The sequence below is a fragment of the Salvelinus namaycush genome, chromosome 38 (assembly GCF_016432855.1).
Source record: "Salvelinus namaycush isolate Seneca chromosome 38, SaNama_1.0, whole genome shotgun sequence".
Classification (NCBI taxonomy): domain Eukaryota; kingdom Metazoa; phylum Chordata; class Actinopteri; order Salmoniformes; family Salmonidae; genus Salvelinus; species Salvelinus namaycush.
The window spans coordinates 16,176,039-16,235,310 of NC_052344.1; the positions used below are offsets into that span (position 1 = coordinate 16,176,039).

General features: G+C 44.0%; 2 protein-coding genes across 2 annotated transcripts; one reads left to right on the forward strand and one right to left on the reverse strand.

Moving 5' to 3' along the window:
- Positions 1 to 14,969: 14,969 nt before the first annotated feature.
- LOC120031866 (semaphorin-3C-like) lies at positions 14,970 to 48,069 on the forward strand. The gene is made up of 17 exons (XM_038977678.1): positions 14,970 to 15,012; positions 18,886 to 19,046; positions 23,505 to 23,567; positions 28,826 to 28,945; positions 29,815 to 29,905; positions 31,147 to 31,266; positions 31,503 to 31,645; positions 31,749 to 31,863; positions 32,526 to 32,595; positions 38,191 to 38,335; positions 38,653 to 38,875; positions 40,459 to 40,547; positions 41,204 to 41,245; positions 41,476 to 41,633; positions 43,306 to 43,373; positions 44,249 to 44,379; positions 45,506 to 48,069. Exons 1-17 carry the CDS (start codon positions 14,970 to 14,972, stop codon positions 45,938 to 45,940), a joined length of 2,217 nt encoding a protein of 738 aa, XP_038833606.1. The 3' UTR covers positions 45,941 to 48,069.
- A 1,773-nt stretch (positions 48,070 to 49,842) lies between these two features.
- Positions 49,843 to 57,219, reverse strand: LOC120032325 (platelet glycoprotein 4-like). The gene is made up of 12 exons (XM_038978368.1): positions 57,097 to 57,219; positions 56,607 to 56,767; positions 56,118 to 56,265; positions 53,781 to 53,927; positions 53,478 to 53,569; positions 52,635 to 52,684; positions 52,343 to 52,412; positions 51,611 to 51,795; positions 51,150 to 51,268; positions 50,794 to 50,867; positions 50,641 to 50,695; positions 49,843 to 50,013 (listed from the first exon to the last, which is right to left on the reverse strand). The coding sequence occupies exons 1-12, from the start codon at positions 57,217 to 57,219 to the stop codon at positions 49,843 to 49,845; spliced, it is 1,395 nt and encodes a 464-aa protein (XP_038834296.1).
- Positions 57,220 to 59,272: the final 2,053 nt, after the last annotated feature.

Sequence of the window (59,272 nt, forward strand, 5' to 3'; positions counted from 1 at the left end):
CTCTAGGAAGAGTCTTAGTGGTTCCAAATTTCTTCCATTTAAGAATGATGAAGTGATTTTGGAGACCTTCAATGATGCAGACATTTTTTGGTACCCTTCCCAGATCTGTGCCTCAACACAATCCTGTGTCAGAGCAAAAACCAAGACATGAGCTCTACGGACAATTCCTTCGACCTCATGGCTTGGTTTTTGATCTGACAGCTGTGTGCCTTTCCAAAACATGTCCAATCAATTGAATTTACCACAGGTGGACTCCAACCAATTTGTAGAAACATCTCAAAGATGATCGATGGAAACAGGATGCACCTGAGCTCAATTTCGAGTCTCATAGCAAAGGGTCTGATTACTTATGTAAATAATGTAAAAACGGCTTTGCCATTGTTACTGTGTGTAGATTGAGAAAAAACATTAATTTAATACATTTTAGAATAAGTCTGTCACAAAACAAAATGTGAAAAAAGTTTAGAGGTCTGAATTCTTTCCTAATGCACTGTAAACACGCTCACTTGTGTGAAATATTAATAGTCCATTACAAAAGACAGACAGAGGAATTGCTCTCATTCAATAAAGACATTATGGCAGAGCCAGACGATCAGATCTCCTGTTCGGCATCTAGGAAAAACAAATCGCTCTTAAAATGTCATCATACATTCATCGAATAGTCGTTTTTGAAAAGAGAGACTCCCTCTGAAGTGGTCAGATGGAACATTCCTTAGGCAAAGGGCCAAACAACACACAATAAACCCAATTATTCTTATACCCCTTCGGTAATGTATTGCTGTATTTATTCAAGTTCACCTCCTTTGAGGAGACTGATTTAATTGTCATCGCCAGGATTCCTGGCAAGGCTTCGACAAGCAGCAGTATTTCTGGACTGACTACAGTCTCGCCAGACAAATGAATGTTTATGGCTATCCATATGGCTTTGTACACCAGAATGTGGAGCATTGCTCCTTATAAGGCTGTTATGTACATCAATGTGGAGTTTGATTGTGTACATGGAACACTACCAGGCTGCCAGACATGCCTTAGGAGGTTAGGCAGGTCAGTTGTACTAGCTAGGTGCCAGTCATATTTGTAGAGATCTCCATGATATCACCTGACAGGTTATACAGTATGACCGTGGTAGATGTAAAGCAGGAGAGAAGTTCCAGTTGTATGTGTCTCTAATCCTGCTGAGGTGGTGTGTCATGGCAGGCCTGTGTCTTCTCTCACTGTAATGACTCCTGGCACTCAGCAGCAGTAGAGGCTCCGTTCTCCAGCGATGGCTTAAGCAGCTGTGAGGCTGACATCTCCAGTCCAGCGCAAGGGCTTCTCTCTCCGTGAACTCACCCCAGCTAGGGTGGGCTGGGATAGGGAGGGCTGGGGCTAGGGCCAGGATTAGGAAGCCATGCTGCCAAAGAGATCTTAACCCTTCTGCACTTTTCCATATGCGTTCTAATTCTTCACACGCGGCCGCTCAAACGACGACCCAAGCCCGTCATGCAGGTTACATTTCAGCTGGGTGATATATGGTCCATGGTTCATCTGATCCCAGTGCCTCAACCTTTCCGTCAGCTGCATCCCAAATTAAAAGTTTCATAGATATCCCACCCTCCTCTATTAGCCATGAGAATATAGATCTGCCTTTGTATGGGTGCATTTTATTGTCTCCCCCATTTTTGTTTTTTATTAAACCGTACAATACATTGAGTGGCATGGCCACTTGGTTAGCAGTAAGAGAATCTCTCTACAGGAGAAGATCCCCTGGTAATACCTGTCTTCATCAATAATGGAGCTCCTCTTGTCCAATAATGGAAGCAGAGTGAAGGCAGACAGGAGATTCTCCCCCAGCTTTTTTGTGTAGATGAATCTCATCCATATTTAACAGTGAGCCATGTTAAAGGATGTGGTAACTGATGGATTTAACTGTCATGTGACGCTCTCATCTCTCTCCTTTAAAACGGATCCTCCTTATTTATTGTTATTATTAGAACAGGAAGTAGTCACCATAGGACAGGAAGTAGTCACCATAGGACAGGAATAGATAATGGAGGGCTGCAGCACTGCTAGTTTTCATCCTACCTTTCTAATCAGGAATTGTTTCAGACCTGGAAAACCAGATGAGTGAATCAATCAATTACTGGGATCTATTACCTACTGGGAAGAGAATAAAATCGGCAGTGCTGTAGCCCTCGTGGACTGGATTTGAACATCCCTGCCGTATCTGTGGTACTGTAGTCTGACCAGTGATGTACCTCTCTCCTCCTCCCTCAGGTTATTTGGACTAGGTGTGGTTCCTGAGGCCCTGCTGTCATGAGGTGGCCAGAGGGGGTCGTGAAGACCCCGCCCTGGATAGGAGTCGGATCCACCCTCCTGGCTCTCTCTCTCCTCCTCACTTGTGTCTCCAGCTTCCTCCAGCCACTGCCAAGAGTCTTCCTCTCCTTCGAAGGTAAAGAATTGTCCTGTTTATTCCAACAGTGAATCCCTAAGCATCGGACAGACATGCCCTCCATCTAACCTTCTCCAGAACATCCGTAAAGCATTACCTCAGGCTTAGTCTCATCCTGGTCTGCTGTGTTTTACCACAGCTGTGATGAGCTTACAGAACACAATGAAGCTATTAGTTTATGGTGTCAATGGGTCACATATGGTCAATAACAGATTGATGCCCAACCAGAGGATGTACAATCATCTTTGTCATTTTGAACTAATGAGAAAATACTCTATAATTACCTTCTCTGCAATGTCTAAGATGAGATCGTTGAATGTTCCCTTAGATGTTTGCGTTTGATTGACATTTAATCAGCGTTCTCCACCAGATAGTGGGAGGCTGGCTCTAACCTTTATAGTACCCATGCTGCTTAGTTCCTGTGGGCCTTAACATCGTCATGTTCTTGGTTTCGGCCTGTGAGACCCTGAAATCGTGGTTCCATTTTTTTTGTTCTGTTCCATGTCATTGAGGCGAGCCAGCCGTACCTCTGTGAGATTGTACTGTACTGTGTCAAGACTGACTGCCCTGGCTCAGCCTGGTCCTGGTTAAACTTTAAACACACACAGTGGGTGGAGGCACTGTTTCCTTTCCCTGTGAGTGTTGTTACAGCCTCTTGGTCTGATTCCTCTTTTATTTAATTTCCATGACACAGATAATTGGATGAATTATTAACCCTCTGAACTAGGAAGGAGTTTGCGGGGGAGGAGGGGTTGTTTCTTGTTTCTCATGCTTTCAGGAACCACCTACCCCTCCTCATAAGTGGTGTAACTGTACACTGGTGTTGATGTTGTACAGGAACTGATGGGTGTGTTTGATCATCTTTCAGTACCCCCAGGCCCAATGCAGGAGAGACTGTGTGGCTGTGCTAAACTCAGCAAAAAAAGAAACGTCCTCTCACTGTCAACAGCTTTTATTTTCAGCAAACTTAACATATGTTCAAACAAATATTTACACAACAAGATTCAACAACTGAGACATAAACTGATCAAGTTCCACAGACATGTGACTAACATAAATTGAATAATGTGTCTCTGAACAAAGGGGGGGGGGGGGGGTCAAAATCAAAAGTAATAGTCAGTATCTTGTGTGGCCACCAGCTGCATTAAGTACTGCAGTGCATCTCCTCCTCATGGACTGCACCATACTTGCCAGTTCTTGCTGTGAGATGTTACCCCACTCTTCCACCAAGGCACCTGCAAGTTCCCGGTCATTTCTGGTGGGAATGGCCCTAGCCCTCACCCTCTGATCCAACAGGTCCCAGACGTGCTCAATGGGATTGGGACCCAGGCTCTTCCCTGGCCATGGCAGAACACTGACATTCCAGGAAACCACGCACAGAACGAGCAGTATGGCTGGTGGCATTGTCATGCTAGAGGGTCATGTCAGGATGAGCCTGCAGGAAGGGTACCACATGAGGGAGAAGGATGCCTTCCCTGTAACGGACAGCATTGAGATTGCCTGCAATGACAAGCTCAGTCCAATGATGCTGTGACACACCACCCCAGACCATGACGGACCCTCCACATCGATCCCGCTCAAGAGTACAGGCCTCGGTGTAACGCTCATTCCTTAGACGATAAACGTGAATCTGACCACCACCCCTGTTGAGACAAAACCGCGACTCATCAGTGAAGGGCACTTTTGGCCAGTCCTGTCTGGTCCAGCAACGGTGGGTTTGTGCCCATAGGCGTTGTTGCCTGTGATGTCTGGTGAGGACCTGCCTTACAACAGGCCTACAAGCCCTCAGTCCAGCCTCTCTCAGCCTATTGCGGACAGTCTGAGGACTGATAGAGGGATTGTGCGTTCCTGGTGTAACTCGGGCAGTTGTTGTTGCCATCCTGTACCTGTCCCGCAGGTGTGATGTTCGGATGTACCGATCCTGTGCAGGTGTTGTTACACGTGGTCTGCCACTGTGAGGACGATCATCTGTACGTCCTGTCTCCCTGTAGCACTGTCTTAGGCGTCTCACAGTACGGGCATTGCAATTTATTGCCCTGGCCACATCTGCAGTCCTCATGCCTCCTTGCAGCATGCCTAAGGCACGTTCACACAGATGAGCAGGGACCCTGGGCATCTTTCTTTTGGTGTTTTTCAGAGTCAGTAGAAAGGTCTCTTTAGTGTCCTAAGTTTTCATAACTGTGACCTTAATTGTCTGTAAGCTGTTAGTGTCTTAACGACTGTTCCACAGGTGCATGTTCATTAATTGTTTATGGTTCATTGAACAAGCATGGGAAACAGTGTTTAAACCCTTTACAATGAAGATCTGTGAAGTTATTTGGATTTTTACGAATTACCTTTGAAAGACAGGGTCCTGAAAAAGTGGCGTTTCCTTTTTTGCTGAGTTTATGTCTGTGTTGCACATGTGTCTGTGCGGCGTCTGAGTGCTCAGACAGTGTTAAGAGGTGTTGTGACTGTGACTCATTGTCTTTGGAAAGGCTGTGATGTACTGTGGTCATCTTTTTCCTTGACTCCAGGCACCTTTCTCTTCCTCTCACTGGCTCTCATCCTCTCTCCGCCCCTTCTCTCCTACTGTCTCTCCTTTCTCCTTTCATTTACTGACTTTCTCTCTCCTCTCCCTCTCTTCTTCTCTCTGTGTTTCTCTGTGATTGTCTCGAGTGCTGTAGCCCAGCTGTCAGACAGAGACAGGCAGTGAAACGCCCCACTCAGCAGAGCTGCTCACAGACAGGACCCAGGCTGTATACACTTGTCTAGGGGATGTGTGGAGCATTAGGGGTGGCTTGGAAAAAGCCTGCTCACTCACTGCAAAAAGACCAAACCACTCAAATACCTCTGTGGCTTTTACATACAACCACGGTAGGCCTATTCACTCCTGTCCTGTTAAAATGTCTAACCTCCAGGATTCACCGTCAACATGCTGGGAATGAGTCTATCCCTGCTGCTGATCATGGGATTGGTCAATCCCTTTTCCATGTGTGGATTTGATTTGTCCCCATTTCTTGCTTTAGTTCGGTTCTACTGTATCTGAGTGAAACGTCAAAGGGAGCTATTATCAGTCAAATAGGTTCTAAAGTGGTTCTTGGTTGGTTAGCTCTGGTTTTGTGGTGGACCGGTAGAAGCTTTTCTTCTTTTTTTTAAAGTCAGATGTGTGTCTGTCACTTAGGATGATCTATGTAGGTGCTTCGCTGTGCTTCGTTCCCATGGGACTCATTGGATTGAATTAGTGGGAAAACAGAAGCGGAGGGGATTTGGCAGTGACTAGAAGGACGTTTCAAAGTAAAGAAAGGAATGGAGATGTGATTGGAAGCCAAGATTTCAGGTGTTGGTTAGCTTCCATGCTGTGATTTTAGAGCTATTCTGTCCGAGATGTTAAGCACAGGGGAGTTGAGCTGAACTGATCTATGTTGGTGGAGATGGAAATCATTTTCCGTTGGAGCGGACTGGCTCCGTATTTCACCCTGCATTCAGTGGAGCTTCTGCCTGGGAGAGATCCAGATGTAGGGAGTTGGAGACTCCTCTGACCCAATGAGAGGGCTCTTCTCTCCAATAAACTCCAGTGTGGATTTCCCCACTGAGGGAAGTATTTGGGACGCATGGGCTCTCTCCAGTACCAGGGTGGGGAGAAGAGAGGAGAGGTGCAGGGCCCAGAGAGGGTAACAGGTGGGGGGTCCAGTCAGCAGCAAGTGTTAGGATGTGTGTCAAAGGTTCTGCACTGGAGGCGAGATATATTGTAGTTCCCTAGAGTAAAGACTCTTAACTTTTACAGCCTAAACTGACTAAATCAAAAAAGAGAAAATAAACTCTGGGAGGAGGCTTGTGTCAGTATACAGTATCTCACTCTCTTTCTCTCTCTCCCTCCCTCTATCTACCCATCTTTTCTTCCCTCTCTCCTGAAACTTTAGCCGAGGGTAAGGCAGGTTCACGTGGCTGAGTGAGTCAGCTTGCGTCTCCAGGCGAAGTTGCCGTCACTGACATTCCTGCTCCCTCACACTGCTTAATCTTGTCTTGGAGAGGCAAACACAACGCAACGGGACGGCAACCAAAACACAATAATACAGAGTGAGAAACGCAGGCCCCAGAACGCAGTCCTATACAATAAACAGTCAAATACGGCCATACGTTTCAGTAAAGCTGGAAAATAAACGAGGGGCTTCTTTGCAAAAATCATCATGGATTTACTAGCATGATAAGGGATTTGTTTATAAACTTTTATTTTCAATCACTTTTATTTTCTCCAATATTTAGTCTCGCGTCCCCTTTCATTTCATATATTCCAAAACACAGACTCCATCTGTTGTCTCAGTGAAAGTTAAAATAATGAATAGCAGAGTGTTCCGAAGTCTGTGTTTTGTCAACCACGGATAAAAGAAGATAAGGGCCATATTTTCCCATGAATCATTCAAATGTGAGAATGGTACAAAGCCCAGGACTAAGGACTGAATAATAAACCACTAACAGTGAGGCGTCCTATAGCTTTCTCTGAGCAGGTGAGGTGGAGATTAGACTGGACTAGGTCTAATCCAAGGCCAGGATTCAAACAAAAGCAGAGAAAATGTAATAAAATATTTGACTGAATCCTGGGCTAGGATTACCTAGTCCATTCAGATTTACACTTCACCTGCTCAGAGAAAGCTTTGTGATTTGGAGCCCTTGGCATCGTGATTTGATGGCTACTACTACCACCACCTCTGTCATGGTCTACAAGTCAAGTGCACTGTGATAATCTGTGTTTATTTAAATCCCTGCTATAGATTATATGGAGATTTGTTTCAATTTCAACTAAGGTAGAAAATGAATCTGGATCTGGTCCAGCGGTCATATAGCATTGTCCTTTCTCAAATGGATTCAGTGACATAGGTGATACGCTTTTAATCAGAAACAGAATGAACTTCTCTCTCTTGGCTTTTTACCCCGCAAAAAAAGACTTTCAAACATACAGTATCTGGATTTCATCTCAGTTTATTTGGCCAAAGTGCTGAGCGTAGAAGAAACCGTTAGATCAGTTTCTTGGTCAGAAAGGCCCTGGCTCATGCCATGTTGATACTTTCTGTTGTTTGACCCAGGTGAAACATTTCACAACCTTTGTTAGGCTGCGTTCTGCACCTGCCAGTGAGTTTACAAGCCAATAAGACAATGTTTTAGCCCTCATCTAATTGTAAGGAGGCCATATTAACGAGTTAGCAGCCCAGGGCTATGGCTGTATGGTACTTCTTCTTAAGCCTAGGCGTCCCGCTAGTGGGAGAACTTCCGGTGAACCTGGAGGGCGCGCTATTCAAATAAATAATCATAAAAAGTGTGAATATTAAACATTTAGGTACATATAAAAGTGTCTTATATCGGTTGAAAGCTTAAATTCTTGTTAATCTAACTGCACTGTCCGATTTACAGTAGCTATTACAGTGAAAGCATGCCTTGCGATTGTTTGAGGACGGCGTCCCATATAAAAATATTTTTCCACCAGCACAGGTTTCATGAATTCACAAATAGCAATTAAATATTCACTTACTTTTTGAAAATCTTCCTCTGATTTGTCAATAAAAGGGTCCCAGCTATAACATATAGTGTCGTTTTGTTAGATAAAATCCTTCTTTACATCCCAAAAAGTCAATTTAGTTGGCACCATCGATTTGAGTAATACACTCGTTAAACATGCAGAGAAAGGAATCCGAAAATCTACCCCTAAACTTTGTTTCAACAAGTCAAAATACGTTTCTACTTACTCCTCAGATACCCTAAAATATAATAAAACGATATTATTTCTTACAGAAAGAAGTATGCTCAATAGGAAACCGATTGTAGCAGGTGCGTTCTGTCACGGCACGAGCAAACACAAATTTCCAAGACTGGGTCCCTGTACTAAAACTGATATTTCTTCTTCGTTTTTGAAGTTACAAGCCTGAAACCTTGAACATAGACTGCTGACACCCAGTGAAAGCCATAGGAATTGCATCCAGGGAGCTAATTTCCAGTATGCCCTTATACTTTCCATTGTAAGAGCATGGTCTCTCTTAAAAAAATAATTCCGGTTGGTTTTTCTTTGGATTTTCTCCTACCATACCTATTGTGTTATATTCTCCTACATTATTTTAACATTTCTACAAACTTCAAAGTGTTTTCTTTCCAGTGGTACCAATTATATGCATATCCTGGCTTCAGGGCCTGAGCAACAGGCAGTTTACTTTGGGCACGTCATTCAGGCAGAAATGGAGAAAAAAGGGGCCTAGCCCTAAGAAGATTTATTACACATCTAAGGCTTTTTGTATATGGTCTGGTTGGATGATTTTGGTTTTGTTTCTCTCTGGGTGATTGTGAAGAGGATTATACACTAACACAGTGGGTGTTGAGAGTCATGGTCATTGTCACCGCTTACAGGGTGCGTGTGGCTCAGGGTGGGTGGTGGTCTTTGTTTAAGATGTCATTAATGTCCTTCTATCCTGGTAAAACACTGCTGGCGGTCAGGGTGTCACTATGGAAATTACGTTGAAGAAAATATTAAAGTATTTGGATATAAAAAAAAAAAATGGCAAGTGTGTGTGTTTAGCGGGTGTCTATTTGAATCCTCCTGTCTAGTCCTTGGTAGAGAGCCTTGGTCGCTTAGCTGCAGTTAGAGACGTGTGGGAGATTGATTAAGATAGTGTTCTTGTAATGAGTGTTCCCTCTCTCTGGGAGCTACCCCTGTTCTCAGCCAAACCCTGAGTGGAACCAGACATCACACACACACAACCGTCTGTCTCACAGCCTTTCACCATAGAACGGATGCTTTGGTTCCCCAGCTTCCTCAGATTAGTTCCTTCTTTTATCATGCGTCATTAGAATCTCTTCCATTACTCATAAAGGATGACTATCGGGTGCTCGTCCAACTGTGAAGTATGTTTATTTAATTGTGGGATGGTGTGTGGCTGTGTGCATATGCAAATTCTTCACATTTGTTTAATTTCTGATGGTATACCTTTCCGCTGAATCACCATGGAAACTGACCAGGAGGTTTTTTGTCCCTCTTTATATAACAAATTGAGGCTGTGAGCTGTTAAGTGAATATTTGGAATACTTCAGGTATCCTGAAAAACGTTTGACCCCTTTCAAATTTAACCCTAATAACACTGCTCAGCGTTTTACTGAGGAAAATCAAGAGGTGCATTCAGTGGAACTGAAACACAGCCAAGGTAAAACATTTTCTGAATTCCTACGTGAAGGAATCATTTGGAAGATAAACAGCAGAGCCTTGCCAATGTAACATTCACCTCCTGTAAGATAATGTCTCAAACTTTAAATCTAATGGGAAGGTCTGAGCCAGTGGTTTGATGTTCAAAGTTTTATCCTTGCCGAACCTAAACCTTTAAACCTGACCATAAATCACCTAACTTGCCCCAGATCTCATGATAATGTGTTCTCTATGAGTTTGCCCTTTTGTCTTCTATCCCTGACCCCTCCGCAATTACGGGGCCTGGATAGGTCAAACAGACTGCTGCCTGCATGGTCGTCAGCAGGGTCAATAGGAAGTCAAAGGTCGTCAAAGGTTATAGGCAGGGCTGACGCGGGTCAAAAGTGGACCAGTGTGTTTGCATTAGTGCTCAGGGGCATGGAAGTAAAGTAAAATGCTTATAATTTCACAGAGCATCCCATATCTGCTTTACACTATTTTTCCCAGAGTGCATCTAAACTTGTAATTTGCAACATAATTTGCCTTTTGAAGTGAAATCACAAATCCGTGATGGTATGCTCCAGGGAGTTCAAGGCTATACAAACCGGTGACCTGTCAATACTGTCGACAGAGAGATGTTTAGACATACAAATAACCAGGCTGACAAGGGTCTTTTTTTTGTGTGGTTGTTGTTTGTGTCTCCAGGCATGTGTCCTGTTGCTAGCCGAGCTAATTGATTGAGTTAGAAACAGAACATTCTCTAGTGAAGGTTAGCGGGTACAGGCTGCAGCAAAGCCTACGGTTGCTGTGTTTGCAGACAGGGTTTGACAAGCCTTCTGTCAGTCATACTTTTTCTCTCCTTTCTCCTCCTTTCTTTTCCTGTCTCTGTGTTTTGACATTCCTGTCTTTGACCTTGCCGCCCCAGATGAATGTTTTTTAAAGGTAATCAATGGCCATCAATAGGGAAGAGACAGTATCTTTCTGGAAGATACACAAGGTCAAATGAAAATGGTGACGGTTGGTCTTTGGGAATTTAAGCTATTGATTCTGTGAAATGTATTCTCAATGTTGTTTTTCTGTCTTTTTTACAGATGTATCATTCAATATTTTATTTTGCACACAGAACTATTCTCATACTGGCTTTGAGCTCAAGTGAGTTTCCATAGAAAAAGGCCAAGGTTATCTACATAATAAAAGGGAGAAGGTTGAACTAACACAGCTATTACATACTATTACGTACAGTGCATTGGGAAAGTATTCAGACCCCTTCCCTTTAACCACATTTAGTTATGTTACAGCCTTATTGTAACAAGGATTAAAAAAATTATAATCTCATAGATCTACACACAATACCCTATAATGACAAAGCGAAAACTGTTTTTTAGACATTATTGCAAATGCATTAAAAAAACAGATACCTTATTTACATAAGTATTCAGACCCTTTACTATGAGACTCGAAATTGAGCTCAGGTGAGTGCTGTTTCCATTGATCATCCTTGAGATGTTTCTACAACTTTATTGGAGTCCACCTGTGGTAAATTCAATTGATTGGGCATGATTTGGAAAGGCACACATCTGTCTATGTAAGGTTGACAGTGCATGTCAGAGCATAAACCAAGACATGAGGTTGAAGGAATTGTCCGTAGAGCTCATGTCTTGGTTTTGCTCTGACACAGGTTTGTGTTGAGGCACAGATCTGGGAAGGGTACCAAAAAATGTCTGCAGCATTGAAGGTCTCCAAGATCACAGTGGCCTCAATTATTCTTAAATGGAAGAAGTTTGAAAACACCAAGACTCTTCCTAGAGCTGGCTGCCCAGCCAAACTGAGCAATCGGGGGAGAAGGGCCTTGGTCAAGGAGGTGACCAAGAACCAGATGGTCACTTTGACAGAGCTCCAGAGTTCCTATGTGGAGATGGGAGAACCTTCCAGAAGGACAACCATCTCTGCAGCAATCCACCAATCAGGCCTTTTTGGCAGAGTGGCCAAACGGAAGCTACTCCTCAGTAAAAGGCACACGACAGCCCGCTTGGAGTTTGCCAAAAGACACCTAAAGGATGTGAGAAACAAGATTCTCTGGTCTGATGAAACCAAGATTGAACTCTTTGGCCTGAATGCCAAGCGTCTCGTCTGGAGGAAACCTGGCACCATCCCTACGGTGAAGCATGGTGGTGGCAGCATCATGCTGTGGGGATGTTTTTCCAGGCCAGGGACTGGGAGGCTAGTCAGGATCGCGGGAAAGATGAACAGAGCAAAGTACAGAGATCCTTGATGAAAACCGTCAGACAGACGTCAGACAGCGGCAACGGTCCACCTTCCAACAGGGCAACAACCCTAAGCACACAGCCAAGACAACGCAGAAGTGGCTTCGGGACAAGTCTCTGAATGTCCTTGAGTGGCCCAGCCAGAGCCCTGACTTGAACCCGATCTAACATCTCTGGAGAGACTTGACAATAGCTGTGCAGCGACGCTCCCCATCCAACCTGACAGAGCTTGAAAGGATCTGCAGAGAAGAATGGGAGAAACTCCCCAAATACAGGTGTGCCAAGCTTGTAGCATCCTAACCAAGAATACTCTGTAAACTCTACCAAAGGTGCTTCAACAAAGTACTGAGTAAAGGGTCTGAATACTTATATAAATGTGATATTTAAAACATTAAATTTTTTTACATTTGAAAACATTTTTAAAAACCTGTTTTTGCTTTGACATTATGGGGTATTGTTTGTAGATTGATGAGGGGGGGAAAACAATTTAGTTAATTTTAGAAAAAGGCTGTAATGTAACAACATGTGGAAAAAGTCAAGGGGTCTGAATATATTCCGAATGCACTGCATTCACTAACAATGGAACAAGGCTTAGAGTGACTCTTTGGATTAACCTTCTATTATACCAGTGGAAATCATTGTAGTGAAGTAAAAGTAAAAGTCGTCAAAAATAGTAAAGTACTTTACACCACTGACCCTCACCCTCATTCAACAGCACTGAGATGACCATTTGACCTGCATGATGTCAGACAGGAAATATTGACGTTGTAATCCAACAAAACGACGATCTCAACATGTCATCTCCGCCCCATTCGCCTAAACTTTACTCAGCCTTTGCTTCACTTCCACCTCCATCACTAATAAATCAGAGAATCTCATGGCCCAATACTGTCTATTAAACCTCCCCCGAACCTGACAGTTTCAAGTTTTATTAGTCGTATGTACGGGATTCAAATGGTATACACCGTCCAACCAAATGCTTACTTGCAGGTTCCTTCTCAACAATGCAACAAGAATAAGATATAGAAGTTAAGAATACAAACGTAAAGTAAATGGCAGTAGAATAGAAGAAACATTTTAGCATAAGTATAATACAGGAAGGAACATTTTATAGTCCAATATTGACTCTCCCTCTGGTCTCATGGGGCCTGTAGTCTGTAGCTTAACTGACAGTAGAAATAAATTTGATTTGGTATCTGCGGGCGGGGTGAAGGTGTAACCGGAGGACTGGTTAGGTGAAAGGTTGTGAGAGGCCCTATAGGGGGTTGGTGGGATTTTGTGGCAGGTGAAGAGGCCAGGTGCTAATTAAGGCTAACGCTAGCTAGTGTGATGGACAGGTTGATTTGCGTCTCCGGTTTCAGACTCCTGGAGGGAATATTACCCAAAGCCGCTGCAGCGCAGGTCATCCATGTAATGAAGACTGCTCTGGCGCTGGTGCTGAGAAACCTCACCCTGCAGAGTCTCAGAGAGCCACACTCTGAGACTCTCGTTCCCTCTTGTCCTACACTTGTGTCCTACGTAGTGAAGATGGAGTGAGAAATCAATGATCGGGAGGTTATACCAAAGGCTAATAGGAGAATAGTCATCCTACATATGACCATGAGGTTCCCCTGACATTATGTCTGGAGACTGCTAGATAATGCAGTAACTTACAGAAAATGGTGGGAAGAGGATGATGACATTGGATGGGATGAGAGTTAGTCAGCCGAGCGGTTGTCCCTCTTCCTCACAAGCAGTCCCTGTATATCTATGGAGAGGAGTGTGTTGATGCTTGAGCGGTGAGTTTGTGTGCTCCTGGTCCTCTTGCCTGGCCGAGAATGTGGTGAATGTCGGACAGACAGACAGCCAGACGACTCTGTCGCCCTGCACTGGCCACTCTGGGTGGTCCCTCTCTACGGGGGGGACAAAGAGGAGACCATACTCTGGCACGATACCCAACCCGCCCCCTCTGCTTTACCTGCCTATATACCACCTGCCAAAACACTGTATACTGTAGAGGTACTGTAGGCTAGGCCTATATCCCCATGGTGATGGAAGAAATGTCCTCGTGCGGGTCAGCGTCTCCAGAGCCAGACCGAAGCTTTGAGTTGCCAGGATAAAGGTTGTGAGTGGCGCAGTATGTGTGAATGTACCAACATTGTATTAGAGAAGTGTTGCCATGCAGAACTGAACCCAAGGAGATGTGGCATTGTCCTCACAAAGAGCACCGACACTTGGCAAGAGGTCTAAAGTCAGACGTTTATAAAGAAACCCACTCCATCTTCAGTGGGTACATGAATCAGGGGGCGGGGGTGTACTAAGCCCATGCTTCAATATTTATCAAGGCGAGTGATTGGGATCCGCCTACTCCTGCCCCTGAAAACAGTGGAACACAGGTCCTATTCGTTGAAAATAGACGATGCCTCATTTGCATGTGGTTAATGAATTCATGATGGCCTTCGAGGGTGCGGCCCATTTGAAAAGGACTGCATTGAATCTGAGGCACAAAGGGAGGTTTGTGATTGGCCGCCTGCCCAGCTCTGTGGTGTTAATGGGGTCTGAAGACCTCTGGCCCTTTGGCTCTCAGACACTAAGGTAGCCAACATCAAGCAAGAACTCACACTCCACAGGCCTAGTTAACCATTTAACCTAGTCTAGCTTTCCAGTACTCCTATGAGTAGAGTGGATTAAATCTTGGTTGTGTAGACTTGGTTCTCTTAAACTTCATACCCACTGTGTACGGCATCCATATTAGGAAGTTGTCAGTTCACACAATGCCGTAATCCTGAATTTTTGATACCTCTCCTGCCTCCTTGTGCACCTGATCCTGCCTGGACACAGCTGGACTACAGGTGGCATAGCTCAGTACAGCCTGAGAGTGTCAGTCCCCAGCTGGTGCCCCCCACATAGAGAAAGGGAGAGTAGAATGAGTCTGTCAGGGTGGCTCAGTGGGCCGACCAGCACAGACTGCTGGCTCCATGTCCTTAAACCCGATCTTGGGGGGACCCACAAAGTCATCGCTCTTGTAAAAGCCAGACGGCGTACTTTCCAGCGGCGCTGAATCTCTATTTTTACGATTCTGCAATGTGATAAACTGTTCCTTGTATGGCGAGCCAAACCTAAAACACCACTGGCCTGTTTACTGGTGGGGATCATGGTGGAGGCCCGCTTCTTTGATCAGTCTAAGAAATGGGAGAGTTAGTCTGTCATTCCATGTTATGGGTTTTCACTTCGCCGGAGGGAAACTTCTTATTCCCCCCTCAATGTAATCACAGCACCGTGAAACAAGACAAGGCCTATCCCCATCTACATTTAAAAATTATGAAATGAACACTGCAATCTCTTCCATGATTTTAATTACAGTAGAACCATCATGGGCGGAAGGACAAGTCCCTGCTGCTGCCCAAATCCTTCACTTAGATCCTACAGACTGACATCACAACTGTTTTGTTCCTTTAGGACAATACTATGTGGCATGCAGGACGGTTGTTGCCTTTCTCTGCTATCCTCCCTTAGTTTACAGAGGACTCCTTACAGAGGGAATGATGATCACGGCTTGTAGTCTGGTCATGTCACTAGACGTTCCTGGTGGGTACATTTTAGACTGGATTAAAAGCATGCTGTCGAAAACAGATTTGCCCTCTGTGCAAGGTTCACTGGACTGGGGATCAATGCAAATGTGAATCGAAAGTGTGCTAATAAGCTGATGAAATATAGATCATCTGAGATCCTGCTGTAATGTCAAGGTGAATGTGTATTCATTAGGCTCATTAGTTACATTATCACCATCGAGGATCTCTGACCTGATGTCTTGGGTGACCGCTAGTATGGATTTATATCTGGGTTTTAGTCTTGCATGCGAAATATGTAGTCTACTCCACTCAGACTAGATAACACCTGCAGTTGCTCTGCGGCAGTGTATGACCATGTGAAGCCCGCAACCCACCACCAGTCTTAAATATTGAATGACCGTTGTGGTCTCTTGGCCCCTACAAAAGGTTTTTGTGCCGCTTCTGCTTGACCAAGCTCTCACAAATGAACCACTCTTCAAAGGGACTAGAGGTATTACTGTGCGGTCACCTGCAGCGGTCGGCTGCTCTGCAACCCGAAGTCCACTACATGGATGACCGTTCCTGGTCAGTCAAAGTGAACTCGGGAGTCCTACCAGGAGGCACACGGGGGAAGGTGTGGCCCACCTGCCCACATAAATAATAGACTACCCACAATCCTCTACTCAGTCCTCACCACTGCTCTGCGTTGTCCTCCTGCGGGCGTGTTCTATAACGAGGCCAGAAATGTTTTTGTATCCTGTCCATGATGCCTAAACAACAAGGGATACGCCATTTCATCCTCAGTCATCACCACAGCAGCTCAACCTACATACCAGACCTCCCCAACGTCTTACTGTCAAGGGTGGTGTCCTCCCATTTTACGACCCCCTGAATACTTCAACCGAGCCAATAACAATGACCAACATTCTTATTCATTATGTTTAACATTTAGAGCCAGTTTATCCTCAAGCCACATCTGAGTGAATCCAGTCTACATAAACAGCACCAGCCATAGCAGACTGGACAGACAAGGACAATTTTGCCAATTATATCCACAAACACGTATGACATACTCAGGATCTCTGCTGGTGATGTCATCATAGTGGAATGGAGGCTAAGCCCATGACTAATAAATCACGTGGCTCGGGAATATTACTACAACCTAATGGATTTATAATTCATTGTGATGAGAGAATATGGGAGCTCCCATTTGATATGTTGGTTTTCAATAATCAGGCCCGAGCTCATCGTAAGAGCATGGGTTTCATTGTCAACCCAATGATTTATATGGCAACAGACAGTACTGTACATGTATCAGCCACTGACCTCAAATGCTTTAAGCGATACTTCTGGAACTCATTATCACTGATCTATGACAGCCATTATATAGTTTAAGGCTTGATTACATTTCCACAGCCACGTATTAATGTTATGGCGTCAAAATCTTAACTCGTCCCACAAGGATGACCTCCGATCCCATCAGGTCAAAGGTTAATGGGTAGTAGAATAAACATCCACAGACTTGCCTGCCACCATCTCTCTTTGTAAGCCGATCTCATTATAAATTAGACCCATGTTAAATTGTGCAAATCCCATGTATCTCAGGCAGAAAATGATGGAGAAAGCACTTGAAGTGAGTCTTGTTGTTTTCTTTAGAGAGTGCAGGTGCACTACACTAACGGCTATTGTGACATTTTGATAGAAGGCTGTAATGCTTGCCCAGGCATGACTCATGTGTTTCCTGCTGGGGTCATGATGAGCAGACAGACACTGGATCCCATGGTATGCACCAGAGGCTATGCTCTCCTCACCGTGGATCAGTTGGATGGCGGGGTCATGTGACGCACGCCTGCCACGTTTCCCCCCAAAACACTGGACTTAGTTAGGGCTTCCACCCACGGGAGGAAAAATGAAAGTCTCCAATTCCTCCACTGAGAAAACAATACAGAGTTAATGATAATAATAACAGTTATTTCACCCGGGCCACCTCACCCCACACCCCTCTGAACACTTTGTTCCCCTTGTGAAATGTTCCAGAGGGACAATATGGATAGAATCAGACTGTACCAAGAGCATTGACTTTAGGGGGGATTCCAGATCCACATTGAGCAGGGCTACAATAAACCCTACTGTAAACAGGAATCATTAAGTGAGAGTCAGCACCTTTGGCTCCAGGAAAAACAGAAGCAGGAGACCGCAGGCTTGTAAACTGAACACTCCTTTCCCTCAAGCATAAGTAAAATATAAAATAAAACCCTTTCCAAGAAGGTCTTTACATCTCTCCCCTGCCTACTTATTCTGGAGGGATGTAGGTAAGAGTGGTTTGGAGTGAAGCATGGTTTTAATTAGTTCTTATAGTTACTCCTTCACCCCTGGTGGCACGCCTGGCTTCCCTGATCTCTGGCAGAGCTGCTGTTGAACATCTTTAGCCTGATGAGCCGAAGGCTTGAGCTAACCCAATATCTCCCTGAGCCCAATGCGACACTATCTCCTAAGCTGTAAAACTTTGGAGATGTGATCTTCTCCCTTTTCCAGAGGTTCCCTTTATTAAATGCACATTGGCTTGTTAGAGTTTGACAAGGGCCTTCGTATTAGATTTGAGTCTGGTGGAAACAAAGCATATTTTGTGTGTGTGTGGTGTGTGTTCTTCATTCCGCACTGTGAGAATACTCATGCCTAAAATTATACATGATACACCAACCGACTAATTTATGCTTTTTTAACAATATAGCTTAAGTTGATTTCTCTACATATGATTGGGGCGTAGGATATGAGGATGCTTATAGAGGTATGTCAAGATCAATAGAGTGAAGAGGCGTGGGAAATGGTACTTATTCATGTAAACAACTCTAGCTTTCTTCCATATGGCAACAGCACTAAACACACATCCATGATCAAAAAGAGAGGGGGAGGAGAGGCACTGGAAAACAGCTTTCATTCAGGATAAAAGGGCCTCGACCTCAAAAGCAATGTGCAATACTATTGAATAGAATAATGAAAAGTGACTTTAGCCTGGAGGCCTGAAGGAGAGCACAGCCAGCCTGTTTGTTGATTAGAGAGAGAAGACAAAGGAAGAAGGATCAACTTGCTCTCAACTCCTCTATTCCTGCCCTCTGTCAATAGTGATGAATATGCATGAGTTTGGCATAGACAGTGAAGGCCTTTGATGGTTTGGATGGAGAGCTCTCCGTCTCTGGACGCTTAGAGACAGAGGATGTTTACTTCTTCCTTCTAGCTTCAGGACAATAAGGGCTTTTACAGTAGCTGGTCGGTCAGAGAGACAACCAAGTAAATGGTTTTTCCACAGATCTCTTTTGCTCACCATGATAGTCGAGTGTTCATAAAGTGTCTGGAAAGTTGTGTTGTGTGAAATCTAGTGCAGGCGTTGCAAAACGGATGCAATCACTTTTTATGCACTTGTTGTTTAGTCAGTGTTAGCTGACTTGGTATAGTCCTGCTGTAAACGCTACAGATTCCTCATTATTTCCCACCATAACATTGTCTGTTTGTATCCCACAGACCTGCAGGCCTCCCAGACGGTGGAGTACTCCAGTCTGTCAGACAAGGCCATGGACTACAGGATCCTGTTGATGGATGAGGATCAGGACAGGATGTATGTAGGCTGTAAGGACCATGTCCTGTCTATGGACATCAACAACATCACCCATGGGACACTCAAGGTGAGGTCCTCTGAACAGTCCGTTAAACTGCTAAGAGGATTTTCCTTACAGCATCAGGGAAATGTTTAGTTGATCATTGTTTGTTGTGATAGTATTGTAAGTAGAGAATGGATATAGCAGGATACTGACTTCATCTGCCTTATAGTATTATAGTATGATGGTGTGTTGACTCATAACTCCCTGTCCGTTGTCTACATTACATCCATTACTTTCCATCCTATTTATCAAGGAGACAAAATGATGTTATCAAGGAGACAGTAATGGTGATAATTCAATTATAATATAGTACATTTTATATGCTAGATCATACCCATTTCATGGAGCAAAATATATGACATATATTAGTGGTGCTTGATGCAGCTCTGTGATTCTGTAACAGAAGTTCCATGCTAATTGTATCTCTGTGTGCAGTGAGGGAGCTATCCTGTCTATAACTGACAGGCGTGAAGAGCAGAACAGATGGGAATGCATTTAGTTTACCCCAGAGAGAGCTGTAGCACATCCATTTGCAAAGTAATTGCCTGATACGTTCCCAGCATTAGATCCTTCAAGCTCCTCACGGGATTGGAAATATAGCATTTACTGTAGACAAGTTATCATCATGATTGGGAAGTTCACTACAGTGTAGAGCATCCATATTAGGAAGTCACTACAGTGTAGAGCATCCATATTAGGAAGTCACTAGAGTGTAGATCATCGCTATTAGGAAGTCACTACTGTGTAGGGCATCCATATTTGGAAGTCACTACAGTGTAGAGCATCCCTATTTGGAAGTCACTACAGTGTAGAGCATCCCTATTAGGAAGTCACTACAGTGTAGGGCATCCCTATTAGGAAGTCACTACAGTGTAGAGCATCCCTATTAGGAAGTCACTACAGTGTAGGGCATCCCTATTAGGAAGTCACTAGAGTGTAGGGCATCCATATTAGGAAGTCACTACAGTGTAGAGCATCCCTATTAGGAAGTCACTACAGTGTAGGGCATCCCTATTAGGAAGTCACTACAGTGTAGAGCATCCCTATTAGGAAGTCACTACAGTGTAGAGCATCCCTATTAGGAAGTCACTACAGTGTAGGGCATCCCTATTAGGAAGTCACTACAGTGTAGAGCATCCCTATTAGGAAGTCACTACAGTGTAGGGCATCCCTATTAGGAAGTCACTACAGTGTAGGGCATCCCTATTAGGAAGTCACTACAGTGTAGGGCATCCCTATTAGGAAGTCACTACAGTGTAGGGCATCCCTATTAGGAAGTCACTACAGTGTAGAGCATCCATATTAGGAAGTCACTACAGTGTAGGGCATCCCTATTAGGAAGTCACTACAGTGTAGAGCATCCATATTAGGAAGTCACTACAGTGTAGGGCATCCCTATTAGGAAGTCACTACAGTGTAGAGCATCCATATTAGGAAGTCACTACAGTGTAGAACATCCCTATTAGGAAGTCACTACAGTGTAGAGCATCCATATTAGGAAGTCACTACAGTGTAGAACATCCCTATTAGGAAGTCACTACAGTGTAGAGCATCCATATTAGGAAGTCACTACAGTGTAGAACATCCCTATTAGGAAGTCACTACATTGTAGAACATCCCTATTAGGAAGTCACTAGAGTGTAGGGCATCCCTATTAGGAAGTCACTACAGTGTAGAACATCCCTATTAGGAAGTCACTACAGTGTCGGGCATCCCTATTAGGAAGTTCACTACAGTGTATGGCATCCCTATTAGGAAGACACTACAGTGTAGAACATCCCTATTAGGAAGACACTACAGTGTAGAACATCCCTATTAGGAAGTCACTACAGTGTAGAACATCCCTATTAGGAAGTCACTACAGTGTCGGGCATCCCTATTAGGAAGTTCACTACAGTGTAGGGCATCCCTATTAGGAAGTCACTACAGTGTAGAACATCCCTATTAGGAAGTCACTACAGTGTAGGGAATCCCTATTAGGAAGTTCACTACAGTTTAGGACATCCCTATTAGGAAGTCACTACAGTGTAGGGCATCCCTATTAGGAAGTCACTACAGTGTAGGGCATCCCTATTAGGAAGTCACTACAGTGTAGGGCATCCCTATTAGGAAGTCACTACAGTGTAGGGCATCCCTATTAGGAAGTCATTACAGTGTAGGGCATCCCTATTAGGAAGTCACTACAGTGTAGGGCATCCCTATTAGGAAGTCACTACAGTGTAGGGCATCCCTATTAGGAAGTCACTACAGTGTAGAGCATCCCTATTAGGAAGTCACTACAGTGTAGGGCATCCCTATAAGGAAGTCACTACAGTGTAGGGCATCCCTATTAGGAAGTCACTACAGTGTAGGGCATCCCTATTAGGAAGTCACTACAGTGTAGGGCATCCATATTAGGAAGTCACTACAGTGTCGGGCATCCCTATTAGGAAGTCACTACAGTGTAGGGCATCCATATTAGGAAGTCACTACAGTGTAGAACATCCCTATTAGGAAGTCACTACAGTGTAGGGCATCCTTATTAGGAAGTCACTACAGTGTAGAACATCCCTATTAGGAAGTCACTACAGTGTAGGGCATCCCTATTAGGAAGTCACTACAGTGTAGGGCATCCCTATTAGGAAGTCACTACAGTGTAGGGCATCCCTATTAGGAAGTCACTACAGTGTAGGGCATCCCTATTAGGAAGTCACTACAGTGTAGGGCATCCATATTAGGAAGTCACTACAGTGTAGGGCATCCATATTAGGAAGTCACTACAGTGTAGGGCATCCATATTAGGAAGTCACTACAGTGTAGAACATCCCTATTAGGAAGGCACTACAGTGTAGAGCATCCCTATTAGGAAGGCACTACAGTGTAGGGCATCCCTATTAGGAAGTCACTACAGTGTAGAACATCCCTATTAGGAAGTCACTACAGTGTAGGGCATCCATATTAGGAAGTCACTACAGTGTAGAACATCCCTATTAGGAAGTCGCTACAGTGTAGGGCATCCCTATTAGGAAGTCACTACAGTGTAGGGCATCCATATTAGGAAGTCACTACAGTGTAGGGCATCCATATTAGGAAGTCACTACAGTGTAGAACATCCCTATTAGGAAGGCACTACAGTGTAGAGCATCCCTATTAGGAAGGCACTACAGTGTAGGGCATCCCTATTAGGAAGTCACTACAGTGTAGAACATCCCTATTAGGAAGTCACTACAGTGTAGGGCATCCCTATTAGGAAGTCACTACAGTGTAGAACATCCCTATTAGGAAGTCACTACAGTGTAGGGCATCCATATTAGGAAGTCACTACAGTGTAGAACATCCCTATTAGGAAGTCGCTACAGTGTAGGGCATCCCTATTAGGAAGTCGCTACAGTGTAGGGCATCCCTATTAGGAAGTCACTACAGTGTAGGGCATCCCTATTAGGAAGTCACTACAGTGTAGAAAATCCCTATTAGGAAGTCACTACAGTGTAAGGCATCCCTATTAGGAAGTCACTACAGTGTAGGGCATCCCTATTAGGAAGTCACTACAGTGTAGGGCATCCCTATTAGGAAGTCACTACAGTGTAGGGCATCCCTATTAGGAAGTCACTACAGTGTAGGGCATCCCTATTAGGAAGTCACTACAGTGTAGGGCATCCCTATTAGGAAGTCACTACAGTGTAGGGCATCCCTATTAGGAAGTCACTACAGTGTAGGGCATCCCTATTAGGAAGTCACTACAGTGTAGAAAATCCCTATTAGGAAGTCACTACAGTGTAAGGCATCCCTATTAGGAAGTCACTACAGTGTAGGGCATCCCTATTAGGAAGTCACTACAGTGTAGGGCATCCCTATTAGGAAGTCACTACAGTGTAGGGCATCCCTATTAGGAAGTCACTACAGTGTAGGGCATCCCTATTAGGAAGTCACTACAGTGTAGGGCATCCCTATTAGGAAGTCACTACAGTGTAGGGCATCCCTATTAGGAAGTCACTACAGTGTAGAACATCCCTATTAGGAAGTCGCTACAGTGTAGGGCATCCCTATTAGGAAGTCACTACAGTGTCGGGCATCCCTATTAGGAAGTCACTACAGTGTCGGGCATCCCTATTAGGAAGTCACTACAGTGTAGGGCATCCCTATTAGGAAGTCACTACAGTGTAGGGCATCCCTATTAGGAAGTCACTACAGTGTAGAAAATCCCTATTAGGAAGTCACTACAGTGTAGGGCATCCCTATTAGGAAGTCACTACAGTGTAGAAAATCCCTATTAGGAAGTCACTACAGTGTAGAAAATCCCTATTAGGAAGTCACTACAGTAAGTGAAGTTTGTCAGTTTGCTTCAGAGTCCGTTTATTTCTGTTCAATATGTTCTCATGTCTTCCTTTCTTCCGCTCCCACAAGCTGTCCATTGTTTCTGGGTTTTAAAAAATTCCCAGCTTTCCAAGAAGACCAGGATGAGCAATGGTCCCTAATGAAGCTGTTTTCTGTGTTTCTCACCAGGTGTTTTGGCCTGCATCTGTTAGCAAGATTGAGGAATGCCAAATGGCTGGCAAGGACCCCACGGTAAGAACACTAACGCTCAATATGTAGCACTAACCGCTAACTAAATCCACTGAAAGTCATTTGTGATGCTAACCGCTAACTAAATGAATGAACACACTATACTGAGGATGTCTCTGGTCCTTTTCCATTAGCAGGTATTAGCATGTTAGCATCCTGTGTTCCAAACACGTGGGGCTGCAGATGTGGAGTTGAGGAGAGTCATTGACTCCTCCTGGCATTCCTTATGTTAGTCGATAGAAGAATGAGGCGTAGGAGTGCTCAAATCCACCCAGAGAAAACAAACAAGCATGAAAGCAGTACGTTAACCACTGTGACTGACAACAGATCTCATAACCTGGCCTGAACCCTTACTGCACTGCGTCTCTGTATTAGCATATACAACATTGACAATCTCAAAACAGCAGCTGGTGATTCAGTTTTCTGTAACTAATTAGGCTGTTTTGCATGATAGGACAAAAGTTCTGTTTTTGTTCCATTGTTTTTATTGGACTGTGTTGGCCTGTTTTTATTTGGACTGACTTCAAAGGCATGCATGTGGTGTACTGTTACGAAGCTAGTAGCCGTAGTTAGTAACAACAGCCACCATGGCAGAGAGCTGTGGTCTTGTACAGTACTATAGTGTAGGACCATAGACTTGTACTGTAGGAGTAGAGAAGAAGCTGTTTCCAGTCAGTGGAGGGTGATTAGTGCTGCCTAGAGTCACGACTCCAGCTCTGTGGACAGCCTCGCACAAATATTTGTGTGGAGAAGACCAGTGGTTGGCTTACCTCCCTCCTCCGCCTCTACTCTGCCATCCCTCTCTTTCACAGCCCTGCCTGGTCTCTATCTCTTGCATTCTCTGCCTCTCCCCCCTCCCTCGCTTTAGCATTACTGTCTTGCTCTACCCCTCACTCGCTCTTTCTTTCTCTCGCTCTGTTTAAACTCTGTTTTTATAATGCAGTTTCTCCCTGACATTTTATTTGTCTTCCTGAATCGCAGCCCTTGTCAGGTTGTTATGGTTACCCTCCTGATGTGTATATATTCAATTCCTCCTTTACGATAGAATCTGGGGTCACCGGGCCTCCAAACTACGACCACACATTAAGCACTGGAGGATGGCATTTGGGGAGAAATATTCCTTTATTGTATGTATAAAAGGTTGAGATTGATTAAATCCATGTTTAAAAGTTCCCTCACTGTGTGATCCTCCCTTAAAGGCCATCAACCTGGTTTTAAATCCCCTAATACAGTTGCTCTGGCCTTTCTCTAAAGGGGGGCTGTGGCTGGATAGTTAACCCAAGCAAGCTCTGGGACATGAAATGAGTTAATATGTAAATCTGCTATTGGATATGAGCAGACAGTGGGGGGCGTAGAGTTGATGAAGGGTGTCATCTGAAGGGTGTTTATCTGCTAGGAGGAGAGGGAATGAAAGAGAAAGTGAAAAGCGAGAGAAGGAATGAAGGGTGTGTGATGTTGGACGTATCATTGTTTTTCTCGGTAGAGTTGGTGTGCAGAGTGTGAGCGGACGCAGCTGCCCCGTTTCCGTGGGGATGGCCAAGATCCTAATGGCTCCCTGGGTGCTCCTCTCCTCCGCTGGCTCGCTCCGCGGTCTAAGTTTTTATTACGCACAAAGCCCAGTGCTCCGGCCACTCCCACCTCGTGCTGAAGAGGGAAAGATTTCGATTGGATCTGTAATCAGATCACAGGGCTGTATATACTCAGCCCTGAAGACGGGGCTTTGACAAGATATCACTTTCACTGTTGACACGCTTTTTTCCACTCTACCAGTGCCAGGGAGCAAACTGGAAATAGCTATTATGATTGTACTTCATGACAGTATATACAGTTGAAGTCGGAAGTTTACATACACAAAGGTTGGAGTCATTAAAACTTGTTTATCAACCACTCCACAAATTTCTTGTTAACAAACTAGTTTTTGCAAGTCGGTTAGGACATCTACTTTGTGCATGACACAAGTAATTTTTCCAACAATTGTTTACAGACATATTATTTCACCTATAATTCACTGTATCACAATTCCAGTGGGTCAGAAGTTTGCATACACTAAGTTGACTGTGCCTTCAAACAGCTTGGAAAATTCCAGAAAATTATGTCATGGCTTTAGAAGCTTCTGATAGGCTAATTGACATAATCTGAGTCAATTGTAGGTGTACCTGTGGATGTATTTCAAGGCCTACCTTCAAACTCAGTGCCTCTTTGCTTGACATCATGGGAAAATCTAAATAAATCAGACAAGACCTAAAAATAAAAAATAAATGAATTGGACACCTCCACAAGTCTGGTTCATCCTTGGGAGCAATTTCAAAATGCCTGAAGGTACCACGTTCATCTGTACAAACAATAGTACGCAAGTATAAACACCATGGGACCAAGCAGCCGTCATACCGCTCAGGAAGGAGACGCGTTCTGTCTCCTAGAGATGAAGGTACAACAGCAAAGGACCTTGTGAAGATGCTGGAGGAAACGGGTACAAAAGTATTTACAGTGGGGAGAACAAGTATTTGACACACTGCCGATTTTGCAGGTTTTCCTACTTACAAAGCATGTAGATGTCTGTAATTTTTTATCATAGGTACACTTCAACTGTGAGAGACGGAATCTAAAACAAAAATCCTGAAAATCCCATTGTATGATTTTTAAGTAATTAATTTGCATTTTATTGCATGACATAAGTATTTGATCACCTACCAACCAGAAAGAATTCCGGCTCTCACAGACCTGTTAGTTTTTCTTTAAGAAGCCCTCCTGTTCTCCACTCATTACCTGTATTAACTGCACCTGTTTGAACTCGTTACCTGTATAAAAGACACCTGTCCACACACTCAATCAAACAGACTCCAACCTCTCCACAATGGCCAAGACCAGAGAGCTGTGTAAGGACATCAGGGATAAAATTGTAGACCTGCGCAAGGCTGGGATGGGCTACAGGACAATAGGCAAGCAGCTTGGTGAGAAGGCAACAACTGTTGGCGCAATTATTAGAAAATGGAAGAAGTTCAAGATGACGGTCAATCACCCTCGGTCTGGGGCTCCATGCAAGATCTCACCTCGTGGGGCATCATTGATCATGAGGAAGGTGAGGGATCAGCCCAGAACTACACGGCAGGACCTGGTCAATGACCTGGAGAGAGCTGGGACCACAGTCTCAAAGAAAACCATTAGTAACACACTACGCCGTCATGGATTAAAAGCAAGGTCCCCCTGCTCAAGCCAGTGCATGTCCAGGACCGTCTGAAGTTTGCCAATGACCATCTGGATGATCCAGAGGAGGAATGGGAGAAGGTCATGTGGTCTGATGAGACAAAAATAGAGCTTTTTGGTCTAAACTCCACTCGCCGTGTTTGGAGGAAGAAGAAGGATGAGTACAACCCCAAGAACACCATCCCAACCGTGAAGCATGGAGGTGGAAACATCATTCTTTGGGGATGCTTTTCTGCAAAGGGGACAGGACGACTGCACCGTATTGAGGGGAGGATGGATGGGGCCATGTATCGCGAGATCTTGGCCAACAACCTCCTTCCCTCAGTAAGAGCATTGAAGATGGGTCGTGGCTGGGTCTTCCAGCATGACAACGACCCGAAACACACAGCCAGGGCAACTAAGGAGTGGCTCCGTAAGAAGCATCTCAAGGTCCTGGAGTGGCCTAGCCAGTCTCCAGACCTGAAACCAATAGAAAATCTTTGGAGGGAGCAGAAAGTCCGTATTGCCCAGCGACAGCCCCGAAACCTGAAGGATCTGGAGAAGGTCTGTATGGAGGAGTGGGCCAAAATCCCTGCTGCAGTGTGTGCAAACCTGGTCAAGAACTACAGGAAACGTATGATCTCTGTAATTGCAAACAAAGGTTTCTGTACCAAATATTAAGTTCTGCTTTTCTGATGTATCAAATACTTATGTCATGCAATAAAATGCAAATTCATTACTTAAAAATCATACAATGTGATTTTCTGGATTTTTGGATTCCGTCTCTCACAGTTGAAGTGTACCTATGATAAAAATTACAGACCTCTACATGCTTTGTAAGTAGGAAAACCTGCAAAATCGGCAGTGTATCAAATACTTGTTCTCCCCACTGTATATCCACAGTAAAACGAGTCCTATATCGACATAACCTGGAAGGCCGCTCAGCAAGGAAGAAGGCACTGCTCCAAAACCGCCATAGAAAAAGCCAGACTACGGTTTGCAACTGCACATGGGGACAAAGATCGTACTTTTTGGAGAAATGTCCTCTGGTCAGATGAAACAAAAATAGAACTGTTTGGCAATAATGACCATTGTTACGTTTGCAGGAAAAAGGGGGAGGCTTGCAAGCCGAAGAACACCATCCCAACCATGAAGCACAGGGGTGGCAGCATCATGTTGTGGGGGTGCTTTGCTGCAGGAGGGACCGGTGCACTTCACAAAATAGATGGCATCATGAGGGAGAAAAATGATGTGGATATATTGAAGCAACATCTCAAGACATCAGTCAGGAAGTTAAAGCTTGGTCGCAAATGGGTCTTCCAAATGGACAATGACCCCAAGCATACTTCCAAAGTTGTGGCAAAATGGCTTAAGGACATCAAAGTCAAGGTATTGGAGTGGGCCATCACAAAGCCCTGACCTCAATCCTACAGAAAATTTGTGGGCAGAACTGAAAAAGTGTGTACGAGCAAGGAGGCCTACAAACCTGCCTCAGTTACACCAGGTCTGTCAGGAGGAATGGGCCAAAATTCACCCAACTTATTGTGGGAAGCTTGTGGAAGACTACCTGAAACGTTTGACCCAAGTTTAACAATTTAAAGGCAATGCTAACTGAGTGTATGTAAACTTCTGACCCACAAGGGAATGTGATAAAAGAAATAAAAGCTGAAATAAATCATTCTCCCTACTATTATTCTGACATTACACATTCTTAAAATAAAGTGGTGATCCTAACTGACCTAAGACAGGGAATGTTTACTCTGATTAAATGTCAGTAATTGTGAAAACAGAGTTTAAATGTATTTGGCTAAGGTGTATGTAAACTTCCGACTTCAGCTGTAAGTAGCAAGTGAGGAAAGTTGGAATAAAATTGGTAGCTAACCATTTGGAACTGTGTAATTGTTCTTTATGAAGCGTAGTCCCTGACCAATCACAACTTGGCCACTGTTAGCTTTTATGACCTTCTCAACATTTGCAGTCTGGAAGGATTTTGCTGTTGATAGATTGATTGACTGATGTGTGGATACTTTGGTTATTTCATACATGTACTAACCAATTTCCTCCCCATCTCTCTGCAGCATGGATGTGGGAACTTCATCCGGGTGGTCCAGCCGTTCAACAGAACCCATCTGTTCATCTGTGGGAGTGGTGCCTACAGTCCTGTCTGTGCCTTCATCAACAGGGGCAGGAGACCAGAAGTTAGTATGCTCCTTGACCTATAGTCAGACCATGACAGCTATGCTATACTTGACCTACAGTACAGTCTCTACCACCATATTCTCATACAAATGGAAATTCCTGTGGATATGTGATGTGGATATTGCTGAAACGAAAGCTTCGTAGGTTTACGGCTGGGCATCTGCTTCTGAAACCAAACTATGGGATTTTTTATGTTTCATCTGGGGCAAGAGGAAGTCTGTCTTAATCCAAGACATCCTCAGGAAAGCAGCCATTTGAGTTTAGTCGTGTGTGTCAGTCTCTCTGAGACATAGAAGAGAGGAATGGAGGAGCTGTCTGACCCGGTCTCTGGCCACCCGGCCCTGGAAACGAGACTGAGAAACCCCTCCAGGAGAAAAGCGCTCACTGAACTCATTCATAGTTACAGCAGTCTGCAGCGCCTGCCAAATGCTAATCGGCACAGAGTTCGAAACCAGGCTCTTTCTGCAGTAATGGTGTCTTCTGTCATTTAGGGTTTTGTTTGAAAAGCTGCTTTGCTCTGTTTTTTGGGGGGATGGGACGGGGGGATTTTCCGCTGACCGCCAAGATTATAAATTCAGATGATCCATTTCACTGTGAGGGGTGGCAGAGGGCCAGGTCTGAGATGGAACCACAGCATCTCAGCCCATCAGAGGACATGTTATTTTAATGTCCCGTACAGACCAGTAAAGGTAAAGCCCAGCGCTGGCTTTGTAACTCTTTAAACCAGAGGGATAAAACCTTACTCTTGATTACCTTGAGAACATTTGAAATGCTCATGATCTCATATTTATTGCTAAAAAGAGCTGAGGGTAGAATTCTGCCAAATTCCCATTCTAAAATCTGTTATTTACATTTTCTTTTCCTGTAGGAGCAAGTGTTCCACATTGACTCCAGAGCGGAATCTGGGAAGGGAAGGTGCTCCTTCAGTCCTAGAGTCAACACTGTCTCCGTCATGCTTAGTAAGTTCTCTGTCCCTCTATTGGCTCTATTTATGTCTCTGTAGCACGCGTCATCCAAAAACACAAACCGCTATACTTCAACACCCTATGGTTAACCCCACTCCCCATCCCCCTTATCGGTGACCCTGCCGTAGGTCGGGCCGCACACCCTCGTCACTCTGTGTCGTCCTATGGTCTCTGATTGGTTGACGGGTGTCAAGTTGCTGACGAAATAGCCAGAGTCACCGTGTCGCACGCACAGCTAGCCTTTCTGACACCTGAGCCCCGTGGCGTCAGCAGCCCTACCCATCATCAGCCCCTCAAGCCCGGGCCGTCCGGTCACAAGGCGGGGGTTGGCAGAGAGGAGGGGTAGTGGTGGCAGAGAGAAGGCCTCTGAGTCAGACTAGTGGACAATCAGGCCTGTGTCTGGGCTAGATAAAAAGGCTCTATCTCCATACTGAACCCCTCATATGAGCCTGTGCTGTCTGGGGGATGTTGACACCACTGCTCCCCTCAGAGCAGCCAACCACATACAAACACTCACACTTGGACCTGAGCCATACTGCCAGAGTACATGCTGCTGCATGCTGGGCTGGGGCTGATGGAATGATGAAGTGACAGAGTAATGGAATGATGAAATGCACAGAGGGTGTGGAGAGAGGAAAGATAGAGAGAGTGTGGGCTCACAGCCAGGGTCATTAGCAGAGTACAGGGAGATCAAACACTATGGCTGTAAATCCACTGTTGGCTCCATTACTGTTTACTGTCACCATTCCCTGTCCACAGTGATGTACTGTCTCTGTAAATAAAGGCTGTCATTGTAAATAAGAATTTGTTCTTAACTGACTTGCCTAGTTACATAAAGGTTAAATATTATTATATAGTTGTGTTAATTCCATCACCATTGAATTCACCATTGAATATGAACCCAGAATGTCCGTTGACACAGGCACATCTTTGTTCCGTTGGCCGTTAATAGTCAATGATTGATCTTGTGTTGCCAAGTCTCCAGGGTCAGGGGCTTGGGGGGGGGGGGGGGGGGGGGGGGGGGGTTCTGTTTGGTCAGATGGGAATAAGATGGTTCAGCTATGAGGCAGGGTTGTGTTCATTAGGGCACACTATATGGCAACACTTTTTGCAATGGAAAATGAAAACAAGCTTTTCTCAGTGGACACGTTCAGGTAGTAGCTCCCTGTTACACTCTGTTTTCTTCCATGTTGTGCCTTAATGAACACAGCCCTGTATGTGTCTCTGTGTTCCAGACCAGGAGCTGTTCTCAGGCATGTACATAGACTTCATGGGGACGGACGCTGCCATCTTCAGGAGCCTCACCAGGAGGAACGCAGTGAGGACAGACCAGCACAACTCCAAGTGGCTGAGTGGTGAGCACGTACAGCAGAAACATATATGAAGCACATGTAATGTACACCAGAAGTCTCCATCTGTGACCCTGAAAAACTAGAGTTTGGGCAGGCTTTTATTCCATCCCTGCACTAACACATCTGGAGTTGGAGGTCCACATTTAGTACATCAAAAGTACTTCAACTACTTTGACACTGGAGACAATAGACAGAACGTTATACTATGACATTTTAACCTGTTTATTTATTTTCCATAGAACCCATCTTCATAGATGCCCAGTTAATCCCAGATGGATCGGATCCCAACGATGCTAAACTGTATTTCTTCTTCCGGGAGAGACTGACGGACAACAGTGGGAATACCAAGAACATCCACACCATGGTCGCTAGAGTGTGTCCTGTAAGTGTGTGTTCAGGAAGTGTGTGTGTACGTGCGTGTGTGTGTGCATTGCATATGTTTGCATGCTTGAGACAATAACATGCATCTCTTTCAACATCTACAGAATGACATAGGTGGCCAGCGTAGCCTGGTGAACAAGTGGACCACGTTCCTGAAGGCCCGGATGGTGTGTTCAGTTCTGGAGGAGGACGGCACCGAGACACACTTTGACGAGCTCGGTGAGGAATACGCCAACACCTACCTACTGTGTTCACCAAGGCCTGGAACATTCTGTTCCAACCCAAACCACTTCTCCTGTTTACCTAGAACTAAACATCTCCCTGGCCAGTCTCTACAAATACCAATGTATCTCAGATTCTCAGGTGTTTTGGATTATAAGAAGGGTCTTTACATCTGTTTCTTGACCTTCTCAGTATTGAAAGAATTCATGGTTGCACTTTAGTTGGCTAGTCCACCTGTAGATGCTCTGCAGACTATCTACAGACTATTAGTAACATGTAAACTATCTACTAACCCTAGCTCTAACCCCAACCTTAACCCTTACCCTAACCTTTATTCTAAAACTAACCCTAACAAGAGGTTGTTTATCAACAGATCGTTTGTTGATAATATGACACTCCGGACTATCCAAACAGAGTGACCCAATTCATCCCTTTGTATTATTTTAGTCTTCTGTGAGTCTATGGAGGTCTGTCAAACAGACATTCATTCAATTCATCTCCACTTCAGACTCTTCCGTTCCAGGGTTATTAAACGATAAGGTGCGTGATGAACGCTGACTCCATAACACAACGTTGTGTTTTCCCTTCCAGGAGTCTTAAACGATAAGGTGCATGATGAACGCTGACTCCATAACACAACGTTGTGTTTTCCCTTCCAGAGAGTGTGTTTTCACTGGAAACCGATCACCCCAAGAGCCTCCTGGTGTTCGGCGTTTTCACGTCCACAAGGTGAGGCCAACGGTAATGTTGCTTGAGCCTTAGTGGCTATGCTGACTGGCATGGCAGCACCGGATATCACTAGGAATGAAGCAGACATGACAGGAGCTCCTGGATAGAGACCCCCAGTCAGCATAGCATTTAAAACTTTTTTTTTAATGTAACCTTTAACTAGGCAAGTCAGTCAAGAACAAATTCTTATTTACAATGACGGCCTACACCAGCCAAACCCGGGCGATGCTGGGCCAATTGTGCGCCGCCCTATGGGACTCCCAATCATGGCCAGATGTGTTGCAGCCTGAGATGCAGTGTCTTAGACCACTGCGCCACCTGGGAGCATACTCTAGTGACCTGCATGTAGTACCAGGGGAGGCTGGTGGGAGGAGCTATAGGAGGAGTGGCTCATTGTAATGGAATAAATGGAAGGGAGTCATACATGTGGTTTCTATATATCTTATACAGTTCCATTTACTCCATTCCAGACATTACAATGAGCCCGTTCTCCTATAGCGCCTCCCACCAGCCTCCTCTGGCACTACAGTATTTGTCTCATTGACTTAACTTTACCATACCGTTCTCATTACATTGATCACTTTTCCTTATGTAGTAATAATGCAGTTAGTGAGCTCTGCTTCCTTTCGCAATGTTGACAGCAAGTTCATTATGCATGAGTATCACCATGCATGAGTATCACCATGTAGTACCCCTGGTGCTTCCTGAGGTCCACTGTTACTGTATGTGGTAACTCACACTATATGTGTTCATTTACTTTATTTATCCTCAAGGGCTTTTGCTGGATGGCTATGCGTGCCTGTTACGTGTACTCACTGGGTTGTATTCACTAGGAACTAAACAGAAGCAAACGCATAGAAACGGGAAGGGAACTATCAATAATAAACACGTTTTCTTTTTTACATTGCAAAACATTTTGCTTTGGTGTGCACTAATGAATACAACCCTGGTTTCTTTAATCATCAAGGCTAATTGGGCAGTATCTAGATCAGGGTTACTCAACCTTGTACCGTGACCCTTCCATAAATCCTAAGGAAACGCTTGTATCTTTTGACCCTGCCCATAGGGCTCTGTAGTGCACTATATAGGCAGGAGTGTGCCATTTGAGACTCATTCTCTCTCTATAGCCAACACAAACAGTCTGTAGTCTCCAGGCAATGTTGTCATTCGCATCTCTCTCTCCATAGACAACACAGTCTGTAGTCTATATGCAACATTGTCATTCCTATCTCTCTAGCCAACAGTCTAGTCTCCAGGCAATGTTGTCATTCCTATCTCTCTAGCCAACAGTCTAGTCTCCAGGCAATGTTGTCATTCGCATCTCTCTCTCCATAGACAACACAGTCTGTAGTCTATATGCAACATTGTCATTCTTATCTCTCTAGCCAACAGTCTAGTCTCCAGGCAATGTTGTCATTCCTATCTCTCTAGCCAACACAGTCTGTAGTCTATATGCAACATTGTCATTCTTATCTCTCTAGCCAACAGTCTAGTCTCCAGGCAATGTTGTCATTCTTATCTCTCTAGCCAACAGTCTAGTCTCCAGGCAATGTTGTCATTCCTATCTCTCTAGCCAACAGTCTAGTCTCCAGGCAATGTTGTCATTCCTATCTCTCTAGCCAACACAAACAGTCTGTAGTCTCCAGGCAACATTGTCATTCCTATCCCTCTCTCTCTAGCCAACTGTTACGTACGCCTCTTAGAGAGGGAACGCAACACCCTGCTACAACTCAACTCCCCGTGGAGTAAAAGAGGTATGGGATTGTAGGTGCGAGTAAGGATGACAAAGGCAGAGAATTTATCGTTTACTGGGAATGTATTCCTTCACACGGTAAATTGGGGGAAAAGGGGCTGAACGGAACCTAAGCAAAGAAAGTAAATGTCAAAGCCCCCTCTCCTACCTTACCTGCCTACCCACTACTTACCTAACCTTTTAGCACCACCTGGTGCACTAACCAAAATACAGGGGGTGGTCCACCCAGGTCTTACCTAGTGTGTATAGACAGTAAATACTACAGGTTATGTATGCCCGCAGGCCTCTTGCCTAAGCACTCCCTAGGTGCCTTCCCCTTCCCCCCTGGGAACAAATGAAACAGAATAATACAAACGTAAGTAATCAATTTCAAGAATCAAAAAATCTGCATCCTATTGGCACACACACAACTCAGATCAGCGGTTACAAAAAGCTGTCTCTGAGCAACAACCAACGCAGGACATCACCTTCAGCTCTCAACAACAACCAACATAGGATATAACCATCATCTCTCTTAACAACAACCAACACAGGACACACTAATCATCTCTCTTCTGAGCAACAGAACACTGGCTTATATAGCTGGAGAAGGAGTCTGTAATGGCATACAGCTGTATCCTCTGACGAGAGGGCGGGGTCAGCTAGCAATAGGGGCCGACCAATCAGCTGCTTGGGGGAATTTACGGAAGCCATCCTAAAACACACATTCAAACAAAACCACAACACATAAACTGGGGATACGTAACACCAACACAAACAGTCTGTAGTCTTTATGCAACGTTGTCATTCATATCTCTCTCTCTCTCTAGCCAACAGTCTGTAGTCTCTATGCAATGTTGTCATTCATATCTCTCTCTCTCTCTAGCCAACACAGTCTGTAGTCTCTATGCAATGTTGTAATTCCTATCTCTCTCTCTCTCTAGCCAACACAGTCTGTAGTCTCTATGCAATGTTGTCATTCCTATCTCTCTCTCTCTCTAGCCAACACAGTCTGTAGTCTCTATGCAATGTTGTCATTCCTATCTCTCTCTCTCTCTAGCCAACACAGTCTGTAGTCTCTATGCAATGTTGTCATTCCTATCTCTCTCTCTCTCTAGCCAACACAGTCTGTAGTCTCTATGCAATGTTGTCATTCCTATCTCTCTCTCTCTAGCCAACACAGTCTGTAGTCTCTATGCAATGTGGCCATTCAAATCTCTCTCTCTCTAGCCAACACAGTCTGTAGTCTCTATGCAATGTGGTCATTCCTATCTCTCTCTCTCTAGCCAACACAGTCTGTAGTCTCTATGCAACATTGTCATTCCTATCTCTCTCTCTAGCCAACACAGTCTGTAGTCTCTATGCAATGTGGCCATTCAAATCTCTCTCTCTCTAGCCAACACAGTCTGTAGTCTCCAGGCAACGTTGTCATTCATATCTCTCTCTCTCTCTAGCCAACACAGTCTGTAGTCTCCAGGCAACGCTGTCATTCCTATCTCTCTCTCTCTAGCCAACACAGTCTGTAGTCTCCAGGCAACGCTGTCATTCTTATCTCTCTCTCTAGACAACACAGTCTGTAGTCTCCAGGCAACGCTGTCATTCCTATCTCTCTCTCTCTAGCCAACACAGTCTGTAGTCTCCAGGCAACGTTGTCATTCATATCTCTCTCTCTCTAGCCAACACAGTCTGTAGTCTCCAGGCAACGCTGTCATTCATATCTCTCTCTCTCTAGCCAACACAGTCTGTAGTCTCCAGGCAACGCTGTCATTCATCTCTCTCTCTCTCTCTAGCCAACACAGTCTGTAGTCTCTATGCAATGTTGTCATTCATATCTCTCTCTCTCTCTCTCTAGCCAACAGTCTGTAGTCTCTATCCAACGTGGTCATTCATATCTCTCTCTCTCTAGCCAACACAGTCTGTAGTCTTTATGCAACGTTGTCATTCATATCTCTCTCTCTCTCTAGCCAACACAGTCTGTAGTCTCTATGCAATGTTGTCATTCATATATCTCTCTCTCTCTAGCCAACAGTCTGTAGTCTCTATCCAACGTGGTCATTCATATCTCTCTCTCTCTAGCCAACACAGTATGTAGTCTCTATGCAATATTGTCATTCATATCTCTCTCTCTCTCTCTAGCCAACATAGTCTGTAGTCTCTATGCAATGTGGTCATTCATATCTCTCTCTCTCTCTAGCCAACACAGTCTGTAGTCTCTATGCAATGTTGTCATTCATATCTCTCTCTCTCTCTAGCCAACAGTCTGTAGTCTCTATGCAACGTGGTCATTCATATCTCTCTCTCTCTCTAGCCAACACAGTCTGTAGTCTCTATGCAATGTGGTCATTCATATCTCTCTCTCTCTCTAGCCAACACAGGCTGTAGTCTCTATGCAATGTTGTCATTCATATCTCTCTCTCTCTCTAGCCAACACAGTCTGTAGTCTCGATGCAATGTTGTCATTCATATCTCTCTCTCTCTAGCCAACACAGTATGTAGTCTCTATGCAATGTTGTCATTCATATCTCTCTCTCTCTCTAGCCAACAGTCTGTAGTCTCTATGCAACGTGGTCATTCATATATCTCTCTCTCGCTAGCCAACAGTCTGTAGTCTCTATGCAATGTTGTCATTCATATCTCTCTCTCTCTCTAGCCAACACAGTCTGTAGTCTCTATGCAATGTTGTCATTCATCTCTCTCTCTCTCTCTAGCCAACACAGTCTGTAGTCTCTATGCAATGTTGTCATTCATATCTCTCTCTCTCTCTCTAGCCAACACAGGCTGTAGTCTCTATGCAATGTTGTCATTCATATCTCTCTCTCTCTAGCCAACACAGTCTGTAGTCTCTATGCAATGTTGTCATTCATTTCTCTCTCTCTCTCTAGCCAACACAGTCTGTAGTCTCTATGCAATGTTGTCATTCATATCTCTCTCTCTCTCTAGCCAACACAGTCTGTAGTCTCTATGCAATGTTGTCATTCATATCTCTCTCTCTCTAGCCAACACAGTCTGTAGTCTCTATGCAATGTTGTCATTCATATCTCTCTCTCCCTAGCCAACATAGTCTGTAGTCTCTATGCAATGGTGTCATTCATATCTCTCTCTCTCTAGCCAACACAGTCTGTAGTCTCTATGCAATGTTGTCATTCATATCTCTCTCTCTCTAGCCAACAGTCTGTAGTCTCTATGCAACGTTGTCATTCCTATCTCTCTCTCTCTAGCCAACACAGTCTGTAGTCTCTATGCAATGTGGTCATTCATATCTCTCTCTCTCTCTAGCCAACACAGTCTGTAGTCTCTATGCAATGTGGCCATTCAAATCTCTCTCTCTCTATAGCCAACAGTCTGTAGTCTCTATGCAACGTGGTCATTCATATCTCTCTCTCTCTCTAGCCAACACAGTCTGTAGTCTCTATGCAATGTTGTCATTCATCTCTCTCTCTCTTTATAGCCAACACAGTCTGTAGTCTCTATGCAACGTGGTCATTCATATCTCTCTCTCTATAGCCAACACAAACAGTCTGTAGTCTCCAGGTCTCCAGGCAACTTTGTCATTCCTATCAGCACAATGTGTTTCTTCCTCTCGCTCCTTCAGGCTTTCTCCTCTGTTTCGCTCGCTTAACAAAGGCTCTCTCTGTATTACTGATGGTCATGTGGTTTTTAGGGTCCGGTCCAAACCACATCATATCCTCATAACCTTCTGAGTGGTGTGGCAGTAAGCTTCACCCGGATTTGATGGCTTGGATATCCTATGAACAGCAGGGTTTAAAGGACCGTGATGTTTTAACTGGGTGGATCTGGAGCCTTCTGGGATGTCAGTTCACGTCACACTGACCGCCGGAATGTGTGTGTGTCATTTCCCACAGCTCAGTGTTTAAGGGCTCGGCCGTGTGTGTGTACAACATGGCGGACATCTTGACAGTCTTCAATGGGCCGTTCGCTCACAGAGATGGGCCGAACTTTCAGTGGGTGGCGTACCAGGGACGGATCCCCTACCCCCGGCCTGGAACAGTGAGTTTAGGATCTAATATCGGTATTGAACTCAAAATAAGACAAGAGCTCCAATGCAAATGTACAGTTCCTTGTTGTTCTCCTACACAGTATCTACTGTGTATCTACTGTGTATCTACTGTGTCTCAGTGTGGTTGAGGAAACCATGTCAGAGAAACATTATGCAATGAGGATGAGGACAGCAGAGTTCAGGGTCAGGGGTAGGCTTTTCCTTTATGTACCTTTGTCACAGAGCTGAGTAGTAGGGATGTATTCACCTCCATAACAAATATCTCTCTCTCTTGCTCTCTCCTTCTCCCTTGCCTCCCTCCCTCCAGTGTCCAGGCGGAGCCTTCACCCCTCACATTCAGAGCACCAAGGAGTTCCCTGATGACGTGGTGACGTTTGTCAGGAACCACCCGGTCATGTTCAATTCTATCTACCCCGTGGGCAGGAGGCCCCTGGTGGTCAGAACGCAAGCTGACTACAAGTACACCTCCATCGCTGTGGACCAGGTGACCGCCGCAGACGGGCACTACCAGGTCCTCTTCCTGGGCACAGGTTTGTACTCAACGGTACATCCTTATTGATCTATTAGAGACAACAGGCACCCATTCCCACCACACAACATACACACACCACAGGCTGGGAGCAGCACAGGGTCAAGCCTGTACATCGCCTACATAAGTAGCTGTTCAGGATGCCTGTTCATGATCTCTCATTCAGACTAACATTCTCATATTCCTCGTCTCGCCACTTGTGTTCCATAACCATCAGAGTTACACTTTAAAGAGCTCTGACTAATGTGGTGGGTTACATGAGTGGGATGCTTCGTAAAGAGTGTGACATCATCCATGATGGAGCATCCATGTTGGCTACGGATGCTAATAGATCTCCAGGCCCCAGCATGACAGCCTAAACGACCTGTTCTCTCTGTCACCAGGGGGTGGCGCCACCACAATGCCTTCATTATACATAACCCACTTAATTCCATTATATTCTATATTATAATAATCTATCTCTGCTCTCTCATGCCATAACACAGGCGTTTCATAGGCAAAAGATTACAGAGGGGATATGAACTCAAGATAAGTAGTCTGTCTCGCTCTTCAGTGAATAGAACAATAGACTACACTATAACGAGCTGCAACAGAGACAAATAGACGTTCAGGAGGGCGATGCAGCCCACTGGGTGGAGGAAGAGGAAGAGGACAGGTCTGAGCAACAGAGGGGAGTGTGGAGCTGGCTGTACGTCCTGCATCCCAGGGAGCCTCTCTCCTTTCTCTCACCCACAGCTGTTTATGTTTATCAGCCTTCCAGTCCTCCAAGATTCCTGAAGACATGCCAGTAATGTCAGACTGCAGGGCGGAGAGGTGGAGGCTTTGTTTCAGGGATGTGGAGAGTTTTTTTTCAGGGATTTCCAGGAGATCTTGCTGTAACTCTCCTCTCTCCTCCCTCTGCTCGCTAGCTAACTCCTGGAGAAACAGAGTTCTGCCCCTTTCGTGGACTTTGTCCGTTCTCTTGTCTGTGGGTTCTAAAGATCACACACCAACTGACTTTACTGTGGATGCCGGTCACAGCAGTCGAGTTTAATTTAAACCCAAATATGTATTTTTTTTAAAAACATTTTTGAATTGAACCTTTATTTAACTAGGCAAGTCAATTAAGAACAAATTCTTATTTACAATGATTTCGCTAGCACTCTAACTTTGCTAATTTCGCTAGCCACTCTAATTTCGCTAACCACATGTGTCAGTGTCCGGTCTGTGGTGAGGTTGGTGTGTGTTTAGTGTGTGTAGGGGTTTGTGCCTATGTATATGTATATGGATATGGAACCGATAGATGCACACACACACTACAAGTTCATGTTTTTAAATGTATGTCAATTGTAAAGTCTTTTGTCTGTAATGTTTTTTTTTGTTATGTGTTGGAGCCCATTAAGACTATCTGTTGCCATTGGCTAATGGGGATCCTAATAAATCAAATCAAAATGTCTCTCTGTGTGTGTGTGTGTGTGTGTGTGTGTGTGTGTGTGTGTGTGTGTGTGTGTGTGTGTGTGTGTGTGTGTGTGTGTGTGTGTGTGTGTGTGTGTGTGTGTGTGTGTGTGTGTGTGTGTGTGTGTGTGTGTGTGTGTGTGTCCTCAGACAAAGGGACAGTGCAAAAGGTCATCGCTCTCCCCACAAACCGCTCCCTGGACCAGGATCTGATACTAGAAGAGCTGGAAGTGTTTAAGGTTTGAATTCTCTCTCTCAAACACAGACAGACATCAAAGGCAGACAGAATAGGAACTCTTGGCTTCTTCACAAGGGGCCGCAGACTGTACTCCTAAGGGAGAGGCATTCAGGAGAGTGATGACCCGGGCGCTAGACCACCACACAAGACTGATGGGAAGCATACTGACATTAGAGGGCGTTGCCAGTCACCCATACCAACCCTCACAAGCTGTGTTTTATCTCAGCCTGATAAACAAAGCAAGTCATCCGTGTGATCAAGGCCCAACCAAGCTAATCTCTCTCTGCACCTGGACTACACCGGTCTCCCAGTCTCCCACTAGTGTGGTTTGACGTGTCATCGAGGTCTCACATAGTGTTCCTACTAGTGCCGTGCGGTGGAAGGTTACATGGTATTCAATAGGATGCAAGATAACCTGAGTGTGTGATGAATGAGTGAGAGTGTTGATTAAAATATCCCTCCACCGAATGTAAAGGACCAAATGTATTTCCTAAGATTTCCGGTGTGCAACAAGGACTAGCTCAAACACACGTACCGTCTTATGTAATATGACATGAAAGATAAGAAAGTTATTATGGTCCATTACATTTATGACATTGGGTCACAACATTTGTTACATAAGATTATTGACATTGTGGCATGTTTCTCTCTTCCCAGAACCAAGCTCCAGTGACAAACTTGAGAATATCTTCCAAAAAAGTTAGTATATGCAAGCAGTGCTTAATGTATCTCAATATTGTTTCAAAATGCTTCTGATTAGCTCATTGCTATTGCCTAATGCAATGGTTTATTTTCTGCATTAAAATTGTGACTCAGCCGGAAAGCCAGCTAATAAGCCATAATTGTCCGTGATCTTAACTTAATTAAGTCACTCTTCCACTTATTAAAACAAACAGTGTGGTTGACATTTGAACTGTTTTGCCTTGCAGCAACAGCTGTACGTAAGTTCAGAGCATGGCATGTCCCAAGTGTCTCTGCACCGTTGCCATGCCTACGGCTCAGCCTGCGCCGACTGCTGCCTGGCCAGAGACCCCTACTGTGCCTGGGACGGCCTGAGCTGCTCCCGCTTCTACCCCACTGGCAAGAGGTACGGTACTACAGATTCTGTTTGGGGTCAACATCAACAGTACAATACCAGCTGTGAGAAAGGAGCGCTCTGAAGCAAACTGAGCGGCACAATTAACATTTGACAGTGTTATTCCACTCTATGCTGCAGTCTGCTTTTACCCATAAAACATTGGTGCTGAGGACCCAGGTTGTTAAGGGTTACACTATAGGGCAACACTTCACATAGCTTAGGTGTTATTCATGGGGAATGAGTACAAGTCATTATACAGCTCTTAGTTGTTTGTTTGGTTTTCCCCAAAATACAAAAAGGTTTGAGCTAACGACATACTGATGTTACTGTAATTACATAGCTAGGTTATTCCACTGGTATAAGGCAATGTATTAGGCTGGTTATACAATGTATCTGCAGGTCTTAATGATAACATACACTATAGAAAACATTAAGAACACCTGCTCTTTCCATGACCGACTGACCTGGTGAATCCGGATAAAGGCTATGATCCCTTATTGATGTCACTTGTTAAATCCATTTCAATCACTGTAGATGAAGGGGAGCAGACAGGTTAAAGAAGGATTTTTATGCCTTGAGGCAAGTGAGACATGGATTGTGCCTTTGAACGGGGTATGGTTTGTGTCAAACCGGCAAAACGGCAACACAGCTGGGGTTTTCACGCTCAACAGTTTCCTGTGTGTATAAATAATTGTCAAGCCTGCTCCCGCTCTCCCTCCCTGGCGCTCGAGGGCGCCAGGCTGCCCAGCACTACGTACTCCTGCCACCATCATTACGCATACCTGTTTCCTTCGTCAAGCGTGCATCAACGACTCAATCACCTGCTTTCATTTCCTCCCCTATATCTGTCTGTTCCCGAGGTTGTTCCCTGCTTCAGCATTATTGTCGTCATGTCGTTTTGTTCCCCCTGTTCTGACGCTGTTCCTGTCCTAGTAATGGTCCACCACCCAAAGGACATCCAGCCAACTTGACACAACTGTGGGAAGCATTGGAGTTATCAAGATCCAGCATCCCTGTGGAACGCTTTCGACACCTTATAGAGTCCATGTCCCGACGAATGGAGGCTAATCTTAAGACAAAAGGGGGGGGGTGCAACTCAATATTAGGAAGCTGTTCATAATGTTTGGTATACACCATGTATTCTTGAATTGATCCAACCTTAACCATAACACAGCCGTAGCACAGTGAGTGATACTGTTCTACTTTGAACAGTCCCCCCTCTGGTTTCCCTCCTCACAGGCTGGTCAGCTGCCATTGCAGTCAACTGCAGTTCAAGTTTAGCTTGGTTAGGGAACAGAGGCTGCTGGAAATGTGGCTGCTGTTTAAGCTCTCTCTCCCTGTAGCTGTTGGATGGGAAGCGACTGAACCATACAGTAGAATAACACTGTCAAATGTTCCTCACACCGCTGTGTCTGGCTCAGTGGTCCTTCCTCACTGTTGATATTATGGAATTTTAGAGATTTTCATAATGGGCTAGAGGGTTGGTATAACCATGTTTCTAAGCTACTGGGCTTTGTGAAATGTATGTATTCTCCAACTAGTTTGTGTAGGCAATGAAACTAGATATACAATATATTTGACAGGATTCAACGTTTCTGCCACTTCACAGTCCATAACATATATATACGGGACTGTATTCTGGCATTGGAAATATTTATGGATGGTTATGGTTTCTATACAGAAGGAGCAGAAGACAGGACATCATCCATGGCAACCCACTGACTCAGTGCAGAGGATTCAACCTGAAAGGTATGACAACATCCAGCCAACGTGTACCCAATGCCTGAGAAACCCACAGCTCTGTTGAATTTGCCGACAAATGGATTAGCATACCATGCCCTCTATCTGATTTCCTTGACTCATTTGCTCTGTGGCTGGTCTATCCCAGCTGTACTCATTTTACTCTAAAAGGGTCTAACATAGATTCTGTTGGTTTATGGGTCATTTGAGTTCAGGCCCTCTCGTGGTTCAGCAGCAGGTGCATAGTGTTTTACTGTATTGTCCCCTTGAGAGTGTGTGTGTGTGTGTGTGTGTGTGTGTGTGTGTGTGTGAGTGAGTAAGCAAACAGACTATACAGCGATGATTCACTCAATCAGCTGTCGGCAAGCGGTCTTACAAGGGGAGGAGCTACGGTCCTCATAGTGCCACATTCCAGTATAAGTCTGTGTAATTGAACATATGTCATGGGACTAAACCATATGGTCATTGGTGCTAATTAGTCTATACCCTGTCATCCATCCAGCATGGGGATGAGCTAGTTGGCTGGGACATAAACATCAGATGGCAATGCTGTCAGTTAAAGACCAGGTCAACCTAGCTTGTTCTACTATACAGATATAAAGTGCATCTCAGTGGGGATGCAATCTGACAAACAAGTATACTTGGGGGATAATCTTAACTTGAGTCAAATTTCTTTAGTACATTGAAGTCAAAGGGAGACTACGTGAAAATTAGACTTCAGTGGAAGATAGGACTCACCCCCTAGTGACTGGGAGGGTTTGGTTGTACTGCAGGTGTCACTAACCCTCAGGTCAACTTTTGACCCTGACTCTTGGGACCTACATCATACAACTGTGTGGTTAATGTCTCAGTGAGTTGACGTGTGTGAAACGCTCTTGTTTCAGCGTACAGGAACGCGGTGGAGATGACCCAGTATGGGGTAAAGAACAACACCACCTTCCTAGAGTGTCTTCCTAAGTCCCCTCAGGCCTCCGTCCGCTGGCTCATCCACAGAGACAATGACAGGAGGAAAGAGGTCAGACAACAACTTCCTGAGTCAAAGTGAATTGAGAAGCTGGGTTGAACCATAGAAATGGAATGATTCATTCTGTGTGTTCAACGTCAGAGCTGGCTCAATTGGCTCAATTCCGACTCCAGTTTCTTGCAAATCAATGACTTTCTAAGCAAATATGGAATCCCATGACGTGAAGGAGGATTGAGGAGGCATCGTTTTTCCTCAGTCAGTAACACACGGGACATTATCAAACACGTCGTTACAATCGAATGATTGTGTCGAATAATTGTGTCGCATGCATTGATCTAGTTGGAACTAGATCAAGGCATTTGACACAATCCTTCGATTGTGATGACGTGTTTGAAATAATATCAGACCACTATCCTGGCACGCCTCGGGGATGACGTTGCAAAGTATTTATTGTCTGTGTAACAAGATAATGAGTAGTGATATACTGTAGATCAGATGGGACCTAACTAATGAGTCTATTCTCAACGGGGGAAACATTTCACATTACTGACACCCTCTAAGACTTCCTGCTGCCCATCAGGCCATGAGAAATGATACGGGGCTGTGCAAAGAGAGCACCTGCTCTTTGATAAAGATTCACATCTTTTACAGATTTCACTGTTTGTAGCTCATGAATAATATTTATATCAGAGATTCTATAAGAATGAGTTTTCCAGGTGTTTAAAGACGTCCTCCAGTGATTTTTGACCTTTTACTGTTGAAAAGCGATATCCCCAGTATACATACAGTAAAGGACACATTAGAGGGTAAAAAATGTTCGTTTTCAGCAAAATTGTGTTTTTTAGACACAACTGCAAACTTCAAGGAGCAGGACATTCATGGCTGATGGGAAATCGTGATGTCATGGGCCACCCCCCTTGCTTGAGGAACAATAGAGAACAAAAGAGGAAAGCCCCACCCCCCTTGTGCTATGTTATGACATATCTGGACCACCTATTGAGATGTGCCTTACATTAAGTAAATCCAGTGTTAAATGAGGTGAAAAGGAGACTGGAGTGCCACTTGAAGTTGATTTGTCTTTACTCGATTTACTTGACTATAGATCATGCTGTGGGATAATATTATGCTATAGGACAATTAAGACCATTCTGCTGACACCTCTCTTTCCCCCTTCCAGGTGAAGCTGGGTGACCGTGTGGTCGCCACTGACCACGGCCTGCTCATCCGCTCCGTCCAGCTGTCCGACCAGGGCCTGTACTATTGCCTGGCCACAGAGAACACCTTCAAGCGCACCGTGGCCAAGCTCCGCCTGCGTGTCCTGAGTGAGGCCATGGTGTCAGTGCTGATGGACAAGCAGCAGTCTCCCTGGGCCTGGGCCAGCACCCTGCACCCCAAGGCCCTGCTCTCAGCCTTCAGCCCTGCAGAGAGCCTGGCCGTACAGCAGTACTGTAAGGAGAGAAAGCAGCTCCAGAGCTTACAGGGGGCCAAGCAGCAGAAGGGGCCGAGGGGAGGGCCTCCTCTCCGGGGAGACATGGCCAAGCTCAAGCCCCTGCTAGACCTCCGGAAGAGCCGCAACCGCAGGAACCACCTGGAACTGCCTGATGATGTTTGACTGGGGGAGACAAGGGGTTAATAGGGCTGTGGAGAGGGGGGTATACATGAACACACACACCTGGCCACACACACAACCCCCGAGCTCCCACCCTGCCCAGAGGTAATGGACCTGAACTGAACGCTTCCCCAGCTCTAGCTACTATAGGTTTACAAGGAGGAAGTGGGACTCACCCTGCCTGGGGCTGTCTGTAGTCTTATATGCATGAGGTACGCTGACCAGATTACTGTGATATACATACACACCTCACATCCTGTCACACTCGCCATTTAGACAGAGGTGTAATCCCTGACCCTGGATCAGGACACATGGAGATGTGTGGATTTAGGCATCAGGTTCAGGTGTCTTAGGCTACATACACAGGATGACTTACTGCATTCACTGCTGCTCACGTAGTTGTATGATAATACTTGCCACACATGTATACTGTAGTCACGCTATACAGTAGGCAATGGTCTGATAGCAGTAATGTAGTATATTGCAGTATAGACATTTATAGAATGGGGAAATGTATCAGGCAGCATGTAATGGCTTAATATGAATGGATGTCTGGTCCAAGGAGAACAAACCTGGAGTTACAGATGGTGAAGATTGTGATTTGAGTAGGGAAATCATTGGCATATTAATTTGCATATCCAAGAAGGATGTTTTATAGGGAGCACCCTAGCTGTTTACACTCTGCTCTGCAACTGTACATTGACTCATATTCATATCATATTCATCCATATGAACACTGTTTACAACTACCACCTATTACAGTTTTACATTTGACAACAGGGCTATCACCAAGATCAAAACAAATCCATCATTGTATGACCCGTTTCTATGTACACATTGTAGCTCTGTCTCTATGGAGGAACTCTATCCCTCCTAACACCAGATAAAATGGCAGCACTGTCTATACAAAGGGCATATTGTCCATACTAAGTGGTCCCAATAAAAATATTCCAGCCTTGGAAATTAAAACATAGTGGCTAGGCCAAAGTACACCTCCAGCTCAGCTGCCACCCATATGGATAGTACTGTTACACTAGAACATGTAGCGCTGTGTGAGCAAAGAACCTTTGTTGGGAGGGATTCTGCTCAATTTATTACAGGAACACAGGCAAGACCACCCTACATGTTCACAATCCTTAGTCATTTTCTAAACATCACGTTTAATAGGACAAAGGTCATGTAAAATGTTAGGTCACAGCATCCTTACATTCTGTCTTCTTTCCTGTATTTATTCACATTACTTGGAATATTTATGTTCTTAAATGGTACGGGACATTGTGCCATACTGTACAAGTATCTTTCCATTATCTCTTTGATAGTGTATGATACTGTGTTGTCAGCACATAAGCATGTTAATGTATATAAAATCCATCTAAACTTTGTGGCTATTTGCAATACATCGCTGGATTGGTTTTATACCGATGGAGTATAGCAGTCACGCACATCCTAGCTTTTGTATTCAGGTACATGCATGTATACACTTCTGATTTTGGGGTTTGCATTTTCTTGATCCATGATTTGATGAGATATATTTAATCTCCTTACTGAGTTTTAATTTCACGTACAGCAAGACAGACATGCATGATCAAAAAGAATCATGAAGACCATTTCACTTGAATATCATTCTAATCATTTTGAATAATGCATTTAATTCACAGTTTGTGAGATGGTCAGATTGGTGCACTCTGTTTATAAAGTGTGAATAGCTCTTTCCTGTTTGTCTCAGAAGTATAGTCTGTGTAGATGTATTCATGGTTGGTATGTGTACAGAGTGTTTTTCATCCTATATTTTCATCATTGTAACTTATGTCATTGTGTCCAGTTTTTGTGGATCGGCGCTTTTGAATGTGACCCTAGTGTATATAATTTAACATATTTCATCAAATATTCTCGACCGTATCTGCAAATCGTAGAGATACTATTTTAAATTTGACAAAATATTTTTTGAAGGTCTGGCTTTTCCTTAACATAAATCTCTAGACTGACGACTCATTTAAGTTTTGAGATCAATTCAAACTTTTAACAAAGAAGTGTCGTCATAGTGAATGTTCAATGTCATTTCCATGTTATCATAAAACTGGTGTATTTCTATTTATTAACGTAATGACAGCCTGAATAAATGCATTTAGAAAGTACTTTGAATTTCATACATTTTGGTTGTAAGTAGTCATAGATGAATCTGACAGGAGAGGAACAGCAGGATCATTCCAATGAGCAGTAAGTCCCCATATTTCACTTATCTCTTCAGATGTGATACACTTTCACCGGTTACAGTCATGCTTAGGAATTACATAGATTTATTGAATGTATGAAATTCATATGAGGTTGGTGGCACCTTAATTGGGGAGGACGGGCTTGTGGTAATGACTGGAGCAGAATCGGTGGAATGGTATCAAATACATCAAACACATGGTTTCCATGCCATTTTTTTGACTCCATTCCAGCCAGTATTATGAGCCATCCTCCCCTCAGCAGCCTTCACTGATGAAATTGTATGATGACTGAAAACAATCACATTACTGTTCTATTGGCTAGATATTTGCCATGTTCATGTGCTAGTCGGAACTCTGAAATTTCCATCTTGCTAACTGGTTGAACGCGGCACGTGTATAATAACTACAACCATTTAGCAAGTCGAAAATGTAAGTTTCCTAGTTCCGACTAGCACGTGAACACGGCAATTATGGGTAGGAAGAAGCTGCCCATGCAAATGGGGTGGATATGGGAAATGGGTAAGAATTCTGGGAAACAATGTAATGACTCCAAGTGATAGCTGAATAGATTTACAATGTGATTTATTAGGTACCCACAAGTTTAAATATTTTACAAATTGGCCTACTTTCCTTCAGAATATTTAAATGAAGATATCAGTAGCTGCTGTTAGAACTAGCATTACATATTGGTTAGTTTCCGTTTGTAGATTCATATTCAGAATTTAATATTCATTTTCAAACACATCTTAGAAAATATGGCTTAGAAAGAAAATGGCTTCCTTACAGAGTGCACTGGTGCAGAGAAAGCGAGAGAGCTGAGGAGCACTAAGGCAAGTAAAGATGTCTCCTTCAATCTCACTTTCCACTGTTACTGTACTCTCTAGAGTAGACAGAAGTATCAAAGAGCCCCGGGAATTGGCAAATGGTCATTTAACACCCCCTAAAACTAAGAGAGGTTTCCTGCAGGGCAAAAACAGTGCTTTCTCACCAAACAAACCCGAGTGCCATACAGAAACCACAGAATAATCATCCGTATGGGGGTGTTTTTACTCTCATTTTGATTTACGGGCCACATGAGGTGAAAGGGAAACTGAATAATTTGGCTTCAAATGTACAAAAGAGCGGTTTGTTCCAGCAATGAGAGAACCTAAGCTGGTTACTTCCCATGGGGATGAGGGCCAGTTTTGCTAGACTCATGCCGTGTTATAACCCTACTGAAGACCCCTTGAGAAGCAGGGTATCATAAAAAAATACCTTCACTTCCTTCCCGTTCCTGCCTCCATTGATATTCATGGCTCAACTTCAGCGTGAGATGAGATTAAGTTGAATACATTTGAATCAGCTTGATTTCTTTTTATTGGAGTCATGAATGTCCGCTACATTAATGTCATAGCAATTTCAACCGCTGTATATTCTAGCTTTCAAGATCCCTGACCAAAATCTAGCAGGGAGGTGTGTGCAAATCAAATTACAATAACATGAAAGAACAGTTTATAAGAATTTGTACAAAAAAAGTAAGTTCTAACTCACACAATGTCTACAATATATCCTCGCTATATAAAAGAGCAAGAATTTTCCCATTGTAAATAACACTGATATTAAGAACGTGCGTGATATTAAGGTGACAAGTTACAGCACACTGACATCCTTGTACCCCCGCTGTTCCTCTGTTGTACAGCAGCATTGTCCCTCTCACACAAGCTTGTTGTTGTTTCTGCTTACCAAACAATGTGCCACTATGCAGAGTACAAAGGCTGCTGACCCTAAGCCTATCAGCGTGAACTGCACCGTCTCCAGCATGTCAACACGAGATAACAGCTCCTTCTTAAACCTGTCCGCTGTCTCGTCATCCAGGGATGCCGTCTGTAGAAACAGGCAGTCGTTAAGGTATAGCAAATACAGAAACGAGAGGTTATATACTCAGGAAATCCTTTGGAAATATGCAATAACAAAGGCAAGTTAAAGCTTTAGAAGTAAGACCAGGCAGCAGTAAGACTTATATCTCCCTCACTAGCTTTAGGCACCAGCTGTCAGAGCAGCTCACAGATCACTGTACCTGTACATAGCCCATCTGTAAACAGTCCATCTATCTATCTACCTCATCCCCATACTGTATTTATTTATGTATCTTGCTCCTTTGCACCCCATCTCTACTTGCACATTCATCTTCTGCACATCTACCATTCCAGTGTTTAATTGCTATATTGTAATTACTTCGCCACCATGGCCTATTTATTGCCTTAACTCCCTTATCTTACCTCACCTCATTTGCACTCACTGTATATAGACTTTTTGTTTTCTTTTGTTCTACTGTATTATTGACTATGTTTTGTTTATTCCATGTGTAACTCTGAGTTGTTGTATGTGTCGAATTGCTATGCTTTTTCTTGGCCAGGGCGCAGTTACAAATGAGAACTTGTGCTCAACTAGCCTACCTGGTTAAATAAAGGTGAAAAAATATAAAATTAAAGTACAGCTCAAATGACTTACCTCGTTTAGCCAAACTATAGGGAGTATGGTGTAGTCCTTCACTTTCTTTAACACCCTGGAGAATATGTAATGAGAGAGAGATATCCTTGGATGAGTGGCTGTATATACAATAGTAAAGTACGGGAAAATAATAGACCAAGACATTAAACCTACGTGATGATCTTGGAGGGGCCGTACATCATGTTCACCTGTAGTCTCTTGGCGAACCTCAGACTGAACCCTGTTGTCTGACAGAAACAAACAAACACCAAATCAGACACATTTATTCCCACAACAGTTAGGCCTACTGTACTGTACACGCCAGCAACAGACAATCATGATCTGTCAAAATCTAAATAGATGCGAGAGCAAAAGGATGTCGCTTATTGAGAGAACAGCACAAGAATACCATGCGTGCTAAGACTTTTTTGGGAGCGTTAGCATATTCACAGATGACTGCATAGTTGGGAAGGTCATTTGACATGTCCTAGAGGTCAGAGGTGAAAGGTGAATGGACACAGGGCTCTCACCGGTTCCACATCCAGGAACGTGACGTGATGCTCCTCACTAGGACCAAGGCCCTCCACATCTTCAATCAGATATGGACTACCATGCAGGAAGTGAGGCAGGGAGATGTAGACTGGTTGTCCTGGTTGAGAATATCAAAGATGGACACGTTGATCACCTGGTACTGTACACAGTACATGCATACAGTATGTGTAGAACCCACAATTTTCCCTGACCAGGAAAAACTCTGGGACTTGCTTATAGTCCAACGGAACTGCAGTAATTGCTAGTTGCTTTTAAACCTTTAGTGCTCCTGTAAGTCTCTCTGGATAAGAGTGTCTGCTAACATGACTAAAATATGAATTTATTAGACTTCTGTGCCATTCATACAGTGCTAATAGATCATTAGATCATAATATGATTTTTATCTGCTGATGTCCAGCAGTGCAGGAACCAGTTAGTGACTGTTGCCCGTGTCCCTCACCACGAGAGGAGCTGATGTCCAGGACTCCGGCCAATGTGCAGTTCTTAGTGACCACGGGGTCCGTGCAGAAGCACTGGTTGTCTGGGTTGACTGCAGGGGAGGCTAGGGTGAGCGGGGGCAGTTTGAACCGGTACACCTCGATCCCCTTCAGGTCCAGGCTCCTCTCATACTCAGCTGACACAGACCTGAAGACATTGAAGAACAGTGCTTTTAGGAGACAAGGCTCTTTGTTTTTGCCGTGCCCTGACCTCTTGTGGTCATGATTAGAAAGGCATCTTCAAAAGTGAGGATGGGAATAAAAGATCAGGGGCCCTAATGTATGTATAAATCTTCTCAGAGTAGGAGTGCTGATTTGGGATCAGTTCAGCCTTTTAGATTAATGAATAAGATTGCATGGAGGGGGGATCCTAGATCAGCACTACTCTGAGATGCTCATTGCATATGGCTCCAGATCTGACTACAGTATCTGTGAATATTAGGCCAAAGGACATAGTGAAAAGTCCCTTCCAGACTTTAAGAGGTATGATAAACAAGTAGTACATTTCTATTGGCTGTATGATGGCAGTGAACAGGATTAAAGCTGATAGAAGTTGCTTTACAAATTACGGCCATTGCAAAACCTAAATCAGTTATCATCTCCACTTGTCTTTGTTTACCATAACACCACAGTCTACATGAGATCTGAACATTACTATCCACCCCAATAGGTAAATGAAGAACAGATCACTCCACCTGCTGATGTCAGGGGAGAAGAAGTACAGAGGCTTCTTCTTGTCCAGGAAGGGAGAGAATGACGAGCCATCTGATGAAAATACAAGTTAGTCAGAACAATGGTAAAGAACATCGAATTTAATATATTAACCACGGGAGTATAAGATGACTTAGTAATGATTCTCCAGTGTTCTTAATTAATTTCTTACGCATTTGAAATGTTTCGGTTGTGTGATGATAGAGTAAAATGTAATTCAACAAGACAGTGATGCAATGCAAGTTGTCTGCTGCCTGGGTATTTGGGTGACTGTACCTGTGCCGTTGATCATGTCGCAGTATGTATTGTTCCAGAAAGACACCTTCCTATTAGAGAGAAATGGGCTCATCATTAAAACCATCAGTTACTGGGTGATAGGACCCAGACAAAAACTACCTACAATCAGGGGCGGACTGCGACAATAAATTGGCCCTGGCATTTCAAACACACCAGCCTATTTTTTTCCCCACACGGGCCTATTTCTTTTCTTTGAGGCCCCCATTATTAGCCAGATAATTATTTGGGGCAACAAAAAAAACTAGTTAGACAAGCCCACTGGGCTACAAATGGACCAGCCCATCTGGCATTTGCCCAAAATACCAGATAGCCAGTCCGTGCCTGCCTACAATCACCAAAGACCTGTGGTTTTACGTGGTTTGCCAGGAGAATTCTACAGATGATGCTGCAAATCCATGATGTCATTAGACTGAATTGACAATATGGACCCTACGGTAATGGTAACAGACTCAGATGTAACAGACTCAGATCACTTTAAAATGTATGCCAAACAAAAATCATTGATTTCAAAGTTTAATACACAAGGACTACTTTGAACAATTTACACAGAAAATGTCACAAAAACACATTTACTAGAACTGTGCAGATGCAAATTTTTCGAACAGAATTACGGCATATTTATTTTTTATTTTGTTTATTGGTATTACAGTAGGTGAGGTGGGTATTTACATCCGGTAACGGAATAACGGTAAGAGAATTACATCATGGGTCACTGTTATGATGTGGGGGGAAGGTTAGTGTGTAGTCATTGCACTATTTGGATTCAATCCTCACAACAACTCTCCATCAACTTTAGTGTGTTGAGGCTCAAGATAGACTCACTTTTCCCCCTGCCAGCTGTCAATGATAGACACTTTAGAGATGTCATCCTTGCCTGTGAAGACACTGTATGGCCCATCATAGGTGCCGTTGTACTGAGGAAAGAGCACATCACACCATAGTACAGTTAGGTAGCTACACAACATTACATTTCATTAAGTTATTCTTACATTTTCAGTGAATGTCTACATAAATAATCTAAATTGGTAATTTTTTTATTAAATAATGTATATATAAAACGAAATAAAGGATTTGTATTATTCTATATAGGTAAGGTGTATGAAAATGATATGCTGGTGAGCTTACAGGAAAAAAGAGTCCCAGTGTCCCTTTCAGAATGGGGTCTTTGTAACCCCAGAGTATTTCCCTCACTGTCCGTCGCTGGAAGAGTGAGACATTGTTTAACTTTATTGCAGCTTCCAGTGCCCATGGTGGAAACAACTTGTACCCACCCTGAAAGGAAGGAGAAGACAAATGAAGTTGCATTTCCATTATTCAAAACGAGTACATTACACAATGTCAGCACACATGCATATTACTGCTTACCTGGCTCATAAAGATAGAGGATTACAACAGCAACGTTCTATGAATGACATGGTGACATGCGAGAGAGGGCTGTGTCCTACAAACGGTTGTATTTATTGCCTCTAACCTTATAGATCCTTGAACATATAGGATACAAAAGTCCCAATCTGTTATCTACAGTGCCTCCAGGAAAGGAGTCAGACCACTTGACTTTTTCCACATTTTGTTAGGTTACAGCCTTATTCTAAAATTGATTAAATAAAGAAAATCCTCAGCAATCTACACACGATACCCCATAATGACAAAGCAAAAACAGGTTTGATTTTGCAAATGTTTTGCATATAAAAAACTGAAATACATTATTTACATAAGTATTCAGACCCTTTGCTGAGACTCGAAACTGAGCTCAGGTGCATCCTGTTTCCATTGATCATCCTTTTTTTTCGATGGTCACTCTGACAGAGCTCTAAAGTTCCTCTGTGGAGATAGGAGAACTTTGTAGGAAAACAACCATCTCTGCCACACTCCCCCAATCAAGGCCAGCATCCCGGAGTGGCCTCCTCACTGTTGACGTTGAGACTGGTGTTTTGCGGGTACTATTTAATGAAGCTGCCAGTTGAGGACTTGTGAGGCGTCTGTTCCTCAAACTAGACACTCTAATGTACTTGTCCCTCTTGCTCAGTTGTGCACTGGGGCCTCCCACTCCTATTTCTATTCTGGTTAGAGACAGTTTGCGCTGTTCTGTGTAGGGAGCAGTACACAGCGTTGTATGAGATCTTCAGTTTCTTGGCAATTTCTCGCATGGCATAGCCTTCATTTCTCAGAACAAGAATAGACTGAAGGAGTTTCAGAAGAAAGCTCTTTATTTCTGGCCATTTTGAGCCTGTAATCGAACCCGCAAATGTTGATACTCCAGATACTCAACTAGTCTAAGGCCAGTTGTATTGCTTCTTTAATGAGGGCAATAGTTTTCTGCTGTGCTAACATAATTGCAAAAGGTTTTCTAATGATCAATTAGCCTTTGAAAATGATAAACTTGGGCCTCCCGGGTGGCGCAGTGGTCTAAGGCACTGCATTGCAGTGCTAGCTGTGCCACCAGAGATTCTGGGTTCGAGCCCAGGCTCTGTCGCAGCCGGCCAGGAGGCCAATGACCGGGAGGCCATGGGGCGGCGTACAATTGGCCTAGCGTCGTCTGGGTTAGGGAGGGTTTAGCCGACAGGGATATCCTTGTCTCATCGTACACTAGCGACTCCTGTGGCGGGCTGGGCGCAGTGCACGCTGACCAGGTTGCCAGGTGTGGTGTTTCCTCTGACACATTGGTGTGGCTGGCTTCCGGGTTGGATGTGCATTGTGTCAAGAAGCAGTGCGGCTTGGTTGGGTTGTGTTTCGGAGGACGCATGGCTCTTGACCTTCACCTCTCCCGAGTCCGTACGGGAGTTGCAGCGATAAGACAAGACTGTAACTACTAACAATTGGATACCATGAAAAAGAGGTACCATTTTTTTTTTTTAAATGATAAACTTGGATTATCTAACACAATGTGCCATTGGAACAGGAGTGATGGTTACTGATAGGGGCCTCTGTAGAAATTCCATTAAAAAATCAGCTGTTTCCAGCTACAATATTACAACATTAACAATGTCTACACTGTATTTCTGATCAATTTGATGTTATTTCAATTTCTAAAAGCCTGTTTTTGCTTTGTCATTATGGGGTATTGTGTGTAGACTGATGAGGGAGGGAAACAATTTAATTCATATTAGAATAAGGCTGTAAAGTAACAAAATGTGGGAAAAGTCAAGGGGTCTGAATACTTTCCGAAGGCACTGTACATGTGCACTTCAACCAAACATTCACAATAACACTGGAGTGTTGTGAGACCACCACAGCCAGACTCACAACTAAATAAGTTGTGGTTTGTAAAAACAGTGAAAGCTAGGGCCCCATAACTTATGTTGTGCTCGTACATTCCAGACACTTGGTTCCCTTCAACCCCAGCTCTCCTTAATGTCCCTTTTCTCTACTCCAGACAAAGTAACCCCGACAGAGGTGGAATACACAACATCCACTCAGACAAGTAGAGAGCCATCACAAGGTAATGAGGTGTCACCCACTTACAGCCACAGCCAGGTTGAGGGAGGTGACACTGTCCTCCTCAGACCCCACAGACATGGAGGGCTCAAATATGGCCCCCGCAGGGAGCAGGAAGGAGATGGTGTGGCTCTCTGGGTTGGCCGTGATGTTCTCTTTGGGCAGGTACCGCGTCCTGATGGGTAGAGAGAGACACACGAAAGATTGTCACCCACCCTTTCGTCTCCTGCTTTCTCACCCAGTGACTTTTAATCTCTCGTACATTATATCATATTAGATTGGATTCTAGATTAGACTTAGTCAAATATAGGTGTTTTCTCTTCATCTATAGTAATTGTAGATATTAAAGAACAATTTATAATCCAAGTCATCCAATTATATTTAGAATAGAAAGTGATGATCACCATAAGTTTTTTTCCTCTATACAGCATTGAAATCACCTAACAGAGATGATGCACATCGTATATACATAATTTTGTTGATCTTTTAGAGGCATTTGAGTGAGTAGGGACCTACTTGTATGTGTAGGGCCCTTTCTCCACCAATTTTGGCTTTGACCCATTCTCCACCACGTCCAGTGGGTTCTGCACGTCAAAGAGCCAGAACTGTCTGTACACAGGTGCGTCTGCAGACACCCAGTTGTCCCAGGCTGTGGTCCCAGGCTCGATGACCGATTCCTGCATTCACCAGACAGACATCAACTTTGCTTCAACACAGTGCCCTGGTTTTAAGTAAAGCAGCAATCTTTTCACTCATTTATTTAAGTTATGACCAAAGTGGCTGTCAACTTTTTAGATGCATTTGGAAAATATAACCTGGGACCTAGTAATGCAAGAGAGTTAACAAATGAAGATGTTTCTTTCACTTACTATTTAGAATCTACTCTCAAGTCCCTTTCTTGCTAGCAGAAAACCACTTTTTCCTAAATGGACCTTTCTCTTGCCCACCTCTCATGCACTTTGATTAACCTCCACAATGATTACAGCTCTAGCCAGCTGACACTCACCTTTGTAACAGTCTCACGGATGATATTGTTCCCCACGGGGATAAGGATAATACCTAATATGGCCACTGCAATTCCAGCCCCAATTCCAGCCTTTAGCCCACACAGCTTGTTACAGCAACCCATGGTGGTGTGTGTTTCTGTCTGTGGGTGTATGTAGGTCCCAGCAGCAGCCGTGCCAGTGGAGAGACCGAGAGACTGAGACTGAAGGACAAGTACAGACAGATGTAGCTGGTCCTAAACCAGGCCACCTACTGATAAGAGGTATATAATAATGTGATTGCTGGGGGTTGAAGGTTTGGTGATGATGACTCATGACCTACAGATATCACTACACTATATGACAGCTGATTAGAGCTCTGCTTAACTGAGGAGGAGTCAAGAAGGAAGGAAATGCTCTGAGAGGCACTGTGATTTCTGTACCTTTAAATAGAGAGCAGGTCTCTGTATATCATGTTGTGTTAACTGGATATTCTATTCTAATATTATTTCCTGATAGGATGTGGGTTGCCTTATGCTCTCCCCCTGCTTAGAGGAAGAGATGAGATGGTCACTGTTGGAGGTGTGTCGGAGGAGACAAATTGGGTACTTTTCAGATAATATATCCACAACTGTATGTTTTCAATGGAATTTGCAGACCTTTATTAATCCCATGCTGATAACGAAGAAGGAGAAGCGTAATCTTGATTATATGATTATGGCAAACCATGTTTATGACAGCCATAAATTTGAGTGATATTGGAGTTATCTTCTCCCTCGGTCTGGTCAAATGTCAGGTCATTCAGTATGTGGGAGATTCTGTGTCACAAATATGCCCCCTGGTGTTACAAATACAGACCTACATCTTTTGTTGAACAGGTGTATTTATTATTGCAATACCGTACTGACATGAGTTATTCAGGTGTTGTTATCTTAGAGTTAATAGGTTCCTCCTCTTCCCTCCAGGTGACCCTCAGTCCCACATCCATATCTTTACTTTACTAACCACCCTGACCCAGAGGAAGCTGGTGGGAGGACATATAGGAGGATGGGCTCATTGTAATGGCTGGATTGGAATTAATGGAACGGATTCAAAAGTATGGTTTCCATATGTTTGATACTGTTCCATATATTCTATTCCAGTCATTACAATTAGTCCATCCTCCTATGACACCTCCCACCAGCCTCCTCTGCCCTCCTGACCTGCCACACCCTGTTCTTCCCCTTTACGGGCACCAGGTAGCCTAGTGGTTAAGTGAGTTGGGCCAGTAACCAAAAAGTTTCTGGTTTGAATCCCTGAGCTGACTAAATTCAAAATCTGTTGATGTGTAACACTAATTGCTCCTATAAGTCACTCTGTATAAGAGCGTCTGCTAAATTACACATTTTTATTTAAATGTATTTAATTCACAGGAGGGCATCAAACTCCACCTGAAGAATCACTACAACAGGTGCACAAACCTGGGCCAAACATAAATAAAGCTTATGTGTGATTCCTTGTTCAATATGCCAAAGCAGTATGTGCATTCTACATAATAAACTGGTATCTGAAAGAGGCTGATCAAGCAAATGTTAATTGTCAACAACAACAAATACTGTCACTAAAATATTGTCACGTTCCTGACCTTATTTTCCCTTGTTTTGTATTTATTTAGTATGGTCAGGGCGTGAGTTGGGGTGGGTTGTCTATGTGTGTTTTTCTATGTTGGGATTTTGTGTTCGGGCTGGTATGATTCTCAATCGGAGGCAGCTGTCAATCGTTGTCCCTGACTGAGAATCATACTTAGGCAGCCGGGGTTTCACGTTTGGTTTGTGGGTGTTTGTTTCCTGTGTCAGTGTTTGTGCCACACGGGACTGTTACGGTTCGTTTGTTATTTTGTATCGTGTCTTGTTTTCGTGTTATTAAAATCATGGAAACTTACCACTCTGCACATTGGTCCTCCAATCCTTCTCGCCTCTCCTCGTCCGAGGAGGAAGAAATAGACTGCCGTTACAAATATTGGTTGAAGTGACTGTCTTTCACACATTGAGATACTTCAGAATGACACCATCACCACAACAGCCTACCACAGCTATGTGTTATTATGTGTTATTACACTACAGTCCACCTGTTGGATCCTTCATCTACAGAGCTTGGCTTCCTCCTCTCTCCATTCCATTTCCACAATAAAAGTTGTAAACCTATTTTAATGTTTGGTCC

Coding starts and splice junctions, on each gene's coding strand:
- LOC120032325 (XM_038978368.1), bottom strand. CDS start 57,219: ATGGGTTGCTGTAACAAGCTGTGTGGGCTAAAGGCTGGAATTGGGGCT. Junction 50,868..51,149: donor CGTTCCTGGATGTGGAACCG/GTGAGAGCCCTG, acceptor TGTTTCTGTCAG/ACAACAGGGTTCAGTCTGAG. Junction 50,696..50,793: donor GGCCCCTCCAAGATCATCAC/GTAGGTTTAATG, acceptor CATATTCTCCAG/GGTGTTAAAGAAAGTGAAGG.
- LOC120031866 (XM_038977678.1), top strand. CDS start 14,970: ATGGTGGAGGCCCGCTTCTTTGATCAGTCTAAGAAATGGGAGA. Junction 40,548..41,203: donor AAGAGCTGGAAGTGTTTAAG/GTTTGAATTCTC, acceptor CTCTCTTCCCAG/AACCAAGCTCCAGTGACAAA. Junction 41,634..43,305: donor TTCTACCCCACTGGCAAGAG/GTACGGTACTAC, acceptor GTTTCTATACAG/AAGGAGCAGAAGACAGGACA.